This window comes from Vulpes lagopus, chromosome 5, assembly GCF_018345385.1.
Source record: "Vulpes lagopus strain Blue_001 chromosome 5, ASM1834538v1, whole genome shotgun sequence".
Classification (NCBI taxonomy): Eukaryota; Metazoa; Chordata; class Mammalia; order Carnivora; family Canidae; genus Vulpes; species Vulpes lagopus.
The window spans coordinates 102,192,543-102,264,631 of NC_054828.1; the positions used below are offsets into that span (position 1 = coordinate 102,192,543).

Sequence of the window (72,089 nt, forward strand, 5' to 3'; positions counted from 1 at the left end):
TGGCGTTATGTCCTATTCTGTAGGTATTTCATGGAAACACCAAATGATGGCCTAACCCTATGTTGCAGGTTGCATGCTTTTATTTTGTATCTATATTGTTTCTCTGTTTAGCCAAGTAATTTATGTCATTATAAAAAAATCATAACATTAAATATAAGTAGTTTATTCTTAATTATTAAATTTCAAACTTTCTGAAAGAAGAGCATTGAAAGGCAAGCCTGATTGTGTGTGGACATATATCAGAAAAAGATTTTCAAGGGTGCTAAAATGTATTTTTTCAAAGTAGCATAAAATGTCCATGAGCAGTGAAAAACTTTTGCTCTTCAACAAAAAGAAAAATAGAAAGAGATGAAAACATAATAAGCCTGCTTGCTCCATAGTTCACTCTCAATTCTCATGCCAACAATGGCAGAAAAGTTGACTGAATTAAGCCAATGTGCTAATAAAGTCTTCAGATTCTATTCTGCCAAATACCATTCATATTAAAACAAGGTACTCTCTAACTGTATTTCTGAAGAAATAGAATAGGTCCTTTGGTTGTTTTCATTCATTTGTAGATTGTATTTGAGTTTTAAGGTGATTCTGTTTAAATTGCCATTGATAAAACAGACAAAATAAATGGCCATTGACTAGAAAGGAATGACTCTTACCAGAAAATGAAAGAGGGAAATATCAAAATATGGGATTCCTAGCTAGTTTGGGACATTTCTGGGGCTCTCCTTGTACTAAAAAATAGGAAAATTGGTAATAACAAGCCTCTAATGGAAAATAATTCATAGTAAATATACATATAAATGCAGCACAAGGAAAAGGAATATTAAAACAACAGTCTGAGTGAGGTGAACATAACTGCAAGAAGAAAATGGCTTTATTTTATTTAGGCAATATAGTTCATCCAAGTAAATTGAAGAAAATTGTATATTCAGTCATTTGTTCAGTCAGCAAATGTATCAAAGAAATAATTTCCATACCTTCTTCCAGCTGGGACATTATAAGGGTTTATCAGATATAAATGCAGCTTTATGAGCTCAAAATATATTTAAGCAAATAAAATCACATCAAATACCCTAACGTTTTGAAATATGCATTAAATGCATGTCACACTTTTCTCCAAAAGCACTGGATATACTAGAGTCTATTTGTGCATCAAAATAATAATGAAATAATAATTTCATGCTCTGCATGAAAGACTAAAGCAAGACAATACATATAAAAGAGTTGTCTCTCTCTAGATCAAGGCATGGAGATTGCACCTTTTGAATTTTAATGCTACGTTAAAACTGCAGTGACATAAACACTAATGAATAAACAATGTTCCACAGGCAGTATTTACATACACAATGCAGTGATTTTCTGCTAAATCTTCTCTTTTCTAACTGTATATTTAAAGGAGCACCATTCAAAGTAGTTCCTGTGTGCATATAAGTGGTTTAAATGATTACTATGTGACCAATAGCTTTTTCTCAAATTGCTTTTGCAGTTGCAGACATAAAAATATGTTGATTCTTTCACAATCTGTACCAACTTGGTTGGAATATATGTGTCCAGCAGACTTCTCTGTTTGTATCTGAGGTTTTACTACAATACCATAACTCCATTAAATTCTAAAAAATATATAAAATCTTAAAGTTACTACCCCAGGCTGAGTTCACTGTATCTCCATGGGAAGGTGAGTTTCAGAAGATGGAGAATCAGGGCACCTGGGTGGTTCAGTTACTGTCTGCCTTCAGCTCAGATCATAATCTCAGGGTCCTGGGATTGAGCCCCACGTTCGGCTCCTTGTTTAGTGGGGAGTCTGCTTCTCTCTCTCCCTCTGCTCCTCCCCCCGCATTGTGTTATCTCATTCTGAAATAAATAAAATATTTAAAACTAAAAAAAGAGAGAGAGAGAGGGAGAGAGATGGAGAATATTCTGATTTGGCAAAAACACTCAGAGGGAAATGCAAAGCTACAACATAACAAATGTTCACTGGACTTCAGGATAAATTTATTTATTCAACTCTATTTATTAAGTGCCTACTATGTGCCAGGCCCAGTTGCTGTCCTTACCATATATCATGTTGTATTGTCATCCTTTAAGTGTCTCAGCAATCCAGCACCATCACCATTACCACCCATTAAACTGGCTGGAACTTTGTCTTATCAACTGATACACTGATATGGACTCAATAAATATTTATGAATGAGTAAATAATAAAGGTATAAGATTTGTAAATAGCAGCATACTTAGAAAGGCAGCAGAGAGCATTCTGGAAGATATGGCAATCTGCCTCAGCCTTAAAGAAAAGAAATGGAAGAGATGATTCCAGACAAAGGGAACAGGATAAGCAAAGGCCTGGGAGGAGGAAAAGAGTGGGCATTTTGGAGAAGTTGGCAATTGAATCCTTTGGGATGCAGCAATGGTTCCTGGTCTCTTGGGGAGAAGGGGCCTGGCTCACCACCAACCCCACTCAACTATACCAGAACATGGAGGGTGAGGGAGGGGAATAGGCAAGCATGACATTTTGAAAAGACCCCAAAGGTCACTCGGACAAGTAATTAAGGAACATTATTAATAAAGTATGTGGGGTGGATTAAAAGGATGTTGAGGAAGGAGGGGAAGTAGCAGACAAAATCATGAAGAAGGTTATCTCTGGTGTCCTTCTATCCCCTCAATGTCCTCCATTAGCCTCATATCCCCATATCTCACTCATAAGGGCCCTTGCTGGTGCAGTGGTTGTTGGAATCCCTCCTAGGACCTCTTCTGTGAGTGACCTTCCATTTAGTTATATTCCATCCAATTCAGCATACATTGACTGAGAAACTTCCACAGGCAAGCTAGTGTGCATGTTATGGATGCTCAGATCAATGAGGTCATCCCATCCTCAAGGATCTTTTTATTTTTAAAAAAAAAAAAAAGATTTTATTTATTTATTCATGGGAGACACAGAGAGAGAGTGGCAGAGACACAGGCAGAGAGAGAAGCAGGCTCCATGCAGGGAGCCCGATGTGGGACTCGATCCCAGGACTCCAGGATTATGTCCTGGGCTGAAGGCGGTGCTAAACCGCTGAGCCACCCAGGCTGCCCCTCATCCTCAAGGATCTTACAACCTAAAGCATTTGCATTTTAATATCTAAGTACATATATCAATGCTTTTTTTTCCCCAAAGATTTTATTTATTTATTTGAGAAAGAGAGAGAGAGCCGTGTGAGTGCACGAGGGGGGAAAGGAGCAGAGTGAGGACAAGCAGACTCCACACTAAGTGTGGAGCCTATGGGGCCTAATCCCACGACCCTGAGATTACGACCTGAGCCAAAATCAAGAGTCAGCCAATTAACTGACTGAGCCACTCAAGTGCCCCTATATCAAATGCTTTTAAGAACTAAAGGAATTGCCAACTGCACCAAAATATGGAGATCTTGAAGCAAATAATCATGCTCTAAATTCCTAAAATGCTCCCATTTAATTGCATATCTGTTGTAAAATTGTTCCTGCCAACTGCCAACTTCCTACCTGTTGAATATGCAATATTGAAACAGCAAAACTCAGCTGGATATGCTAAATATCTATAGGGATCAGTGGCTCTTTTTCAGTAGAGACATATTTTAATGAGAAGCAGAAATGATGGAGGAAAGAGTATTTGAGTAATGAGAAGAAAATCCCAGGCAATTCTCCTCTCAGAAAATCATTTTCTCCCTATACAGGCAAAACTTCTCCTATTTCACCTCATCTCAAGCACCATGTGAAAGGCATTCTTGGAAGTTCTGTGCTGCAGCAAGGCCCAAAGGTGAGCAAATGCACTTGCCCCCAACCCCCAGCTTCAGCAAGAGTTAGGCCCTAGCCCTTGCTGACCAGATGCTCCTGGTGGCAGAAAGACAACAGAAGAAGGAGAAAGAGGATATAAGGGGAAGACTGGCTCTATAGGACTACAGCCTCAGCTCAGTAGTGGTTCTGTCCAGGAAAGCATGTTGCTAGGCAGCCCCACACTAGAAAAGTCATTTCTTCTTCCACCATGGGCACCACCACCATACACCTCTTTACCTTTATCTCTATCAACTTCCTAACTCATATGCTCTAATAACATCTACCTGCTATGTGGCCCTTCTGCTCGCAACCCCTCAACCACACACACACTGTCACATTTATGTATGCTGCTCCTACTACCTGAAAGGCTACACCAGTACTAACACCCCGACTCCTACCCTCCATCTCCACAGTCACTTAACTTAATACAACCTTCAACACTTGGCTCAGGAGTCATTTTCATAAGGAAGCCCTCTCTGCTGCCTCTCTGTACTGCCACAGCATCCTGGGTGCATCCTCACTAAATCAATCTCACCATTCTCTAAACCCCTTAGAGTCCAAACCCTTGCTTACTCATTTTAGTATCCTCAAGACTTGGCAGGAGGTCTGGCAGAGAGTGGCTGTCCAGTATTTGTTGAACTACGTCTGAGCATTCACCATCTTGGGTACAGAATGTACAAAGTACTAAAGGGGTCTCAAGGGTCTCCCCAAACAGACTTGAGTGTCAGGAATCCCAAAGCATAAAGAAGTTGGGATGAGCTATGTCAACTGCCAAAAGAATGAGAACGTAAGTCTGGAGGCAGAAAGAGAAGGAAGGAAGGAAGGAAGGAAGGGAGGAAGGAAGGAAGGAAGGAAGGGAGGGAAGGAGGGGGGGGGAGGAATTTGCCAGAATGAAAGGATCTGAGAAGTTTTAGGACCAAAAGCTTGAAATGCTTGTGTTACATGATTCTATAAGAATTTTTTTACTACTGTCCCAGTAGACCAAGAGGTGGGTGGGGTGGGGAGGAAAAGAGGGAGTACCTATTACTTGCCTAGGTCCCATTGGGAAGCACATGAGAGGTACTTGCCAGAAAGACAGTCATTCGTTTAATAGTTTCTATATAACTTCATGGAACTACACATACGACTTCTATATAACTTCGTATACGTACAGAACTAATGTAATGCTGCCAGCCTTGTAATATGGATTCTGTTCCTCCCAAGTAACATTTTCATTGCCAATGGAAAATTCAAAATCAAAGAAGCCTCTTCAAATACCGTTAAGAGAGCCACTTGAGTTAGGTGGCCCAACCACATGGTGCACTCTTTACCTTGGTGGTTGACTTAATAGTGCAAGAAATGGGACCTGCTTTATGAACGTGAAAACATTCCGTTGGAGATGGCGATTTCTGCTCTCGATCCCGAGGATGCCCAGCTTTGGCCCAGTTCTTGGTGAAGACGGAAGAGGGCTCCTTATTTGAGGAGAGTGGTGGGACAGGATGGAGAAGAGGAGAGGGGAAAGTTGGGAGAAATGGAAGCGAGCTCATTACCCTGGGTGCCGAGACGAGCCTCAGCCGTGCCACTAACTGTGCCTCGGCCTGCCTAGGGGCCAACTTCCTCGATTTCAGAAAATAAGGCAGATGGGTTAGATGACACAAGTCGTTTGTATAGATCCGATAACGGATCCCAACTGTATCCCATCCATCTGCGAGTCTAAGTAGTTCCAGGTGCCTAATCAGGCAAGTTTCGAGCAGTTAACACAGCAGGCCCACAGCCCCAGCTCCCGGGGACCGGCCCCCGACGCCCCCCCTCAGGCCCCCCCTCAGGCCCCCCCACGCCGTGGTCTCCCAGCGCGCTCGCCGGGCGCCCCACTAGACCCCCCCACGCACCCCCCCCGCCCCCGCGCACGCGGCGGGGGGCACGGGGACGCGCCGCGCGCCAGGTCACGTGACCCCTCCACACGGGCACGCGCCGCGCGCCCGGGCCACGTGACCCCCGAGGGGCAGGGCCGCGCGCAGGCCGACATGGCGGCGACGCCGGTGCTTGCCGGCCCTCGGCCTGCAGCGGGCGCCCGGTTCTTCTGCACCGCAGGCCGCGGCCTGGAGCCCTTCCTGATGCGGGAAGTGCGAGCGCGGCTGGCGGCCACGCAGGTGAGTCGGCCTGGCTGCGCGCCCCGGCTGGAAGGAGGGCGGCCCTGCACCCGCCCGGGCTCCCTCCGCGCCGAGGCCCGTGTAGACCCTGGAAAGCGACGCGAGGCCCCAGCTCGCAAACCGCGGACCCACAGAGGCGACAGCCCCGGGCCTCGGAGTCCTGACACATCCTTTAATGCCTGCTGGAAAGAACCGCCAGTCGTTGTCCCCTCCACGTCTGTTACGGCGCGTCTCTCACGCCTGTCGTTTTACTAGAAGGGGGGGTTGGGGCAAGTTATTTCCTCGGATGCTTTAAAGGCGGGTACAGGAGGACAGTGCCTGTGGTTGGAATTAGATCTGTCGGAATCCGAAGCCTTCCTGCACCCTTTAAATACAAATGCCATCCTCAGGCTCAGTCACTTGACCCTGTCAAGGTTCCTGACCATGGCTGGGTTGCCTTCACAGGGTTGTTGGAAGGATTGTACGACACAGGGTACGTCAAGTACACCCAGAACACCGATTCAGGGCCGCCCGGGGGGCTCGGCGGTGTAGCACCTGCCTTCGGCCCAGGGCGTGATCCTGGAGACCCGGGATCGAGCCCCACGTCGGGCTCCCTGCGTGGAGCCTGCTTCTCCCTCTGCCTGTGCCTCTGCCTCTCTCTGTGTCTCTCATGAATAGATAAATAAAATCTTTTTTTTTTTTAATTTTTATTTATTTATGATAGTCATACAGAGAGAGAGAGAGGCAGAGACACAGGCAGAGGGAGAAGCAGGCTCCATGCACCAGGAGCCTGATGTGGGATTCGATCCCGGGTCTCCAGGATCGCGCCCTGGGCCAAAGGCAGGCGCCAAACCGCTGCGCCACCCAGGGATCCCGATAAATAAAATCTTTAAAGAAATAAAATAAAACACCGATTCACAGTAGCTACAAAAGCGATACCGTCTCGGAGGCCTCATAGTCCAACTGCTGGAGGAAGTTGACAGTTGCTGGTATTTTCTGTTCATTTCAATGAAATGAACAAGGTTTTTTCCACGTGAGTTTCCGTTCTGGAACATGCTGAGCTGGTTCATGAAAGCGGAGGGAACAGATGTCGTAGAAACAGACTCCAGTAACTTGATGGGCTCTCTATGACCGTGTGAATGATGTGTGTTTTAGGAAAAGGAAAGCTTACTGAATGAAGTTGACCGTGCCACTCTAGCAGGCCCTGCAGAGCTGGAAGCCACAAAAGGATTTTCTGTGGTGAGGGAGTTGGGGGCGTGGATGATACAGGGAGGGGGTCATGAAAAAAAATGGCATCAGTCTTAGATTACCATCCATTTGTGGTTTGGGTCCCAGAATTTAATAGAGTGTTGCATGTAGATAATCTAAAAAAAAGCAACAGTGTAAGAACTGCTGACATCCATGAAGCATTTACTGTGTGTCTTAGGTCCTTACTCTGTATTCACCTGCTTAGTTTTCACAACAACCATATGAGGTAGGCTCTACATTTAACAGAAAAGGAGAATGAAGCACAGGTAAATCCAATAAATTATTCAAGTCATGTAGAGTGGCAGACCTGGGATTCAAACCCAAGCTGTCCATGAGCTTAGGTATAAGTATATAATCATGTCCAACCCAGACAGGCCAGGTACCTGGGTCCAGTTCTTTGACTACTGTGCAACCATTACAATCATGTTGCACTGATTTTTTTTTTTAATGTTAACTTAGAGTTCTTAGTATGAAAAATGGAAGGCTTACCCCAATTGGAGTATGTCTAATTAGAAAAATTATCCTCTCTGCTTGTTCCCCATCTTCTCTAAAGACAAAAGGAGATACAGAGTGCACGGCGGGGGTGAGTAGGGGGCTCATCACAGAAAAAAAAAAAAAAGAACCAATTTCAATTAATTAGAGGGATAGACTTATTGGCAATGGGAGGAATTAAATGTCAAGAGATTTTGGAATTTCCATATTTTGATTGTGTATGTTTTAAGGATATACTTGGAACTGGGATCTGAACAAATAACCTCTGAAATTCCATCTCAGTTTCACTAATATAAACTCTCAAAGTTAAGGCAATTTTGAAAGAATAATGATAGCATCTAACATAAAGCACTTAAAGTGTGTCAGATGCTTTTATGTACATTGGGTATGACTTAATCCTCAAAAGAATCCTATGTGATAGGTCATTTTTCCCTCCATTTTACAAAGAAGTAAAGAGAAAACTGATGCTACCAGGTGGAGCTGGGACTTGTATCTGAATCTTTCTTGCTTTGAAGCCATGTGCTTTACTACTGCATTAAATTATAGTGGGGAACTGCCCCAAAGCATGTAGGTCATTTTTGTAACAGCATGGAAAAGAGTGTATGAAGACTTTAGAGGCCAAAGACATGTTCAAATCTTAATCTTCTTTTAAATTTGGGCTACATACTCAAATTTCTGAGTCTTACTTTCCTTGGATATAAAATGGAGATGATAATACCTACTTAAAAGGATTAAAGCAATCCTTGAGGTAAAGATCCATAGCATGTATAACACAATGTCTTGCAATTAATAGGTGATCAGTAAATATTGCCAATGAGTGAGTTACACAGGAATACTTAAAATCATTCACGCAGTAACGAGACTCTGTTAGAAACTGGTTTGCTGCAAGAAAGTTAATATTGTAAAATCTGAATTTACAAAACAAATTATTTTAGAAGTGATTGTTTACTTTTACAAATTAATCACACCTTTCTAATCAGTGTTTCTCCAGTTTTAGTGAACCTAAGAGTCATGTAGGGTGCTTTTTGAAAATGCATGGCCCAGTGGCCACCCCCAAAAACCTCTTTCAGTAGGAATGTACACAAGCCCAGTCATTTGCATTTTAACTTGCAAACTCTTCTCCCCTCAGTTAACTGATTAGGTGCTTCCTCCAACATGCAGCTTGCAATAGAAAACATCCTGTGTATTCTGTATAGCTTTTCATCATGGAGAATTTCAAACAAAAATAGAATAATGTGAATCTTATATACTCATCGACTGGCTACAAGCACAATCCCATAGTGAATTCTGATCCATTAATGCTCCTCCATGTTATTTTGAAGCAAACTCAAAATATCACGTCATCTGTAAATGTTTGCCTATATAGTAGGTCACCCTTATCCTTGGGAGATACGTTCCAGGACCCCTAGTGGATGCCTGAGAACATGGGTAGTACCAATTCTATATATACTGTCTTCTACTAAATATATGTACTCATAATAAAATTTAATTTGTTAATTAGGCACAGTAAGCAATTAATAATAAAATAGGACAATTATAAATATACTGTAATAAAAAATGTGAATGTGATTTCTTGCTCACTCTCCTGCCCTCTCTCTCAAATTATCTTATTGTACCATACTCACCCTTATGATGATGTGAGATGACAAAGTGATGAGATGAAGTGAAGTGCGTGACCAGGGGCACCTGGCTCAGGGCGTGATCCCAGGTCCTGGATTGAGTTTCGCTTTGAGCTCCCCACAGAGAGCCTGCTTCTCCCTCTGCCTGTGTCTCTGCATCTCTCTCTCTGTGTCTCTCACGAGTAAATAAATAAAATCTTAAAAAAAAAAAAAAAAGGTGGAGCTTCAGGACTATGATTGTAGGCATTATGACATGGCCTTATGCTACTGACCTTACACTATTGACAGGAAATGATACCACGGATAACGGGACTACTGTATATCTAAAAGAAGAGGACTTATATATGGTATAATATAGAAGAGATAATACATATAATGGCTCTTTTTACAATATAAACCGTAGTATCATCATGTCTAAAAATAATTTCTTATCAAATCACTGTTCAAATTTCAACTTGTCTCAAAACGCCATTTTTGTTTTTAAGTTTGTGTATTTGAATGAGGAGTCCAGTAAGGGCCACACATAATGATTGACTGATAATCTTTTAAGTCTCTTTTATTTTTCAAAAAAAAATATTTTAAGTCCTTTTAATCTATAGATTTTCCCTACACCTCTCTTTTTTCCCCCAGGAATTTATTATTGTTAAAGAAGCAGGGTTGTTTATAGTCTAGATAGAGCAAGGGTCGGCAAACTTTTTCTTTAAAGGTCCAGATAATAAGTATTTTATGCTTTGTAGATCACATATGTGGATCACTTTGTGGTTTCTGTTACATATTCTTTGTTGTTATTGTTTCTTTTTATATCCCTTTAAAAATGTAAAGACCATTCTTAACTCACCAGGCATCATTTTCTGGCCCCTTTCTAGTCTAGAGCTGTGCTATCCAATAGGAGGTGGTGGCTATTTTAATTAATTAAAATTAAAAATTCACTTTCTTAGTCACATTTCAAGTGTTCAGAAGCCACATGTGCTAGTGGTGACTGCGTTGAGAACACAGGTTATATAGAACATTTTAATCATCACCAAATGTTGGATAGCACCATTGAAGTTTCCACTGGTCTAGGTAATGCCAATTATATCTCCATGGGGTAGTTTAGCATGTTTCTCTGTCCTCTCTATTTCCTGTAAATTGGAATCTTGTAAGTTGTATCTAGAGTTTGTTCAGATTCAGGTTAGATTTTTCTTTTCCTCCTGGTGGTGGAGCCAACTTCTTTATAGGTTCCTGGATATGTTTAAATGTTTAATCTATATTGTATAATTATACATTTTTATATGTATAATATATTTTATATACATACATACTATATATTTATTTTACCTGGACTATCTTAAAGAAATATATTGGGAAAAATCAAGTTTTATTTTATAATGGTGTTTAATGTATTTAATACTGTTATTTACTATAACAATAATAGCAAGAATGTTTTTAAGATAACACTTAATATAATAAAGGTATACCTAATGCCAGCTAGCCAAAAAGGCCCTGTCAGTGGATTAATTGGTTTTTATAAACCCACATAGCGCAAAGACTTTTTAACTTGAGTCCTGAACCTTAAGAAGACAACTGATTTTTAATTTTTTAGTGGGGTCTTGGTCATAGACGGTGGTGGGGTAGAATCTAACCAGATAATCAGGTTATTTCATAGTTATTTTTTTAATGAGATAATTGTATAAGATTGATTTTTTTTAAAGATTTTATTTATTTATTCATGAGAGACACACAGAGAGAGAGCGAGGCAGAGACACAGGCAGAGGGAGAAGCAGGCTCCATGCAGAAGCCCGATGTGGGACTCGATCCCGGGACTCCAGGATCGTGCCTTGGACTGAAGGCAGGTGCTAAACCGCTGAGCCACCCAGGGATCCCCAAGATTGATTTTTTAAGAGTCTCAACTTTTCTTGTAGATTGAGTTTTTTTAATTAAGTAAAATATATTTTTTAATTCTTCTGAAATGAATCAAAAAAGTTTATGTGCCACCTCAACTCTTCACCTAGCAATTTAAAATTAATTCTAAAACTAAATTACATCTGTAGAATTAGGAGAACTTTGATATCTCTCTATTTTTCTACATGTTTTTGCCTAGACTTGAAGCTTTCCATTTTTGTGTTAGACTGGAATGCTTGAATTTTAAAAGAAGGGCAAAAATGGTAACTCCTTAGCTATACTAGCTGATAACAGAACTGTTTTTACTTTAATAAGACTGTTATTTCATCTTCAAAAGTGTTAGACATGAAAGCAGCTGATTTTAGACACTTGGTTATGATTTAATTCCAAAATGGAAAAAACAGATTGTATATATAAATAAATTTTCAAGTAACAAATATTAGGATGAAATATCCTAAAATGCCACATTTCTCCCCTAAGTATTATAATTGAATATGATCAGATAAAGCAATAAACAAAGAAAAAAGTTAACACCAGCTTCAGCAGTTTTTGAACTCATAAGCACCAAAATTCATTCTCCCTATTGCTTTAAGATATAATACTTTATCTTCACCAAAGGTAAACCATTATCGTCCTTTTGTGTATATGATTATTTGATTCTCGTAGTGACTGTTTTGCAGTTTAGTAAACTGCTTCTGATCACATGCTTATTACTTGTAAAAGGAATGCAAGCCTTATCTTAATTTTCAAATAAAGAGAATAATGTTGGGATCCCTGGGTGGCGCAGCGGTTTGGCGCCTGCCTTTGGCCCAGGGCGCGATCCTGGAGACCCGGGATCGAGTCCCACATCGGGCTTCCGGTGCATGGAGCCTGCTTCTCCCTCTGCCTGTGTCTCTGCCTCTCTCTCTCTCTCTGTATGACTATCATAAATAAATAATAATAAAAAAAATTTAAAAAAAAAAAAAAGAGAATAATGTTGGTTTGGGTTTTGAAAATGTATTTAGCATTTTAATGCCTCAAAACATTCTTATGGTTTGATTCTCCAAATATAGTAAGTATTTTAGTTCCTTTTAATTAACTTGATTTTCAATCATTTCTTTTTGTTGTGTTCTTCCCACCTCTCCCAAATGATGTTTTTAGAGGAAGATCAAGATAAAATGTTTCCCTTCATATTCAAATAAGTAAGAAAAGATAAGATCATTATACAGTTAAATAACTATAAATTAATATCTAGATCACTGACTAGGTTAAAATCATTGGTCTAGATGTTTGCATAAGTTTGTTTATAGGACTTGAATCTTAAAACCATATGCTTTTCTGTAAAATATTTACTTCAATTCCCCCATAATCTTGGCAAAGTATTTCATGTCTGTTAACTTGTTTTATGGGGGTTTTAATATCAGCTATATTTTTATGTCAGGTAACATAAGATATAAACTTTTTTAAAAAATTTTATTTATTTATAGAGACACGGAGAGAGGCAGAGACCCAGGCAGAGGGAGAAGCAGGCTCCATGCAGGGAGCCTGACGTGGGATTCGATCCTGGGTCTCCAGGATCACACCCTGGGCTGACGTGGCGCTAAACCGCTGAGCCACCTGGGCTGCCTTCAAGTTCTAAGCATTTTAACATATATATTTAGTTTTGGTTTTTTTGTGGGAAAATGTCACCTTTGCAATGAGAAAGAAGTAAATTCTAGAACCTAGAAGTTCTTATTTTATTTCCTTATCCCCTTAAATGTTGATTCCTAAACATTCTTCTCATTCCCTGCTTTCTCCATCTATCTTGGTCAGCTGCATTGCTGGTACCTAAGATATTTGGGTTTTATTTTTATTTGTTTTTCTGGCTTTATTGAAATATAATTGACATATACCATTGTGGGTTTTATTTTTATTTGTTTTTCTGGCTTTATTGAAATATAATTGACATATACCATTGTGTAAGTTAAAGGTGTGCAACATGTTGATTTGATACATTTATATATTGTAAATGATTACCACCACCATAGCATTAGCTGACACCTCCATCCAGTCACACAATTACTATCACTTTTTGGGGGTGAGAACATTTAAGATCTGTTAGCAACTTTCACCATACTGCACATTAGATCCCTAAAACTTGTTAATCTTATAATGAAGTATTTGGATTTTAGTTGATGTCAGTTTAGGGCTCCTCTGCAGAGATTCTTCTTAATCAAGCTAGAATGGTAACTCCAGAAATTACCATCCCAAAAGTTTGATTAGACCATATCAGATCAAAAGTACAAAAATACTTGGAATTCAAGTTGCTGTTGGATGGGAACTGCCTAAACACATGGGATACCCCAAGTTCCCCGTTACCTCAGTTCTAGTAGATAACCATATTAGTAGAACCATATTAGCCCATGGCCACCACTAAAAGGAAAATTTTAAGATAATCCACATCCATCCTGAGCTTGAGAGGGTTGGGTTGAACCCAAAAGTTTTAGGACTCCCTTGGTATTGAGCACCATTTGCCATACCTCACTAGACTCACTATAGTCTAGTCTCACTACAAACTCAGTGAGTCTTATTTTTTATTTTCCTTTCCTCTCTGGCTTTTACCGTATACCCATCCTGCCTCCAAAACCTCTTTCGTGTGTGATGCATGTTTCTTGCTGTTACCACTTTTCTAGTTCCACAGCCAGGTATCTCATTATTTCTACCTCAGTGATCTACTTTTTCCTCCAACATCACAACCTACACTCAGTACTTTATGCCTCTTCTAAAGTAATTTTTTCTGCTAGCTAATTCAGTGCTGTCACAGCTTTCATCAAAAGTCTATAATGGTTGACCATTACCATCTGGGGTACTCAAATTTCCATGACCATTTATCAGACTGGCCTGAGCTATGCTATGCATCCACCTGATACTATCAATCCGCATAACATAGCAAATTTTGCCATGCTGACTTACAGTTTACTTCAGCCAGGCTGTCACTCCCACCTCTGCATCTTGCCCTTGTTCTTCTGTTAGAATGTTAGAATCTGTCTTCCCAAATCCTCCAGAGTTCTTTCCTGAGACTTTTACTAATGACGGTTCCATATTCAGTGCTACTTATTATACCTTGTACCTGCAGTCTATCAGTGCATTTATTATATTAAATTTTTTAAATTCAAGTTATTATTAATTTTACATTTCAATTTGTATGCCAGTGTATGTATGTGTGTGTGTGTATATATGTATGTGTGTGTGTGTGTATATATATATATATATATATATATATATATATAAATTATCATTCAACTTTAGAATATATAATATATGCTGGATGCTTCCCAGTAGACCATGAGGTAAGTGTTTAATAAATGCCTACTGATGATGTTAACCTTGGGCTAGTCACCTGGTTTGTTTGTGCCTGTGCAGGCACACACACACACACGCACACTTTACATAAGGTACCTTGATATAGATTATGATCTTAGTCACTATCTAAGCCTCAGTTTCATAATCTGAGATATGGGGGTGATAAAAATCTATCTTAGAAGGTTGTTAAAAGGATAAGAGGGAAAATGTATCCAGAGTGCCTAGTACAGTGTCTGACAAATAGTACATATTTAAGAAATGGTGGTTTTTATTGTCAATGTAGACACTGTTTTAATCCATTAAGAGAGGAAAAAGGAAATGATTCTCTGACACAGGACTAATCTTTTCTGTCTTTAGGTTGAATATATTTCAGGAAAAGTTTTCTTCACCACCTGTTCTGACTTAAATATGCTGAAAAAATTAAAATCTGCAGAAAGATTATTTTTGCTCATTAAAAAGAAGTTTCCACTCAATGTTCCTTCTGTAAATAAAGGTACGGTATATACCTGTTGCCTTTACCCCCATGATATTCTGTATATTACAGTCTTCTGCTTGATAATTTGTATGTTGCACATTTTGAAGATTCATTCATACCTGTGGGATCATTAATTATGTATTTTCTGTATTTCCTGAATATTATCACCATGTTAATCATATTATCACCTACTTGTGTCTCTCTGCAATCTGCTACCTATTTTCTAAGCATTAGTATCCTAAATCACAACTCTTCGATGTTCAGACACCTTCTCTAGTTATACATAGGGTCATTGCATTTATTTAGACTTAGGAACATGTAATAACCAAGAATGCATCGTTTTAATAAGTTGATCAAAACTGTCACTTTATACATTTTAACCAGTGAGTTATATATAATTGGAAAAAATACTATGTAATACAATTTCTTGCTTAAGGGACCTTAAATTTAAGGTTTTGAATAAATTTATACCCATTTATAAAGCATTACAGTTAAAGGGAGCTTAAGAGATTCCCTCTCCACTCTCTAATTTTATAACTATGCTACTAAAATAATTTAAGGATCTTAATGGAAACACCAAAAAAGGGTCAGATACTGCTAGACTAGACATGGCCTTAAACTTAGTTTTAATTATTGATTTTGCACAAGAGATCATGTTGTATTTTGGTCTGTACTAAAAATGTGTCAATAAAGATACAAATGGCAAGAAATCAAAACAGGTCAGAAAACTTGTTATAAAGCAAACAGACCCTAAGGAGTTATACCATGGGGTCAGTATAATTTCATCCCAATATTTCACACATTCTCATCTTTAGAGGATATAGTAATTACTCTTGGGTCAACTTGATAAACTTTGTTCATCAAAAAAAAGATTATACCAGGGGTACCTGGGTGGGTCAGTGGTTGAGTGTCTGCCTTTGGCTCAGATCATGATCCCAGGGTACTGGGATCAAGTCCCACATTGGGCTCCCCAAAGGTCCCACTTCTCCTTTTGCCTATGTCTCTGCCTTTCTCTGTGTGTGTCTCATAAATAAGTAAATTAAATCCTAAAAATATATATATTATACTATATTGAGCATGCTGGCAGTCCCTCAGTTATGAATGGTTTGTGTATCTAAAATCTTACCTTTTGAAAACTCATTTTAGGATGCATGCTATATTGTATGGTGTAAGATAGTTTCAGTATTCATTTGGTCTGTTTCTGAGCTCTGTTTTGCAACTTATTCTGTTTTTTTACTTAGTTTTTATAAGCAAAATCAGCATTATTTCAAAAATCAATACATACTCTAGTTCTATGCATATATTGAAGGTATAGATATATGTTATCATAGGACAAATTGATCTTGCTAAAATATATGATAACTCTATAGGAATTTTAAAATAGTGTTGATGTTAAGTATGAAATATAAGAATGAGCTTTATTTTGCATAATAGCCTTATGTTAAGTTCTATAAATCCAGGTGAAAGTAAACTCACTATTCATGTACAATTTAGTAAAACTTATTTTAAAGAAATAGAGGTAATGGAATTTAGGGGTGATTAATGTAATAGACTGTCTTTAAAGCTTCAATATAGGATAAACTAAGATCTTATTTATTTAGGAAAAATATTTAATGAAATGCAAAACCTTGTAAACGATGATCCAGAAAGTTGGTTGAATGCCATTTCAATTTGGAAAAATCTTCTTGAACTTGATACAAAAAAAGGTAAACTTTCTCAAAGAGATGCTAACCCACTGAAAAGAAAAGTAGAAGAAAATGACATCATCAATCCTAAGAAATTAAAAACAGAACAAATGCAAGAGCTACAAGAGAGTAGGGAATGCCAGCTGGAAAAGGAAATAGAAGAAGAAACACCGGAGCAAGATTTTCTCACTAAAAGAGAAAAATCTCAAGAAGCATTTCAGAATGATGTGGTAAAAGCAGGTGATACCCAAAACCAGAAGGACTTGACTTTCAGAGTTTCTTGTCGCTGCAGTGGAGCTATTGCAAAGACCTTTACTGCACAGGTACACTTACCTCCCAGGATGAAGTTCCATTTTCTAAAAGAATTAACCACTCTTTAGATTTAAAATGAGAGGACAGTCTTTCACAGAATAGATAACTCAGCCTTGGCAGATAACTAGGCCTAATTTCATATAATTAAATCTCTTTAAAAATGCATTTTCCTTTTTAACTTTACCTCAGATGCTTAAGAGTAGTGGTATGCCATTCCATGTAATGGCCTCCTCCTTTTTTTACTTTCTCCCTCAAAGTTTCCTTAAACTCATAGGTACTCTTTACATTGGGAAATCCTACTATTATTATCCTCGGGTTTCTCTTCAGCTCTGGTTTATTATATTGGTTTTATTAGATGGTTGCTCTACATTATACCTTGTATGTATGATTGTCAAGGACCCAGACGCAAATACACAAATGCACTCAAAATCTCAGCTATCTAGGGGAAAGCAAACACCACAGTTCCCTTCAAAACACTTTAGCACTTGGCCCTAGCAAAGTTTGTTAACATAAGAGCACAGGTCTTGGTCCTTGTTTGGCCAGCCTCAAAGACCCTAAAGATGGACTCTAACACTATCATTCTGGTAGTTTCTAAATATAACAGATTATAGTAGCTCAAATAGCCCATCTTTCATCTCACATCTATTTCCTACTATTGCCTTGAACAGAAAACACGTGTCATATTTTAATAATGTAACCCTAAATTACTACCAGATAGTCTGACTTGATTTTCCTACATGCTCTCTTAGTTTTTGCTTACATTTAAATGTAAAATTTTCATTTTTAGTATTCTTTTCTATAACTTTCTGCTTTTTCAGGAGGTAGGAAGAGTAATTGGAATTGCTGTTATGAAACAGTTTGGATGGAAAGCAGATTTGAGGAATCCAAATTTAGAGGTACTGAATGTTTTATTTTATATGCCTATAACCTAATTGTTTAAAGACAATGTCAACTATCTGTATTGTACTTTTCAGTTTTGCTTCAGACTTTTTTTAAAAGGCTTGTCTACATGAATCTAGCAGTCTGTTTTCTCTTTAGCAGTAGAAAAGTACAGATAGTTTTGCCAGTATTTTTCACTGTTGAAATGTCTTATCCAAATAAGATGTTTTGGGATGGAATTGTTTTGTCACAGTTGAATTTTTAAAAATTTATTATAAGGATTCAGAGATCCCCCTCTGCAATCACTATAATATGTACCAAGTGTCTAAAATAAAAAATTCTAGCTAATGATAAAAAAAAAAATAAGCAAATGAATAGAAAACCAAAAGGTCCACACAAAATTCAGTAGTATGTAATAGTGGCTTTGTTAGGATTCTGGGATCATGTTTTTCTTTTTTTTTTTTCTCTATTTTCAAAGTTAACTTAATGAAGTTACATGAGATTTTTCATTGGAACAAAGTAAATACTTATATGGGGAAATCAAAGCTAGTATTAAAAATACTCTTCACAGGGTGCCTAGATGGCTCAGTCAGTTAAGCGTCTGACTCGATTTCTGCTCAAGTCATGATCTCAGGGTCCTCTGTGCTCAGCAGGAATGTGCTTGAGAGCCTTTCCCTCTGGCCCTCCCCCCACCCTCATGGTTCTTTCTCTCTCTCAAATAAATAAGTCTTAAAAATATTTTTTTCACCTTTTTGAAAACCATCTGATAAATTTGACAGGTAGTTTAGTCATTTTCATGATTCATTGACTCATAAATTTATTCTTCCATACCTTTAAATGGAATAATAGCTAGCCATATCAGAATTTTATGTTGTTTTATTTTTCAGTGTTTTCCATTTGATATTTTCACTTTTCCAAAATAATATTTGATGTATGTTCATTACTGTCATGAAAAATATTTTGACCCCAAGAATGTTTTGACATGAGAGTGTCCTCCTTCTGTCTCCCCTTTCCATTTCTCTTGTCTTGTGCTCTGCTGGTTCCCATCTCCCCATTTCTCCTTGGCCACATATCACTGCCTCAGAATTAGTTTTCTCATAGTTTAGTATAGTTTAGGTCCTAAATAAATATAGCTCATTTAATTCCTATCAGCCATTTCATGTAATTAATAATAGCTATTAGCATAATTGACAACAGTAAAATCATACAGTAAAGTTTGTGACCAAAATTAACAGAAGACTCAAACCTTAAAAAATTTTGTTCTGCAAAATTAAGAGAAAAAAATTTATAGTGGGAGAAGCTAGTCTCAGTAACATTTGAGTATAAAAATATCAGTGTATTTTCTGATTATTGATTTTAATTAGAAAAGAATCCTGATAAATACTTTTGCTAAAATGAATAATGCCAAAAATTGGAAAGCTTAGCTTTGATGATCAAGGATTTAAATTTACAAAGTGGAGTCCATCCCAGATCATTCTTTTTTTTTTTTTTTTTTTTTTTAAATTTTATTTATTTATGATAGGCACACAGTGAGAGAGAGAGAAGCAGAGACATAGGCAGAGGGAGAAGCAGGCTCCATGCACCGGGAGCCCGACGTGGGATTCGATCCCGGGTCTCCAGGATCGTGCCCTGGGCCAAAGGCAGGCGCCAAACCGCTGCGCCACCCAGGGATCCCAGATCATTCTTTTTAAATAAAAATTTGTCAATGTTAAAGTAATTCTGATTAAACTATATAGTAAAAATAACCTTGGAGTCAAAGTATCAGAGATCAAATGCTCTTGAGGTCAAACATTGAGTCAGAATATACCACGAACTCATCAGACTACTAAAGTAAAATTCTAACTTTTAAAATTTAATTGAGCTACTAATTATAACTTGAGACATTTAAATCCTCTTAATGGCCTAACAGGAGAAGGACAGTACAGAAGAAGCAGCTCACCTACAGAAAATAGAGAAAAGGTCACCCTTGCTATGATATCTTTGGCCTGAAGAAAATTTTGTTACCCTGGAAATATGTGTAGCCTGTGATGGTCCTGTGTGACCTCAAGTCTTGTTTGAAGTTGGAATTAAGATTGGTTTTAGGAAGTCTTTTCTAACCCACAGTGCTGAAGAGTCTGATCCAGTGATGATAATTCAGAGAATCTCTGGGGAGAAAAAACTCAAGATCTCTTCAGAACATGATTCTCCATATTCCCTGTATTCTGAGTTATCCTCAGACTCTTTCAGTGGAATGTACTAAAAATTTACTTTTTCTCTGCTCAAGAAAAAGTATTATGGAACATCTTTCCATATATGACAAATAGGGCCTTAGATTTTTTTTTATTAAAATATAGATTATTAAAAAAAATAAAATTTAAAAATAAAACATAGTTTCAAAATGGAAGTTTTCAAATTGTCAATGCATTAGTAATGCATTTCCTGTTCTGTTCTAACATCTATTTGTTCTTTCAGATCTTCATACATCTAAATGATGTTTACTCTGTGGTGGGAATCCCTGTGTTCAGGTAGATCTTATTCTCTAAGCTTCAGATTTGTCCCTTAGAGTTTGTAAAAGTAAGAATTTATCCTCTTATTTATCATATGAAATGTCAGTATACCAGAGGGGGCTAAAAGCAAAGCATTTGGGTTCTTTACTTGAGCCAGTGAAGTGTTTTCTTGGTGCTTAATGCATATGATTTAATCTGGCCAGTTAGAGCTATAAAAGATTTGATTACAATCATTCACTGATTACATGATTCATCCTGAAAATTATATCTAATTATTTCTATTATTAAATGATTTTCACAGGCCCTTAGTCTGTTGGCATCTGGAGTTTTTATTAAAATAGAAACATAGTTCTTAAAATTCACATTTGAAGATTCTATAAATTTTATTGTCATTATTCTTTTATTGTGGGAGAGTATTTCCAGTATTTAAAATCTACTTCAGGTATTTCTCTAATCTTGCAGGGTACTATATGATAACAAATGCAAATGACTTATTTCCTTATTCCAAAATATTTGTTGGACACATCGTGTAACAGGTACTTTTCTAGATGCTTTGGGAAGAAAGAGCTAGCTGGATGAAAATAGTGATTTCTAGTTCCTTGGAAGCATTTAAATATTGTTGGTATCTTCAAAACATTTTATATGTACATCCTTGTTTACATACTATAATGTGATTTAGATATCCTTTTTCTAGATTCTAAGAATGGAATATTTTTAAAGATTATAAAAATTCGGGATCCCTGGGTGGCGCAGCGGTTTGGCGCCTGCCTTTGGCCCGGGGCGCGATCCTGGAGACCCGGGATCGAATCCCACGTCGGGCTCCCGGTGCATGGAGCCTGCTTCTTCCTCTGCCTGTGTCTCTGCCTCCCTCTCTCTCTCTGTGTGTGACTATCATGAATGAATGAAAATTGAAAAAAAAAAAAAAAAGATTATAAAAATTCAATAGGAATACCCCATTTGCTCTGAGCTCACATCTAGGCATCTATAAGCCAGAACGTAAAAAAAGGAATAGTTAGGGTGATTGTAATAGCTTTTCTCAAGCTTGCTTGTTCATTGCATTAGAAAGATAGAAATAATATTTTGAAAACTTCCTTCAAATCTGGAAACACTGATAGTAGCAGTGATGAGGTAGAGGATAAAGTATGAAGTAATACATAATGGAGGCCAGTGAACTCATTTGAGAGATGTCTACTTCAGCTCTTCATTCCATAAATTATTTTAGACAATGCAATGTCATGCTTCATTTCATCTTTTGAGAAAGACGCAGATGAGCAAAGAGCAAATTTACAAAAGCAATCTTTTTCTAGAAAACAGATTTCAAGGGTTAGCATCCATTCAGCCCTACTTCCCATACTACATCTGTATCAGAGAACAATATGTTCCTCTTGACTCCAGATCAGCAAGAAAAGTTCCCGTGTATTCCATATCAGAAAGCAGAAAAATATATTAACGTTTGAGAGAGATTTCCCTATGTGTTTAGATTTGTATAAGTCAGACACTTCTTAAGAGTTTAAATTTCAGTTGTCTAACAAGTTTACCTTTTTTTTTTTTAAGATTTTATTTATTTATTTGAGAGAGAGCATATAAGCCAGTGGAGGGGTAGAGGGAGAGGGAGAAAGAGGTTCCCTGCTGAGCAACGAGTCCAGTGACACAGTGCTCTATCCCAGGGTTCTCAGACCATGACCTGAGTGGAAGGCAAGATGCTTAACTGACTGAGCCACCCAGGTACCCCACAAATTTACCTTTCTGAAGTGTCACACTGGCTGGTTAGACAAGGTGCCAATTAGAGAAGGTATTTTTTAATAAGGCTAAACTATTCTGTAATTGAGGGGATTCTTAGATGAATATGTTGATATGGACAAGTTAATCATTTTTATTTATATCATGATCTTCTTTAGACTATCCAGTAATACTGGGCGTTACTTTGTTACTTTTCTTTGTAGGGTTCCTTTAGCTAGCAGAGCTTACATCAAGACAGCAGGCCTGAGGTCTACCATTGCGTGGGCAATGGCCTCTCTCGCTGAAATTAAGGTAAGGAAAATGTTTGCATTCTTATTAATAACAAGGTACTTTGTATAATAATCGACTGATTGATGGACATCTTGGTTGCTAGCTTTCTTTTCCTTTCTTTTCATTTCTCTTTTTTTCTATCTTTTTCTTTCTGCTGCCATTATATTTATGAACTGCTACAGCGATATGCTTTTATATATGTTGAACTTCTGAGAGTATTTTGATATGAAAAAGCTGAGTTCAAAGATAGCTACATTTTATTATTTCTAATCTTTTATGTCACAATCATGTGGCCTATAAAACGTCTATTTCTTAAATTTTAAGTTTTTCTCTGTGACCAAGATCTGGATCAATTTTTATAAGTGTTCTGTGGACATAAGAAAATAATTTTTTTTTTTAGTCAAGAAATGTCTGCTATATTATTATTTTCCTAACTGCACAATTCTGAAAGAGGTATTTCAAAATCTCATTATGTTACTGTATTTATATTTTTAACTTTTTGCACTTCTGGTTGTTGCCTTAGTCTGCTGCTGTCTAGTTTGGTATATGCGCATTTAATGACTTTTATTGCTTCATCGGGAATTGTGCCTTTTGATTGTAACATAAAGTTCTCTTTATCTTGATTAGTGAGTTTAAACTTAAATTTCATGTCTTACTAATATTTTTACTCCTTTTTTTTCTTGCGTTTGCTGCATTTCTTTGCCACTGCTTTATTTTCAACTGTGCTTTCAGTAATTTTTTTTTTTATAAACACACAGCTGTTTTAACCACTCCAATGGTCTCTGTCTGCCAGTGAGAGAATTTAGTATTATGACAGACATACTTGATTATATTCCTTCTATTTACTGTTTATTACTTCTTATATTGTTTCTTAGTTTTATTTTTGCCAGTTTGATCAAGTTACTTGATAATCATTTCATTATTGTCCTTGAGGTTGGAGGTTATACTTTATTGTTCTGTTCTAATGGTTGCTGTTCCCACCTCTCTTGATTAAGCACATGGGACTCTGCTGTTTCTTTAAAACAAGATATCAGCTGTTTACTCTGTCAAGACACTGTTTTCACCACCAAGACACTCTAAACTTACCCTCTTCCTTATCATGAGACCTCTAGAGGGCTTTTCTTCTCTTCTCCTAATCCACCTTGACTCCTCACTGTAATGAGACCTTTGAAACATTTTTATACCCCTCCACTCCCAACCCCCAACTACTAGATTGAACAAAATTATTTACCATGTGTCAAAACTTCCCCAAGATATGCCCCTTCTGATGCAAAAGTTCTTATTTAGCACTTATATTTAACAGCCCATCCTTAACCACGAAGGTGTAATTATGTATACACACACACACTTTTCTGTATATTACACACAGGCATACCACAAGATATGTCACTCTTCCCCACTGTTCTTCACTTTGTCTTTCCCTATTTGAGGTTTGGTTCTGCTCTGGTTTCTTTGTTGGCTGGTTAAAGTCTTATCTAAGGTAATTTCCTCAAGTGTGGTATCCAAATAATGCATTGTCTGAAACTCCTATATATCCTCAAATTTGTTTTTCATCCTGGGATAAATACCCATCTTGGCTGGATGTAAGAATCTCGAGTGGTGGTCCCTTTCCCTCAAGGTCTGTAGACGCTGTCTCATTGCCATTTACTTTCCTGTGTTCTAGATGAACAGTACATGCCAGTGTGATTTTCCTTTTCCTTTATAGTTGCCTGGTCTTTCTGCTTCGATGCGTGTAAGACTTTTCTCTTTAATTCTCTACAGTTCAGGAGTTGGGGTAACTACGTGGATGGGCATTAGGGAGGGCACTTGTGATGAGTGCTGGGTGTTAATATACAAATGATGAATCACTAAATTCTACTCCTGAAAACAATACTACACTATATGTTAACTAACTTGAATTTAAATAAAACCTTGAAAGAAAAAAATCCTCTGAAGTTCAGAAATATTAGCAGAATATACTTACATATGTGTGTTTTTTATTCAACCCAGAACTTGGTGTATCTGACTGCCTGAGTTCTAATTCTGGCTCCACCACTTACTTACTGGGAAACTTTGGGCAAGATATTTAACATCTCTGTGCCTCATTTTCTCATTTGCAAGATGAGAATAATAATCTCCTGGGGGAGAGGCACCTGATGGCTCAGTCCATTGTCAGCTTCTTGATTTTAGCTCAAGTCACGATCTCAAGGTTGTGAGATCAAGCCTCGCGATGCACCGCCCTGCTCAGTAGTGAGTCTGCTTTTCAGATTCTCTCCCTCTACCTCCCTCTGCTCCTCCCCCAGCCCCCACATATGCACTCTCTCTCTAAAATAAACAAATCTTTAGAAAAAAAAAAAAGCTCCTGGGTCATGTGAGGATTAAGTGAAGTAGCATTAAGTGATTAGAACAGTGCGTGTTATATAGAAAATGTTTAAGTATTAGCTGCTGCAATGGCAATAATAATTATAGTTATAATAATTATTTGGATTACATAATAATTATAAAAGTTACTGTTATTTCTCTGGCTCAGGCACTCTATCTTTCACTATTTATGTAATTGTTATTGACTCAACTGTCTTGCTTTAGTTTTACTATAAACTACTTTGTTTTTCTGCTTCTGAGATCATAAACAAGTTAGGCTTCCTGGAACTATCCTCCAAGTTGCTTGTCCTTTCTCACATGGTTTCCATCTCTTTATATTTTGGATCTGCATTTTGAGTTATTCTTGAACATTATTTTCCAAGCTATAACAAGAGTCATAGAGAGATGTTCTACTTTATTCATTGGAATTTTTAGCTTAAAAATCATGGTTTTTTAGCTTTGAAAAGTTTTGTGCATGTGCACATTACATTTGAATACCTCTAGAGGCTCTTAATTTTTTTGTTCAGATACTTATCTATCTTCTCCAGGAGTTCTGTTTCACTAGATGTATGTTCTGATTGTTCTGCCTATTTATTCTCTTGCTACTCATGGACCCCTGCCCTTTAGATGTGCTGTTATTTTCTCTTTGGCTCACTGGGACTCAACTGTGGTTATTAAAATATTTTAAATGGCTAAAATCCTATTAATAGTAGAAGGCCAATGGATCTCTGGTGCCACTGGGCTTGACAGTATAAAGAGAATCTGTCAGCCAGGCTGAAAACTTTTCTATATCTAGGTGAAAACTTTTCTATTTATTGGTCTCCCTACAGATCTATAGATCTCTGAAGACCAGGTTCTCCCCATTCCAGTGATTTTCCCCTCTGGGCTTCAGTGCTAGTCTCTAATCCCCCACCCAGCCATGGCTGAGAGGCCTCATACCAGTTCCTTCTGGGTCCCAAATGAAGCCCAGGGCTTTCTCTTAGCACTAGTTGCCTGTATGTCTGAGCATCACCTGGGCTTAGGGGAAATAAATAGCTTGGAGTTGAGAGAAAAGGAAAAAACTACTTTAAGACTATCATGTTCCCAGAATCCATGTTTTCCTTCTTTATTTGATTTTAATCTTTAGTTCCAAATTTCTTTTAGTCTAGGGAGAGTTATGGTTACCAAACTGCCAGTGATCTCACCACAGTTTATATAACTATATAACTATATATATATACACACACACATATATATGTATTATATAAATATAAATTTATATAACCACCCTATACAAGTTTGAAATGTTACCTTCATCTTGACATAAACATCCATTTGTCAGAAAAGTAGAAAGTAAATTAAAATATCCAAAGTAATGTTTGATAAAATTTTCCCTTATTGTGAGTTTGCCTTGTTAGAACCTAGAGTAAGGATTGTTTCTCTAAATGTGACCACCAGCATAGGAAGTCTGCTAAAGCATGAAAGAAGTAGCACAGCACAGTAGTTTTGGAGGAGTTTAGTATTTGTTTTAGGATTTCTTTTCCTTTAGTATCCGTGGTTCTTGGTCATTCCACTTCGAAGAATGAAGGGGTAGACCAGATGAAGAGTGGTGGGCAGCAAAGCAAAGTTTATTGAGTGAGTGATAATAAAGCAAAGTTTATTGAGAGTACAAAGCTCCCAAAGAGGGAAAGGACCCAAGAGAGTTTTTGTGAGGTTTTTTAAACCGATTAACCCTCCGTGCTCTTGTCACCCAATCAGGTTTTTGTCATGTACCTATCACATGGGAAAGAGTGGAGGGCCCTTCCAGGGTGTTATAAAATCCTTTTAAGGGTGGTTTCCTCTTAGGGTGGGCCACCCCCCTTGTCCCTGCCTGCCTTTCGTCCTCATATTCTTCATTATAATGACCCACAGTGTAAATTATCCCAGTATCCAACCTTGGGTATGTCAGTGCCACTAACCATGAAATCTAAACATAAGGATGTTAGATATTTTTCACATTTACCACAAACTGTCTTCCTTCCTCAATATCCTAACAAGGAAAATCAAGTTCTACAAATCTTAGTTACTAATATAGGCATGAAAATACTTGTCTACTTCTGCCTGTGTACCCAAATGTCATAGCTAGAGAAAGTACTGTGTAACATAAAGATACTGAATATATTTAAGGTCAGATCACATAATGGAGCATGGACCAAGTTGAGAGGAGGAAGAGCACAGTATTTGCTACATATTAAGATCTTAATAAAAATTAGTTCTCAGACCATTGTTACTTTTAACTAAATTGTCATTTAGATCATTATTCTTTTTACTTAACCGTCCCTTCATGGGGCATCCATCGGCTACTCTCCTTAGAATTACTGCTCAGGGGAAAATCAATCTCTCTCTCTCTCTCTCTCTCTCTCTCTCTCTCTCTCTCCTGAAGGACATTATGTTTCTTTCCATTAAGTGCCCTCTGGCTCTGACTGAAACCAGGCTCTCCACTGAGCACTCTGCTTCCTCTGTAGACATTTCAAGGGACCATGGGGCTAGAGGTGGTAGGTGTCCTGCTTGCTCCTCATTGTTCCTTTTACCTAGAACCTCTCTGTGTGTTTAAAGAACATGCCTTGAAACTATCCAGTCACATGCAGACCTCTCTTCCTGTCATTTCTACAAGAGTATAGGACACTATTGCTGTCCTAGTTCTTTAGGATCTCAATGTCCACTCTGTAACCTGATCCCGTAGTGTCTTGGCTTCCCTACCTCTAATGATCTACCTTAGTTGTATCTTAGACCCTGAGGGATATACCTTCCAAAAATATCAATTTCAAGAATCCTGTTCTCAGCCTCTTTCTCCTTCCTGTTCAATTCCTCTAGCACCTTACCACACAGTTCCTTAACCCCTGGGGCCTCTAGTCTTTTGACCTTACTTACCATTGTCCATTATTCACCACCTGTCTTCACCCCTCATTCACAGCTTGGATTCTGTGTTCTGCCATTACAGTCATTTCCTTACCCACACTTTTCACTCTCTTGCTTCTTATTTGACTTAAATATTGGAATCAGAAAAAAACTTCAACATGTTCTCCTCACCAAATCTACCAACATATTGGAATCTGTGCCCACATACTTTGCCTTACCATCATCACAATAAGTGAACTGTCCTTATTTCACTCCAGTACTTGCTGACTGGATTCTATTACCTCATGCCTACTTCAGGACTTTTCTCTCTACTGCACATTCCCAGCAGCATGTACCCTTGATTTAATATCTTGAAACTTTAAAAAAATAACCCTTTCCTGAACCCACATGCTCCTTCTCTGCTTCCCTTTACAGAAAGACTCTTAAAAATAGTTGTCCATATTTGGCATCGGTACTTCCTATCTTCTCCTTCTCTCTTGTGCCCACTTCCAGCAGGCTGTCATCACTAGCACTCCACTGACACTGCTCATCTTACTTACCTCTTAGCACTTTGATACTGTCATCACTCTTCTTCTTGAAACGTTTTTTTCCACTGTTTTTTGGAACACCACTCTAGTTCTCCTCCTACATCAGTATGTGCTGCTGTCAGTATGCATTGCTGAATCTTCATCTACCAACGTCTATACTTAGGAGATCACCAGGGTCCAACCCATAGACTTTTCTTTTTTAACTTCTCTCACTTTCTAGATGACTCATCTAGTTCTGATGCTTTAAATATCATTTATGACTAACACTTAGTGTTCCCAACTTTATATCTGTAGCCTGAACCTCTCCCCTGAACTCTAGACCCATATGTTCAACAAATCACTTGACGTCTATACTTCATCTAAGAGGTAGCTCAAAATTAACATGTCCAGAACTATACTCTTTGTCTCCTTCAAAGCTGCTTCTTCCCATCTCTTCCCATCTCAGTAACAGGGAGCTCTGCCGGTTGCTCAGGTCACAAAGTCATTTCCTATCACTGCCATTCTTAACATTCCACTTCTCATCACTTCTACCAATACCACTCTTAATGCAAGTCACCATCATTTCCCGTTTGTATCCCCTAACTCGCCTCTCTGTTAACACTCCTACCCTTCTCTGATCCATTCTCTGCAAAGCAGCCAGAGTGATCCCACTGAAGTGTAATATCATGTTATTCCTCTGCTTAGAACCCCCCAGTAGTTTCCTATTTTTCCTAATAGAACCAGAATCCTTGCAGTACCTACAAAATGTGACATGATGTGACTCCTCCATAATAGGAATAGTTTTTTCTCCAAATTTCCTCTTTTCCCAGACACAGGTAGGATTACACTTTCCTGGCCCCTTCAATTTATGGGTGTCATGTGACTAACATACTTTAGCGAGTTAAATGTCAGTGGAAGTAATGTGTCTCACTTCTGGATGGCATCTTTAAGAGCTAGTATATAATTCGTCATGCTTTTTTCCCCTGTGCCACAGTAATGGCAATGCTCTGGATGGTGACCACTTCATGAGTTTGGCTTCCAGAGTAAGAAGCAGAAGCACCAGATGCCCATCTGTGAGGAATGTAGCATGAGCTGTGTATTTTTCAACCTTTAAAATTTAGGGATTGTTATTACATGCAGCATAACCTAGTGCATCTTGACCGACTCACCTAGCTACCTCTAATGTGGACACCACATTTTCTCTCTCACTCACTGCAATTTAGCCACACCAGAAACTTTCCTAATGTTCATACACCTGCCTTATGAACTTTATGGCTTTAGCCACCTGAAATTCCTAATAAAGTGCAAAAAGCAATCATTACTCTTGAAATGTTGATTCCTTGAGTTTTAGATTTCTTTTATAATACATATTTATGATAGGCTGAATAACACCAAATCAATATTTCTGTCTGTAGGCTGGTGCATTTGTTTTAGATCCGATGTGTGGACTTGGAACAATACTTTTGGAAGCTGCTAAAGAATGGCCAGTAAGTTCTACAGTTTGACGAACCAAGCAATATATTTACTTTAATCATTAGATGTATATTCAATTCCCCGTTATTTACAAGTAGATTGTCTTTTTAGGACTATTAGCTTTGATTATATGAGTTGCTATTTATTGTTGTCAAAATAGATTATGAAGGGTTAATTAAATTGCTGTGTTTCTTAAAATAATATGACAAGTTTAGAAAAATGTGAACAATTTCAGTGATTAGTCATGACAGATTATGCTAATTCACAAATTCTTTGGACATTTGTTATTGTAAAACATAGTTTGTAAAAATTAACAATTCTAATTTTTTGCCATTGAATATCATTTTTTAAAAATACTATAAATTTGTTTTAAAGTGAATTAACAAATCTATTAAATTCATTTTCATTATTTGAGAAGAAGCAAGTAGGTTTTCTTAACTACGTAAAATGCCAATAGTTTTATTTACACTTAAAATATGAATTTCTTTCCTCATAGGATGTATATTATGTAGGTGCTGATGCCAGTGACTCCCAGTTATTAGGTGCATGTGACAATCTGAAAGCTGCAGGCCTAAAGGATAAAATTGAGTTACTAAAAGTCTCTGTTATAGGTAAGATACTAAAAATGCGAACATTTGGGAAAATGAACATATGTAAATATATTTAGAATCATAATAGTAAACAAAATTCACTTTCCATACATATATAAAGGTTGAATTTTTTATACCTTATACCTGTGGGCCTGATCCTTAATTATAACTTATTTTTCAAAAGATTCATTATTAATAACAACCTTTATTTGGTCTCCCTAAGCATTTAAGTGAAAGTACCTTTTTGAGATGAGTTTGTTGTCTCTGAACCATTTCTCACATCATAACCAGGGACCACTTAATACAGGCATAAAATAAAGAAGACCATACAATAAAAATAACAAAACTCTGGATTTCTTCCAGATAAACTGAAATGTGAATTATCTTACCTTTCCCCTGCCTCACATTGGACAGTGTTCCTGTGATACATAGGAATAAGGTAACCAACCAGACCTGTTTGTTAAACAAGCACTTCCAATGCTTAAACTTGAAAGCCAGTTTAAGGAGGAGAACAGTTTAAGGGGGACCAGAACAGTTGGTCCCCCAGTGAGGTAGAGGAAAACCGATACTCCCTTTTTACTGATGGGGGATCAGCAGTGACAGACGACAAGAAATCAACTGTGCCCTCTCCAATCAAAATCATATTTCCCTAAGACTCATAGTATTTAGACTGTTTTAGACAAGTCTCACATTCTTTATTTCTTTCCTTTTTCCATAATACATCTTTCTCCCTTAAAAACGAGCACATTCAATTGCCAGCTAAGAAAATGGTATTCTCTTGACACAGGGTGAATACTCAGTAGTTGGTCCCAGTGTTTAACCTTTAATCTGTAGGAACAAAATATTGTTTCAAAAACTTTTATTGTAGAGGAAAAGTAGTAGAATTCAAGAAAATATTAGGATAACTTATGCATAAAAACATAATAAAACAGCCTGAAAGAAGACGTTGTATTGTTGAATCTCATAGTTGTTTGCTGCCAACAACTATTTTTTCAACCTTTCTGTCAAAGCTTTTAATTGGACTTTATGCATAAGACAAATTTCTAGAGGAAACCGATGAATGATGAGGCTGAAATCAGCTTTCATGAATTCTAATTTCTTTCAGAAAGCTGTTTTGGGGGTACTTTCAAGAAGACTGGAATGGTTTCATCAATTGTTGCAGAGTAATGGATTTTCAAACCCTTTATAATCTCCAGAGTGCCTCAGAGGTGTCAGGAAGGAAGTACCGAGCTGTCTGGCCTCTGCCACTCTTCCAACTACATTTTTATCTTTCTTCAGGTGGGGGACATCTTCCAAAGATTTTACTTTAAAAATAAGCAAGGGGCTCAATTGTTGTTTTTTCTTTCTTAAGTGTTGAAAACAAAAGGTTCTCTATGGCTCCAAGTGGCCAAAGAAAGGAAGGATCATTCTAACTGCCATGTTAAGAATAGACTATAGCAGGGAGGATGGAGACAGGACACAAAGAAACCAGTTACAGGCTATTGCAATAATCCAGTATGAAATGAGGTGACTTGGGCCAAAGTGCTATTCATGGAGGTGTTGAGAGGTCTGATGCATACTTTTTGAAGGTAGAACGAGCAGGATCTGTTGGTGGATTGAATGTGGCATGTGAGGAAGAGAGCAAGAATGACTCAGCTTCCTGGCTTGAGCAGCTGGAAGTGGGGTTGCCGTCACTAAGTTGGGGAGAACTGCTGGGGAGCAAGTTAGAGTTTTGGAGCCTGTCAAGTTCCATGTGATCATTAGGCACCAGTGAAGAAGGTGGTAAGTTAGTAGCCCCATGCCCAAATCTGGAGTTTAGGGGAGAGGTGAGGCATCATCAGTATAGGTGACATTTAAACCCAGATCACCTAGGGAATGAGTATAGATAGAGAAGGGAGAGAGGCGTGGGGGTGAACAGAGTACTCAAGAATAGAAGCTAGGTTACCCCAGGCCAGCAGCAGCCATCAGGACATGTTTCACTAAACTGTTGTTGAGGCTCATAGCATCATCTTATTGCAGTCTTTAAAACTATAAATTTGATACATTTTTCAAACTTACTTTTCTTTAGTTACAATTGAGATAAAATATATTTCACTATGTTATTTGTAGATTTTTCTTTTGTGAATTGTTTTCAGGGTAACTTTCTGGAGGAAACAATAAACCATCTATTTTAAATTTCTTCATCATCCTAACGTTTTAAAATTTTCAGTCTAGATGGAACCATTTAGACTTTGTGTACATGGGGCCCCATCTTAACTATTTAATAATTAGCCCTTCATTATACTTCTCTACTTTAGAGGTGGACATTGTAGCTAGGTCCAGATGTTTATTTTCTTCACTAATTTGGTTTCACCTTTAAAAGCTTTAATCATAAACACAATTTAGAATGTTGAGACCCATGAATCAGTCTCTTATTCAACATTGACAGATGTAGAGATCCCACCCCTTTTTTACTATAGTAAGAGCACATAGACTTCAGAGTCAAACAGACCTAGTATAAATCCTGGCTCCATCATTGTTTGTCCAGTGTATGGCCTTCACCAAAATCCTGGACCTCTGTGTTTCATCATCTAGAGTATGAAAATAATCGCTACTTCATAGAGCCTGTGATAGGGATTTATCACATACACACATTGAGTCTATTGCCTAACACACAGCATAATTAAAGACCTCTGTAAACATGGGTATGTCTAGGAAGTTGGTAATACTTTCATCATTGTTTGTTTCTACAGAATCACTATCTTTGTTCTCTTTGTGTACTTTAATGACTATTTTTTCTACTTTTTTAGTGAAGTTTACTTTGTAACTTTCTACTGGTATAAAAGGAGATGATCCTTTAATATGCAGAAATTACATGTGTTTATTCCTAAGTTTTAATTATCATGAAATTTTGGAACCAAATGAATGTTATGTTACAGGCTATCTTAGGAACTAATTAGTCATTGGTTAGGCTTTGTTTTTTGTTAATCTACAGGTATATGTACATTCCTAGGATAAGATAGAGAGCTGTAATACATACAGATTTCAGCAAAAGAAACACATGTATAAGTTAATTAAAATGACAGAATTGTTGACAGGTGAAAAAAGGAATATTTTCATTCCTTCCAACTAGACATTATATAGTCTGCCACATATCACTTCGGTGAGAGTTTATAACAAGCTTATTGCTTGTGCTTTGTTCTCAGATGTCCTTCATTTCAACTCTTGTAGGAGTAAGGCATGCTTTTTGCAATACACGCATCAGCTGCCCATAATGTGGTGGTTGCATTTTCTTTCATAACACTGTAAGTTTTCCTCCAATACCTATCCTGCTCTTGTTGGCCTGGTGTTCCAGCTACATGTCTTGTGGCCCATGCCATATTATGTAAGATTCATGAAGCTGCTGGGCTGCCCATTTGGGGAATCAGAAGGAAAAGTGGGAAGTGATGGGTTAGTTATACCTGGAATATGTGGAAATAGGGAATAAGAAGCTTACCACAGACAGTTGAGTGTTTTTTGGTTCAGTGGCTTTACAGTTTATTGTATGGTATCAATCCTTATTATTTGATAACACTTGTATAACAAACTCAGTAGTAATAAGTTTTTAAAAGCACATGTTTAATGAGAAAGTTAACACAGTTTCCATTTCTAAAGAAAGCTGATGAACACATTACTCAAGCGAAATGTTTGTTGACATTTATCATCACTGTGAGGACCATGATGATCCCACTTATCAAATGAAACAGATCTGTTTATAGGAGCATCTAACATTTATTCTAAAACATAGTTATTTTAAGGAGACTGAGCCCAAAGACAGCTATTTATCAAATGCAGCTAAAGAAAATGCATTTAACTATCACTCTGTGAAGCATGACTTTTCATTTAGATCAAATGATTATTCTAAATTAATTCTCATTTTCAATACCAAGTTTTCTTATGTACATAAACAAAATGGAGCCATAGCTATTAATATGTTGATTCCATTAGTAGAAGACCTTTGCAGAGTTAAATGTTGCCAATTTTGTTTCAGTATTATCAAATGTTTCAAAAAGAAAACCCATTAAATCTGTTCCAATAATGGTTTAGCTTTTCTTTTTCTCAGTTCTTGGAAATTTAGGAAGTTTTTTCTGTCAAAGATGATGTCTTTCATAATTGTAGTGCTATAGTAAATTCTGCTCAGAACTGCACGTGTCTGTTTATGCAGTATTTAGTGGTAACTAATACTCTACTAAAGAAATCTGTGAAGCAGAAATGTACTTGGAATTTGGTATGCTACCCACAGAATTCATAATTACCTTCAAACAAGCACTGATGATAAATGAAATAGAAACTTAGGTTATGAAAATAATAAACTTTTCAAAAACCATTTTTTAAATATACAGGTGATAACTGACCTGCAAATTATTTGTAATGAAGATGGTTGCAAAAGAAAAAAAAATTTCAACATAACAAAACACATTTTATTTCCTTGCCCATCATCAGCTAGTTTTAAAAATATTTAAGCCTTCAAGGAATTACTTTGTGGGTCAGCCAAAGTATTCTACAATGGTCCTATAAAGTTTTTAAAAATAAACCAGTAGGCTCATTGTGGTTGCATTTTTTACAAAATCCATTGGAAATCTACAATCAAAGAATTTTGCAAATGTAGTGCCCAAAAACATAAGTTTCTGCAACTTTTGATGAATTGCAGTTATGGAAAATAAAGCTGGCAACAGGAGGACATTAAAATCGCTAAGAACACCAAGGAAGAAATGAACAAATTGAAACAGTGAGAGGTCAATCATGCAGAAAATTTAATTTTTAAATGCTATGAATACACCTTGGATATCTTATAGGAAGAATCTTCTAATGGCTTTCTTTGATTGGATAAGCGTATATTCTAGAATAGAATGGAATCAAATTGAGAAGGGCTTAGATTCTGCAGCCTCTACATTGGTAAACCAATTAAAAGAATAATAGAGACAATTTACTTGAGTTTTGTGTTGTGAAAATGTTTGTCAAAGGCTCTCTAAATGGAGAGATTGAACTGGGGGCTGAAATATTAAACTTTCCCTATGAAAGAGACAGAATTAAGAGTATCCTTCACTTAGAATTTTCTCTGAGCTCTCCTGTTACTTTAGAAACTATGGCTCTGTTACCTTAGAACCTATAAAGAAGGGATCCCTGGGTGGCGCAGTGGTTTGGCGCTTGCCTTTGGCCCAGGGCGCGATCCTGGAGACCCGGGATCGAATCCCACATCAGGCTCCCGGTGCATGGAGCCTGTTTCTCCCTCTGCCTATGTCTCTGCCTCTCTCTCTGTCTCTCTGTGACTATCATAAATAAATAAAAATTAAAAAAAAAAAAATTTAAAAAAAAAAAAAAAAAAGAACCTATAAAGAAAACACTTTCTCAAATAAAAATATTAGGGTCTACAGAGAGTTTATTAGTCATAAAAGTGAAACTTTGAAGAATAGCAGGCAATTTTATGAAAAAAAATTTGAAGTCCGTATTAAAAACAAATACTACATTCTTCAGAAAAATATCGATAATGATATGGGATTAGAGACTGATACATCCAAGAATCTAATCAGTGTAAGATTACAGACCACAAAAAATCATTTTACTTGTTAATTTTGATGTTAATATCTTAAAAGTTTGTGGGTTTTCTTATTTCAGTGTGCCCAGATACTATTTTTTGGTCCACTATAATAATAAACCAATTTGTCAGAAAATAAATATTTCAAAAAATATGTAATTTTATTCCTAATCATCTTGTTCTTGAAAATGTTCCTGTTTGGACTATAAATTAAAAGGTGACCACTTCCAGATGCCAAACTATACTTTGCATATTTAAAACTAATTATGAGCTTCTGGATGAAGATAACAGAGTGAAACTTTACTGAAGGATTTGTATCCTTCTGCAAGGAATAGTAAAAATAGAAGGAAAGAAATCAGCAGTAGCAACCAAAGAAAGGGCATAATCTCATACAATAAACTTCAAAATTTGGCCACAATGGAAAGAAACAGGAAGTTATAGAGCAGTTTAAGTAAGTATAGTCAATAGAATAGTGGCTGTTTACAAGGTTACTGACGCCAAGTGTGACTCCAAAAAATATACCCATCTAAGATGTCATTTTAGTACAAAGACATTTTCAAATATAAAAAAGTTCAGGCAAGGTGCCTGGGTGGGCCCAGCTGGTTAAGAGTCCGGCTCTCAGTTTCAGCTCAGGTCATGATCTCAGGATGGTGAGATCAAATTCTACATGGGGCACCACACTTCAGCACAGAGTCTGTTTGATATTCTCTTCCTCTCCCCCGCCCCCCACCCCTCATTAACATACTTTCTTACTCTCTCTCTAAAAATAAAATAAAAGTCTCAAAAAAAAAAAGTTCAGGCAACATTTCACTAAATAGCCCTTCAGGGGAAAATTTCTAATAAAATCCAAATATCTAAGAGAAAAACCAACAAGAATAGAGAAAGCCAAGACAGTGATTGGTCATGAGGACTGAATCAACTTAAAAATACAACCGATTTTTAACAACTATGAGAGTTACAGATCAAGGACAGAATACAAATGTATAAACCTACACAGTAGAAAGAACATTGAACAGTAGGAAGTATGAGGAAAGAAACAGGAAGAGTATGTGCAATTTTGTAGAAGACCTCAGTTTATTTAGTCATTTGTCTAAATATGCACAAAAAGATACCTTAAAGGCTCTTGAAACCTATTGGAGGAAAATATATCAGAGCCATAATCCTGAGTTTTAAGTAGTTCTTACCCATTTTTCTCCTGGAAGGAGGGAGAAATAGAGCGGTTCACCTCACACCAGGGAGAATGGGGAAAATTAACAAGGCAGGAAACAACAAATGTTGGAGAGGATGCGGAGAAAAGGGAACCCTCTTACACTGTTGGTGGGAATGTGAACTGGTGCAGCCACTCTGGAAAACTGTGTGGAGGTTCCTCAAAGAGTTAAAAATAGACCTGCCCTACGACCCAGCAATTGCACTGTTGGGGATTTACCCCAAAGATTCAGATGCAATGAAACGTCGGGACACCTGCACCCCGATGTTTCTATCAGCAATGGCCACAATAGCCAAACTGTGGAAGGAGCCTCGGTGTCCATCGAAAGATGAATGGATAAAGAAGATGTGGTTTATGTATACAATGGAATATTACTCAGCAATTAGAAACGACAAATACCCACCATTTGCTTCAACGTGGATGGAACTGGAGGGTATTATGCTGAGTGAAATAAGTCAATCGGAGAAGGACAAACAGTGTATGTTCTCATTCATTTGGGGAATATGAATAATAGTGAAAGGGAATATAAAGGAAGGGAAAAGAAATGTTGGGAAATATCAGGAAGGGAGACAGAACATAAAGACTCCTAACTCGGGGAAACGAACTAGGGGTGGTGGAAGGGGAGGAGGGCGGGTGTTGGAGGGGAATGGGTGACGGGCACTGAGGTGGACACTTGACGGGATGAGCACTGGGTGTTTTTCTGTATGTTGGTAAATTAAACACCAATAAAAGTTAATTAAAAAAAAAAAAAAAAAAGAAATAGAGCGGTTCTTTTGTTCAAGACTTATCAGCATGTTAAATTTTTTTAACATGATGTTCTTGAATCATCCTGTAGAGTTGTAAATAAGAGATGATTTTTACATATTTGTTTCGAGCTATGCTTCTATTTCAGAATTTTATCTCCTTAGTTACAGGCAAACTCTTTGTTCACAGGCAGCTCAAAGCATTTAATAGTTTAAAAGATTTTACAGTGTTGAAAATTATGGGTCAGGTGCTCATGATTTCAGGAATTTCCTCATCAGAAACTCTGGAGGTGGGGCCAACAGGCTGTATTTTACCAGCCCTTCAGTTGATTCTGATACATACTACATAGTAGATTTGGGATGAAGGAGGCAAGGATTTGCATTTGTAGTTCCCAGGAGATACTGCTGCTGGTGGTAACTCCTGATGCTGCTGCTCAGGAGATACTGCTGCTCTGAGAACCAGTGCTGGAGGAAGAGTAGGAAAGAGGCCCACCTGGAAGCAGTTGCCCTGCATGGCCTTTGAGGAGCCGGGATAAGGGAGCACTGTTCTGCAGAGCTACGTTGAAGGATTCTGGCCACTGGTCTCTACCTGGCTGTCATCTGCCCATACACCCAGAGAGGACATTGTACAGAATAACCACAAGAAGAGCTGTTATTGAGTGCTCACTCTGTGCCAGGCACTGTTCTAAATGCTTTCTGTAAATGATCTCACTTGTAAACTTCTGAGATAGGTACTCTTACCCTACGTTACGGACGAGGAAACTAACGTAATAGTTTCCCAGAGCCCCGCCCTAGTTAGTAGCAGAGTCAAATACCAGCTGTCTGATACCAGGGCTTGCCTGCCCTCTCACATACATCAACAACGGCTTATTTTATGTTCTATTAGAAGATAGCATTGCTTAGTTCCAGAACTTTTTGAAAAGATTATTTTGTTAACTTTGTTCCCTCCCTCAACTTCTAAAATTATTTTAAGCAGTTCAGCCAATTATATAATACAGAGTAGGAAAGTTGCAAACAAAAATAGAGACTGACAAAGAAAAAAAAATGTTACCAAACCTGAACAAATTGGGCAGCTAATATGTGTGTGTCTGTGAGAGAGAGAGAGAGAGGGAGAGAGAGTGCACAAAAGAAAGGCATGGGCTCAAACTCGAGAGTAAACTACTGTGTGGTTTCTCATGTATAAAACATCCGATAACCATGATTGCCTTCACTGTACATTGCCTTGAGTAGTTCAGCAAAAAGTATAGAAACAGTATTTAAATGTACATGTCCTATATCAACACCGTTAAACTAAATGCATGAAATTAGAATATGATTTGGATATGATAGAATATGATTTTGGATATGATAGAATATGAACTGTACCTGGGTAGCACAGTTGGTTGAATGAATAATTGACTCTTGGTTTTGGCTCAGATCATGATCTCAGGGTCATGAGATCAAGCCCCACATCAGGCTTCATGCTCAGCAGAGTCTGCTTGAGATCCTGACTCCCTCTCCCAGTGTGCCACGCCCTCTCTAAAATAAATAAATAAATCTTTATGAAAATATACTACTCAGAAAAATAATTCCTGCCTGACTTTAAAAGAATATTACCCTGAGACTTTTTCTAACAACTTATTCTTTCTTCTACTAATCTCAAGCAAGGGTTAGAACTAGGAGAGCTTATCAAGTAAGTGTTCATTAGACTTTCCCAGGTAATGGGACTTTTTGCTTTGGTTTTAAATTTCCAGCCAACAAAAATTTACATGCTATTCAAATTAGTAAAGATTATTTTAATTTTAATATTTTTACAGAATTAGATGCTATTCAAAATGAAAGTTGGGATATCGACCTTATGAATATCTAATTTACATGGTGGGTAGGAAATAAAATAAGGAGAAAATGAAAAGTATACTAAGAAAATGTTGAAGTTAAGATTATGTGTATTACCTTCTGATAATCTAATTTCTGAGAAATGTAAAGAGAAAAAAATTAGATTTAATCAAACACTGTATTTAATTTTGTTTAGTGATAATATTCATTTTGTTGATTTGTTTAGCCTCTTCTCTGGTCTTAGGTCTTAAGTAGATGTTCTTAACTTTTGGGTGTCCTTTAAAATTTCAGTGAAAGCTAAGATCATCTCCCTTAAAAGCAAAGAGATCTACACACACAAAATTTTATATGAAGAGGGAAATGAAAGTTATAGGATATAATTTGTAGAAAATTCTTCTAAACAAATTTAATGTATTTCTTCTTGGATCTGGCAACTTTCTAGTCATGTAATATGTTTAGAGAGTTCAATTTTCTGATTAATTTAAGATTCTGCTTAATTTATGTCATTTTATCATAACAGAAAAACCAATTTTCAAAAAACAGAATATAACAACTTTATCATTTATTTTTTTAGTGAAAACCCTTTTGGAAACTTGTAGTTTCTTGGACACAGTGTTAGCAACCCCAAATTTTATTTAATATGCAAAAATAATTCTGAATATTCAGTTTTCTCATATTTAAGTTATAAATATCTCAACTTAATGTAACAGGATTCTCTGATTTCTGTATTCCAGAATTGCCACTGCCCTCAGAGAGTGTCGATATTATTATTTCTGACATTCCATTTGGGAAAAAGTTTAAGTTAAGGAAGGACATCAAAAGCATTCTACAAGAAATGGAGAGGTAAGTTGTTGAGTTTACTTTTATAATTTTTGCATTATTGAGCATATAAGCAAAATACATCCAAGTTCCTCAGTTAAGATTTGATTGCATTTTAGTAATTTCCCAGAGCTTTTGTAGCTTAATTTTGAGTTTTCAAACCAGAAGCTTATAATTGAAATAAGTAGTTATCCTGTATCATCTTGCACTAGAATAAGTTTTATTCTGAAAAAGATTCCAATTTTTAATTCTTACCTGAAATTTGAGTATCTGAAATAGTGACGTATATTTTAATCACCAAGGTAGGTAATTTATGTATTTACTTCTAAACCTCACAAGAACCCTGCCTCCTATGTGTTGATCCCAGACACTTTACAGATGGGAAACTGGGACCCGGAAAGATGAACTTTTCCTCAAGATCACAGCTGCTGAGCCACATGGCAGAAGCCTCATAGGGAACGTTCAGTAACACAAGAGAGGTTACAACACTGCTGATTTTAAAATGAAGATGCAGAAGTATTATCCATGTCGTAGTTTCTAAGGTCTGCCTCAGGGAATAGAACTCAAAGTATTTCTTTGAGAGCCTCAGTGAGGGCTGAATATGTATTTTTCTGATCACTTAAGCTGGTAAAGGAGAGAACCTAGAACATATGGAAGAACAAAAGATAGGATGAAGAGGTCAATTTGTTAAATGTCTCCGTTGGGCATTTGGTAGAACAATACAATATAAATGTTCAGGAGCCTTATGTATCTAAATAATGTCACCACTAGAAAAAATGAGCCATAGGTTTTGGGTGGAAAAAATTCAGTGTCAAGGCTGGCATTCCTTAAGGAGAATTAAAGCTTGACATGAAGTGTAAGCCCAACTAGGATGCTCCACACTTCTTTTGGATTATTTCACTTCTGAGCAACTTCTCCTGCCACACAGTCACATCACCCTTAACATATTATGTAAGATCTCTTTGTGGGCAACACCTATAATTCAGACATTTCCAGAGCTCCTGTACTCCCTTCTGCCTGATAACACATTTCCCTCAAGCAGATTTTGCAACCTTGACTTAAGTGATATTAAAATCATTTCAGGAGCTTTTGAAAAACACTGACACTCATTCTCTACCCCTCCCCTACAAGGCTCCAATCTAATTGGCCTGGAGTAGAACGTTGATGTATTTCTTCACCACTTCCAGGCTAATTCTGTTATGCAGCCAGAGTTAATAACCACAGCCTTTGTGCCTAACTAGGCAAGTCATCAGCCATACTATGAAGCCAACTCAGCTCATGGTGAAATACTAATACATGTGAGTAATGACTTACATTTAGCCTGGAACTTTCCAGAAGATAGTCAAGATTTCCCCCCTAATTTGAAGGCCTCAGTAGGATCAGTTGAAAGTGTATGTATTTGGGGACCTGGGTGGCTCTGTTGGTTAAGCATCTGCCTTTGGCTTAGTAGTCATGGTCTCAGGGTCCTGGGATGGAGCCCCGCGTCGGGCTCCCTGCTCAGCAGGGAATCTGCTGCTCCATCTCCCTCTGCTCCCTATCTCCACTCATGCTCGCTTTCATGCTCTCTCTCTTTCTCAAATAAATAAAATCTTTAAAAAAAAAAAAGTGTACATATTTGAACTTTCATGACCATGTCTTCTTGACACCTGCCCACAGCCTTTGTGGTTTGATTTTTTACTTTTTATATCGTTTGAGGTTTTATATAGTCGGTGTAGCATACTACAGTGTAATTTAGAGATTAACTTGTCTTGACATTGATTGTTTAGATGAGGGAAAGCTACTTGCATTCCTGACATCTTTGTCAGGTGTGGGAGAGATTCCCTGTAACTCTCAGCCCTTGAGCTGTCACCCTATTTCCTTACCTTTACAACCAAACTTATTGAAAGAATAGTCTATGCTTGACATCTCTACTCCTCACCTTCCAGTCTCCTTAGATTCTGGTAGCAACATTTGCTCCTGTCCTCTACTAAGATTGCTGTGCCTGGGTTCACTAATGACTCCTCGTAATCCGAGCCACTTGTTAGTCCTGCAGCATTAGACACTGTTGAGACCACTCCCTCTGGAAAGTGTACACCTTTGACTTCCCTGCCGTCACTACTGTCCAGACTCTCTCTTAGCAGTATGATTCAGGGACCCTTCCTCCTCCCTCCTGCCTTAAACATGAAGTCTCTGTACCTTGGCCCCCTCTCTCTTCTCACTTGGTACTGCCACCACCACCACACACACACCGTGAGATCCTCCACCATTGTGGCTTTACCTGCTGTGTCCTGTTGAAAGTCTGAAATCTCTTCCTGGAGCCCTGGGCTTCTCCTGGCCTCCAGGCTGTCTGTCCAACCATGGATGGGCATTTACCCTGCCCTGTTCCCTAGGTCCCTCAGCACCTTCAAACAGCGCTCTTTGCTTCCCTCCCCTTGTCCCCTCTGACTCACCCTCCTGCTGAATTCCTTTCAGTGCCTCCTCCTCACTTCTTCCTGTCTGCTGCCTTTCTGCCTCCAGTTCCTTGCCAGTGCTCTGGGCCCTCACTGTCACTTGGCTTGCCTCATTCCTGCTTGTCCTTATCTCGAAGCACAGGTTCAGGACTCACCTAATGCCTTCCCAGGGCACCTGGGATTTTCCCTGGATGGTGGCATTTGCCACCCTCTTGAATTTACTTGCCTCTCTCCTCCTTTCAGGAATATCTTCAGCAACTCAGAGCGCAGACGTGCTCTGCAGAATTTGCTCAAGTGATTGCATCTCAGGGTCTTCCCTTCTTTTCCTGGTCTTCCCTGTTGTCCTTCCCTTGTTCCTTTTCTCAGTCCTTCTGGTGATTTTCTTCTGCTACCATCCTACTACCTTTAATATATGCTGATTCTTTAGGATTCTTTCATTTGTCTTTTCCTTTGTACAATCACTTATTAGAATGTGACTATGAATTACTTTGAGGCTTGCCTTTTAAGTAGAGTAAAAATAGATAATTAAAGCAGATTTGTGCTAGTGATTCTGTAATTACTATAATGAATATGCATTATGGAAGATACTACCTAATTATCAAAATCCTTGTGTTTAAATAGATAAAATTAAATTTCAAATTAAAAACACCAAATATTTTAAATAAAGTGGGATTGTTTGTTGTCTAAAAAGAAAGAAATACTCATACCAATTACCATTTTTCCTCAGAGTGCTCCACGTTGGTGGAACCATTGTGTTGTTGCTCAGCGAAGATCACCACAGGCGCCTTCAAAATTGTGAACAGAGCAGCATCCCTTTGAATTCCGACCTTAGAATGACCACAGATGAACTTGGAATCGAAAAGTGCTTGAATCCAGGAGAAAAAACTAGCATACCAGAGACAGTGTCATCTTCATCTGAAGCCAGTAACCAGGAGGGCTTAGACAAAATGCTACCATTTGGCTCCTTAGTGCCAGTAGAATGCTACAAAGTTAGCCTTGGAAGGACAGATGCATTCATATACAAATATAGGAAGTCCCACTCTTTTGGACTCTAGCAGGCTTGCCAGGTTCAAATCCTTTTACGGCAGCTGCATAACAGTGAAGGTGGTTGTTTTAGGATCTTAATAGGGCCACAGAATTCCAAGGAAACAAACTCCCCTGAGGACACAAGGTGTGGCTGCTGGACTCAGGTTCTGAGTAGTGAGCTCCAGCTTTATACTCTAGGAGCTAAAAGTGCTGACCAAGGCCAATGAATGAATATTTATACTAAAGGACTCTTAAACTTTGTATTCTGCTGGAACATGAAAAGTTCTGCCCTGCCTGCACTATTTCTGAGCAGAAGCTACAGCTTTGAACAGAGGTTTTCAGAGGTTGATATAAAGTATATTGTAGTCATCACAAGGTTGATGTTTAAACAATCAGATTTTTCTAAATATAGAAACTTTTATGTGTTACTTTTTTTGATATTAAACTTGATTTTTAAATCTGTAATTTTCTTCTCCATTGGAATAAAAAAAATTTTTAATTGCAATATCTTTTATATGTCCCATATTATATTATAAAACATTAATAGGAATGATAACAGTATGAATCAAGCCAGTATCATCCAACATGATGGAAAATAAAGTTTGCTCTTTTTCTTTTAAAGATGTTATTTATTTATTCATGAGAGACACACAGAGAGAGGCAGAGACAGTAGGCAGAGGGAGAAGCAGGCTCCATGCAGGAAGCCTGGTGCGGGACTCGATCTCAGGACCAGATCCCACCCTGAGCCAAAGGCAGACGCTCAACCACTGAGCCACCCAGGCATCCCAGTTTGCTCTTTTTATAAAAGCATTAATAAATTATCACCTCTCTCTTATTTAAATTAAATACATTCCTTGTGTTTACCACTGAGAAGAAAATAGGAAGTTGATGGAAATATGATTTTCATTTTTTCAATACTCTAAAGTAGTGACTTGGCTTCTTGGTTGTTTTAGTACTATTTGGACAATGTTTCCATGTTTGGGAAATTTCTCACCTTGTGAATCCCACCTCTCCAGAGCAGAAGCTGAAAACTTCTTTTCCAGCTAGGGCCTGGCATGTAACCTTGGCCCAGTATCAGGATCCACTAATCAGTGTGGGGCTAGTGGGGCACAGGTGATAAGTGGGATTTTTATCTCTCAGATACTACTTCACAGTAATCCCAGTGGGAACTGAGCTCGTCATGTATTCATACAACAAATATTTTTTGCATACCTATTATCTGCCAAAGCATTGTCCTGGGTCCTTGGACCACATCAATGAACCAAAAAAGATCCTTGCCCTCATAGGACTTAAACACTCTCATAGGAGAGACAGATAAGAAACAGGAGACAGGAGACATAAGAATAATTTATTTGACAGGTTAGAAGGTGGTAAGTGTGAAGTAGAGGGAAGGAAAGCAGAGTATAGTGATCAGGAAACACAGAAGGATGGGTATACAACTGTTTTGCATTTTTCAATTAGGTCAAGCCTCATTAAGAATGTGAGATTAGAGCAAATATTTAAAGGACACAGAAGAGGGATCCCTGGGTGGCGCAGCGGTTTAGTGCCTGCCTTTGGCCCAGGGCGCGATCCTGGAGACCCGGGATCGAATCCCACGTCGGGCTCCCGGTGCATGGAGCCTGCTTCTCCCTCTGCCTGTGTCTCTGCCTCTCTCTCTCTCTCTCTGTGACTATCATAAATAAATAAAAATTTAAAATAAATAAATAAAGGACACAGAAGAGTGTATATGGAATATAGGCATATGGAAAAGCAGTTGCAAATGTTGTAAGGCAAGAGCATGCCTTATGTATTTGAGGAAGAGCAGAAAGGAAATCTGGCTGGAACAGAGTGAGGGGGAGAAGGAGAAGTTGAAAAGGAAATGAGTGGCAGGTGGCAGTGGCAGGTTAGACCAAACAGGACCTTAAAGATAGTAAAAGGACTGACTGACTTAAAACTACTATACGTGTTTAAACAAGTAGAAATCCTTTTTTTAAAGATTTTATTTATTTATTCATGAGAAACACAGAGAAGCAGAGACATAGGCAGAGGGAGAAGTGGGCTCCCTGTTGGGGAGCCCTATACAGGACTCGATCGCCAGACTCTAGGATCACGACCTGAGCCAAAAGCAGACAATCACTTAACTTCTCAGGTGCCTGAACAAGTAGAAATCTAACATACGTTTTATAGAGTCACTGTGACAACTATAGTTTGAGGAGGCAAAGGTAGAAATACCAGTTAGGAGTTTTTTGCAATAATCCAGGCAAGAGAAAATGGTAGCTTGCCCCCAGGGCAGTAGCAGTAGATGTAGTAAGAGGCAACTGGATTCTGAATATATTTCAGTTCTCAAATATAGCATCTGCAGATGTGTTTGATGCATGGTGTGATACGTGGAGAAGAGAGAGGAGTGACTGAGATACTTAGTCAAGCCCCCTGAACAGGGTGCTTCCATCAGCTGATGGGGGAAAGGCTTCGGAGGGGGCAGGTTGGGTGTGAGATGGCAAAAGCTCATTTTTAGACTTGCTGACTTTGAGATGTGCATTAAACGTTCCCTGTAGGGGAGTTGAGTAGGCAATTGAATACATGAGTCTGAAGTTTAAGACAAAGTTCTGCCCTGGAGATAAAGTTTGGGGATTTTCAGGATATTGATGCCATGAAACTGAATGGGATCTCCAAAGGACTAAATGGAGGAGGAGAAGGAAGAGGATACAGAGCTGAACCCCGGGTTCCTCCAACACTAAGAGTTCAGGAAAAGGGAAGGAACCTGCAAGGGAACGGGAGGAAAATGAGTGGTTGCCTGGAAGGCAAATGAGCAAAAGATACGGAGGAGGGGGTGATCTATTAAATGCTGCTAGATACAACACAGACTAGAAATTAGGGGGATCCCTGGGTGGCTCAGGGGTTTAGCACCTGACTTTGGCCCAGGGCGTGATCCTGGAGTCCCGGGATCGAGTCCCGCATCGGGCTCCCGGAATGGAGCCTGTTTCTCCCGCTGCCTGTGTCTCTGCCTCTCTCTCTCTCTCTCCATGTCTATCATGCATAAATAAAATCTTAAAAAAAAAAAAAAGACTAGAAATTGACCCTTGGAGGGGCACCTGGGTGTCTCAGTGGTTGAGTGTCTGCCTTTGGCTCAGGGAGTGGTCCCTGAGTCCTCGAGTCTCGCTTCGGGCTTCCTGCAAGGAGCCTGTGTCTCCCTCTACCTATGTCTCTGCCTTTCTCTTTGTGTCTCTCATGAGTAAACAAATAAAATCTAAAAAAGAGAAAGAAAGGAAAGAAAGAAGAAAGAAAGGGAGGGAAGAAGGAAGGAAGGAAATTGACCCTTGGATTTAGCAATGAGGTCATTAATGACCTTGACCATCTGAGTTTAGCTGGAGTGGGGAAGGAGCAAAAACCACACTGGATTGGAATTAAGAGAAAATAGGGGGAAGAGCTGGAGGTAATGAGTACAAAAAACTCTTGCAACTAGTTTTGCCAAAAAGGGAGCATAGACTGGAATTATTAGGTTGGTAAGGGATGTGGAATCAAGAGAATGACTTTTTTTTTTTTAAGATGGAAGAAGTAGCAGGATGTTTTTCATATTGAAGAGAATGTTCCAGGAAAGGCAAAAAAACTCATGAAGTAGGAAAAGGATAAGTGCTGGAGCAGTGTCCTTGAAAAGGGGTTGGAATACATTCCACACGTGGGGGAATTAGCGGTCGATAAGAGCGTGAATAATTTCTCCATGGTTACGAGTGGGAAGGTGGCAACAGGCAGTTCTGCAATAACATGATAAATGTGCCCCTGAAAATTTTTCATTCTCAAATTCATGCAGTAAAAATAACAGAATTTACGGAAGAAATACCAGACAGACCATTCCAAACCTATCCAACTTTGGAAATTGCATACTAACAAAAACACCAATTAACATAATTTAAAAGAACATGCTAACATTCCTAATAAATAAATACAGTTGATCCTTGAACAACACGGGGGTTAAGGGGCCCTGACCCCCACACAGTCAAAAAGCCACACATAATTTCTGAGTCCCCAGCAATTTAACTACTGACAGCCTACTGTTGACCAGAAGACCTACCAATAACATAGTCGATTAGCATATATTTTGTTATATGCATTATACTCTGAATTCTTACAATAAAGTAAGCTAGGGAGAAAAAAATGTTACTCAGAAAATCACAAGGAAGAGAAAATACATTTGTTGCACTGGTAGGTCTATCACTGAGAGGGCAGGGCAAGGGCGGCGGCAGCAGTGCCCCCCTGCACTGGGATGGCACAGTCGCAGAGCCTTGTGAGCAATGCATCAGCCTAGCACAGTACAGCTGCGTGTCTGCCTGAAGGTGCACCTCCAGCCCTTGGCCACAGGGAGGGGTCTGCGCCTGGCCTGGCTGAGGCTCAAGGCCCATGGCCACTCGGAGCACCAGGAGGACTGAGAGGTGGGGCGCTCAGAGCTACCTGGCTGCAGCACTGCCCCTGCGTTCTGGGCATGGTCCTTCAACTTGAGCCCAGCCTCCTGCCTGCCCACACAAGCTCTCCACCCAACCACCCTGTCAGCACATAGGTTGACCTGTGGCCTTGCCTGGTCCTGGGCCCCTGTGGTTTGCTCATGGCTCTGAATGGCCTCACCAGGTACTGAGAGGGCAGCAGACATGACCTGTGCACCCTTCACCTTTGATTTGGTCCTGTGGAGACTGAGGTAGGCAGCTATAAATAAATGCCTTGTGGCTTTTGTTGCCAACTGTTAAAAGGGGGGGTGTGCGCAGGGCACCTGGGTGGCTCAGTCATTTAAGCATCTGACTCTTGATTTCTGCTCAGGTCATGATCTCAGGGTCATGGGATGGAGCCCCACATTGGACTCCACCCAAGTTTGGAGTCAGCTTGGGATTCTCTCTCTCTCCCTCTACCCCTCTCCCCTTCCCCCCACCCCCATGTGCACAGTAAATAAATAAATCTTTTTAAAAAATTGTAAAAGTGGACCTCCACAGCTCAGACCCATGTTGTTCAAGGCTCCACTGTATTTCAGTAAATAAAGGATTTCACCTTTCGAAGAAAAGGGCAAAGGCAGCTTGATAGAATTTGGTAGAAGGAAGGGTAGAAGCTGCTACATACACACTAAACACTTCCAGGACATAACCTGTGGCCCAATGGAATAGATAAGAAGATGCAGTGAAAAGGCATCATGCAAACTACCCTACTCTTCGCAGTCTGCTCATTCAGCTCATTCCATTAGTGTCTTCACATTCAGCTGCTCTTATCTGGTGGCACATAATATTAATGTGCTGGGGGCGGAATTGTGAACCGACCCAATTTCCACCTTATAGTGACATCATCCCCCGCCCCCCACCTAGCAATAATATTTGAGTTAATGCCTATTACAGAAACACGCATTGTAGAACAGACTGTAAGTGGGAGCAGATGCTGGAAGGTGGGCGGATGTGGTGGTGGTAGACTGTGCAAGTTCTCTTCTGACTGCTTCAGTGTTCTCAGTGAAAAATTATGTGGTAATTCCCCCCAGACTTTATGCCTGGAATGGTGCCCTCAGCAAACGCAGAATCCCCACAATGGCTTCTAAACCATGGAGTAAGGGTGTCTGTTAGAGGAGGACCAAGATCCCATCTTCCCCAGGCTCCCCCAATCCTACCAAAGTAGCCAAACAAAAGCAATAATTCCTCTGTAGGAATTGCAACTATTAGTGCCATTAAGATGAAAGAAGCACAGATGCTTGATGGAATTCCTTGGCATCAGAAGGCATCTATGTCACCTGTGGGTTTGTTGCTCTGACTCATTTACTTTTAATGGAGGCTTACGCAAGAGAGGATTCTCCAGCTGATCCAGGCCCACAGCAAGTCCTAATAGGGGAAGTATAGCTGTAAGCGCTTAGCTTTTGGAGCAAAGCCAAGCTCCCTTGTGCAAGTAATTATTCTCCTTTTAGAAAGAACTCTTGGCTGGCAAATGAAGGCTTGACCACAGGATACTAGGATGACTATGTAACCTAAACTGCCCATCTCGAACCGAGAGTGATTCGATCCACCAAGGTCAAGTTCAGTGAGCCCAGCCCACCAGCACATTCTCATCAGGTGGACGCGGTTTTTATCAGCACAGAGCTCCATGGCTGGAGGTCCTTGTGAGCTGCAGGAGCAGCCAGCACCTTACCCTGCAATGGGCCTGCTGCCTGCTGCGCTGCAACCCTCCCTCGTGACCATGGTCTATGTTGTACACTTTGCCTGGAAGGAGAGAGAGAGCCTGAGAGGTAGATTTCACTACGTCATGGCAGGGGCTACCAGTTTGAAAGGGCGGTCAATGACATGATATTTGTGTCCTACCGAAATGGTCAAGAGTTACCACCATGGAGGAGATTCCAAGTACGCAGGTGGAAGAGTGTCTGCCCTGCGTCTTCCCTTGGCCCTAGCCACTCTTGCTCGATGGCCTCATGGACAAGGTGGCTGTGGTTTCAGGAATAGAGATAATGTACTGGGCCAATGAAGGACTTGTCACCAACTGCCTGCTGCCACTGCTGATTAACTTTCAGCAGCATGACCAACCCTGAGACCTATTATAATACCACCTTCAGGAGGAAAATTACTTCCTGTCCCTTCCCTTGTGGAGAGGGCAATAATTTGTCCTCGGTGGAATAACCAGTCATTCTAGGTTTGGATTCTCCAGGCCAGGAGCACCTTTCATGGACTTACCAAACTACCTTACTTGTGGTCGTTTATTTCGTGCAACAATGCTCACCAGAGTTCAGTTACAGTGATATAAGTGAGACCATAGGCCTATGCTCATAGGATTTCTTACCATGTACCGCACCACCTGAACAGAAGGCCTTGTGACATGAGTTATGGGGCCAGCAGAGAGAGTTCCCTGAGAGGGTGAGATGCCTCCCTGCAGGATGCTGTGTGTGCTGTGACCCAGTGACCAATAGATGGTGCTCTTTCTCCCAAAATCAGAATAAAGAGACCAATGGGTGAAAGTGGGAGGGGTACTTATTACCCTACCACCTCTCATTAAGCAGGCACCAAAATGGAACCCACTTTCTGGAAGGGCAGCAGAATAAGCATCAGGGTCGAACGTCAATGGTGTAAGCTGCGCTGTGGGTGTTCGGCAGAGACTGCAATGGGTCATCGTGGCAACAATCCCATCATAGGGTTTGGATGGTGTTCCCAGCTTTATAGCCAACCAGACAAATTTTCTGGCCCTTTTGAACACCTCAAAATATTTTAAAATAAACTCCTTTTCTTCTACACTACCTAAAGTGGACTATTGATCGCACCTGGGAACCCTGTCCCACATACCTAGGTTTCTAAGCACATTCCTGTGGTGCTTAGACACGGGCACTGCCTGTGTCAATCTCACTGGAATGTTTCCATATGGTTTGCATTTTCCCTTTTGCCATGTTTTCCAGGTCTCAATTTTCTATTTTTTGCTGCCCCTCCCCAAATTACTTTTAATGTTTTTGGCCTCAAAGATTTCGAACAATAAGGTCTTTTTTATTCTGTGCTGAAGCCTTACTTTCATCTTTCGAAGAAAAAAAATGCATGTGGGGGTGGACATCTTTGTGTGTGTAACCACGATGCAGCAAATGACAGAGAGAAAAATGTGTTTCTTCATTGACTTGAATGACAGCGGTAGAGATCATAAGAGGCAGTGGTTCTAATTATCTTAGTGTATTTCACAGAATTAAATCAGGGTTTTGAGTTCTGCTAGAAACATCTTTAATATCAAATGCATAAGGCAATAAAGCTTTTTGAGGATTTTCTAAAATTTAAGGTTATATTCTACTTGGAGTATTTTATAGTATCTCTCTCCCTTTGGTACAGGGTGTGGCCCATAAGAACGATTAATATTTCTTGAGCTAAATTGCACTGGCTCCTGTTGGAGGGTGACAAATAAATGCCTGTGAAACTGAGGACAGTGAATCAAAGGGACACTCAGAAAACCATGCAAGAGACAGATAGCTGCCCAGGGACACCTACTTCCTCTATAACCTAGAAAGCTAAGTCTCATTGGGGATTCAAAATATATTAACTTTCAAGAGGACCACTCACTCGGAAATGAGGTAAATACAACTGTTCAAAGAGCTATGCAGGAAAGCCTTTGGGCTAAAGTTAGGTGAGATGCAAGGTCTTCACAGAGCAATCCTAGTGGTTAAGAAATCTCAAGCGAGTGTTTTTATGCCTGTTATACCAACACTATTTCCTATAGTGTATGTAGCTTTTTCTGTTTTCCTGTTCTTTCACTCATCTACTGAGCTATCAAGCATTTACTGAATACCTGCTATGTGTCAGGCTCAGGGGATGCTCCTTGGTACACTGGCCTTGCCTGAAAGGCAGGTGGGCGTGGGGATAGGGGGTTTTGGCAGGGGTGGGGAGGGGGGTCACCACCCAGAAGTCTGAGTGTGGGAGAGAGGATTATCTATGACCTCTGGAAATGGAGGGATGAACCACTCTCTGAAAAAGCTTGACTGAGAGGGATGAAGGAAGTCCAGGAAAAAGCTTGAGTGACAAGCAATGGATTTGTTAGGAGTTTAAAGAAGAGCTCAGTTTTCTTTGTCTTTCAGTTAAATTCCATGAATTTATTATGTTCAAGAGAATCAGATTTGAAGTATAATTTTGCCACCTGAATGCCATAATCATTTAATATTGTCAGTTTTCATCAAGTTCCTTCAGCAAGTAACTGCCTTCACAGGGGTGTAACAAAGGGGAGCAATTACTCCCAGCCCCCTCCCTGCCATCCCCCTCTCTCTTACTCATTATTTCTATGACTTCGTGGTCATGCTTCTGGCACCCTTTTGTGACTCTGCTCTGGAAACCTCCACACCATGAGATTGAGTTCACCTTGTTAGAGTGGGTAGAGTAACCACGTGTTCTGCTGTGTGCCTCCAGTGCCCTGTACTGGCCTCTTGATATTGACGTGGAAACCAAGGAAAAATAATTCACTGAGTCAGAAGTTTTTTTTTTTTTTTTATTCTTGTGTAAATCAGTTTATACCACTCTCCTGCTCAAAACCCTCCAATGAAGTTTCATTTTACTCCGTGTCCCCATCTGGCCTCCAACTTCATTTCTAACTCTCTTTCATTCTCCCCCCTTTCTGACCCTGGAATATGCAAAGCTTCGTCCCATTTCAGGCCATTGCACTTCCTGGGACATTTCCTCCCACACCTGCCTTGCCCAGGCTCTCTGCTCAAATGTTCCCTTATCAGGGAGGTCATCCCTGGTCTCCCTATCTACATGAGCCACCACCTCATGCTTCACACTATTCTCCTCGCCGACCCTATTCCTCTTCACAGCATCTACCCCCAGCACGAGTGGGGGTAAGCATGTTTGCTTATTGTCTATCTCTGCAGCTCCTGAGGGGAGTGGCTTTATTGATTTGCTCACTGATGATCCCCTGCAACAAAGTTAGTCTCTGGCACATACTAGTCACTCAGGATAGATCTCATAAACAAATGACCACATGCAGGTTACCTTTCATGGTCCTCTGCAAACCAAGTGGACAAAACCAGAAAGTTCCAGGAGGCTAGACTGAGTTCTCCTTTGCTTCAACCAAATCCATGCATTCCAATGTCACAAAGGGAAAAGAATTTTGACTGTTATTCCCTGAAGGAAGACTTTTTTTTCCTTTGTGTCACTGGGCTGTATGGAATCATGCAACACAAAACCAGCTGCTCAAACATTCCTAGGTAAAAGCCTGACATTTTCTGTGACACCCTTCTTGATTATGTAGGCGTATCACAAACCGGCAGGCTGATTGCTTTAAAAATAATGAAATTACACTAAATTCTATCTTAACCCATTGCATTCTTCACTCATCTGGCTCCCTGCAGTAACGGGTGTTTTGGACAAGGCTGAGAGAAGATGGTGTCCACCTGTGCTGCTTGGCTTGGCTCCACGTGTCTCTCTTGGCTCTGCCCTTCAACCCACCTCACTCCGCCTCCCACATTCTTCCCTCACTTCGCTCCAATTCTCTTGAAAACCATTCCCCACTCCTGTGAACACTCTTTAAACTGTTGCTTTATTTGGAAAACCCTTTGTTTAAGAACTGGCTCATCCTTTGAATCAATACTGCATTAATCACTCATGTTATCTCCCCCAGATTACCTTTCACAGTTGGTTTAGTTTCAATTCCCAGGTCCATTTTATTTGAGAAACATGTTGGCATGATAGCAATTTACTGTAGCCACCACAGAGGCATATAAAGCAGAGGCTAGGGCTTCATCAACGTGTTTGCAGGAATACAGATACTTAGATATGTGGACCTCAAAACCGAGGCAGCTCACTTGCTGGGAACTGAGACCCCTTGGAGAGACTGGCCAAGAGACTTTAGGTTACTGCTCAGAGTCTGTTTCCTCCACTGTCAACAGGGATGACAGCCAGAGCCTCCACATATGTCCTAAGACTGTCTTGCCATTTTGTTTTGAAGCCACTGCACAGGGACAAATCTCTCAACAAGAAACAGAAAATGAAGTACCCTCCTTGATGCATAATGAGAAGCTTGGAAGATATCCTTGTATTGACTCAGCATCAGATAGCTTCATGTCATTGTGTAATTTACACTCTATGTTTTTAAATTCAGTTCACATTACAAAAGATCAGTTCACATTCAACTTGGAATTGAATATACAAGTTTGTAGAGCTGTTCAAAGTATTTCTTGGGCTTGTTGGATGTGTGGTATGGCCCATATCCCTGGAAAGCCCATCAGCTCCTGAATGTCTCCAGAGGTCCAGGAGAGATTATTGGCTTTCAGGAATGCACTTCTACATAGTCACAAAGACTGAAAGTCATGAGTCTCTGAGTTCCTAGCCTGTCTCTAACCACAAGACTATATAGCCTTCTTTTTTGAGTAATTGCTTTCACTGAATAATTTTTAAAAAGCCACCAGGGATGCTTTCACAGGACAAAGTAAGGAGGATCTACCCACTTAAATATTAATCTTTGAGCAGCCCTGGTAACATGGGAATTTCTCAAAATGTTCTGTGGGGGCAGTGCCAAGAAGGTAATTAAAATTGCTGTCATACCTTTAGGCTACTGCAGAGGACAGGGCTCCTGGAGGTCAATCAGTAAGGAGAGGTTCTGTGCTTATAAAAATAGGCCTGGCATTCTTTACAGAATTACAAAGGGCACTATGTGCTCTGGTTTAGAAATGCAGCTGCTTGATTAAAAACTGCAGAGCAGGGGTGCCTGGCTGGCTCAGTCGGAAAAGCATGTGACTCTTGATCTCATGGTCGTGAGTTCAAGCCCCATGGTGGGTGTAGAGATTTCAAAAAAATAAATAAATAAGCTTAAAAAACTGCAGAGCAGTAACTTCCAAGGGAAACCATGAAAAACAAGGGGAATGTTAATCTATCTAGATGGATGTCATCTGGGAAATAAGCTCAGATATGGTTAGAGAGGCATTATTGGTGTTTGTGCTGGGTCTCAGGTAGGATGTGGATGCTGTGTGGGGAAAGTGGAAAGAACATGACTTACTTTGGAGTGAGGAGGCCAGAATCCAAACCTTGGCTCTGCCACTTAGTATCTTAGGGAAGGTTATTTAACCTCTATGAGCCTTAGTTTCTCTGGCTCTAAAGTAGAGGCAATAACAACAAGATCAAGTTTGTAAAGAACATGGCTTGGCACTGAGGAAGTGCCGAGTCCGTCCCACATGTGGCATCTCATCATTGCCAAGAGACAGGAGAGAGGATTCTGAGAGTTGGAGCTTCCTTTTCCACTTCTTATTTATATCTAACATTTACAAGAATGTAGGAGACCTCCGAACCGACAGGAATGGGACTCCAGCACCATCCTCTTAGAATCAAGTGCTTCAAAGAGACAGGTGGTTTTGTGAGCACCCACTCGAGTCCAGAGGTAATAAAAGGAAACTCAGAGCTTCAGGAGAAATGAGAAAACCTCCATGATCTCTAAGTTTTCTGGGTTCTTTTTGTGCTCTTATGCTTAACAGTGTCGTCAAGTGTGATGAGGCAGAGTGTGTTTTATATGTGGGGAATGAGTTTGAAGCCCCCCGAAGCCACCACTGAGTGAAGTTCAGTGCAGGCGAGCTTCTAAAGCAAGGATTTATGTGCTCATCACAGTCAACTTGTCTGGCAGGCAAAGCCACGAGGACAAAAATAAAAAGGTGTTATTTGATTCAAGAACTAAACACCCTGATCTTGACATCTGGTGTGATTGTGAGGTGCCTGTTGTGTCCTGGGGAGGTAGTCAAAGGAGTCCCAGGTCCTTCTTGTCCAGATCTAGTGGATCCTCCATGAGCCTGTTCTAGTAAGGCTTCTATGTACTCTCCAGAATTCCCAGAGGGTATCACTCTACCTCTATGTAGATACTGGGGGAATTTACCTCTAGGATCCTGAGTAGATTGAAGACATTTCCTAAGAGGCTGAGGCTGCAGTTCATCCATCCTCACAACCCACACTGAAGGCAGTGGTGTCACCAAAGTCTTGGTCATCCAAAATGAGCAGATCATGGGGCAGTGGTCTGTGCATCTTATGAATGTTGGCAATGCCAGCCTTAAGACATGATAGGAACTTAGCAAAAGCAGGCCAATAGTCTATCAGGTATGACGTAAGCTGAGGAGGCCAGTGGGTGACATCAATCTTTTCCATTAACTCACAATCACGACATGCTTTCCTTTGGGGCTGGACTGAAATATTTGCAGTCCTCACTAATTGACAAATTCACACTCAAACTGAATAGTGCAGCTGGCATAGGCAGCTTCTGGAGAACAGCTAGAAATTAAAGAGGATGGAGCTGGCAGTTGGATCAGTTAGGGAGAAGGTGCACTGGGGTCATTGGACCACATTCTCACCCACAGTTTTTCAGCCCTGGGTTCTACTCAGTTAACGATAAAGGCCATCCTATATGACACAGGGTTTACCAAAACACTTAGTATCTTTCCCCTTTTGATACAAATCCTTATTCTCTTTGATAGAGAATCATAATTTCCTAAGTAAATAACCTAACTCTAAAAACTGCTTCAGTTGTCATCCTTGATAATGTCCCTTTATTTCCTGTCTCCATCCACTGTACCAGCAAGTCTTGTCAGCTCCACCCTCCTTCTCCATCTCCACAGACACCTTCTTGGTCCAGGCCACATTTTGTCTCCTGGATTCCTGCAACACTCCACCTCCACTGGCTTCTTCCAATCCATCTTCCATCCAGCGGCAACACTGACATTTTAAAACTACAATCAGCTCACATCACTGTGTTTCCTTAAACACTCTCATTGCTTTCCATGGCCAGAGTGGAACCCAGCATCCTTAGGGTGGCCAACATAGCTCTGTCCTATCCCTACAATCTCATTGGCTCTACTACCCCCTTGTTCTCGCCTTTCCAGCCTCGTGGTCTTCTCTCACTTTCTGTCTGCAGAGAGGCCCAAGCACAGCCCGAGAAAGCAGAGAGCCGGCAGTATTTTACAGTACATGCTGATGAGAAGAAAAAAATAGAAAATAAGAACAGAAAAGTAGCTTATAGCCAACCAATTTCTTTTCCTTTTATGGAAGCTACAAGAAGACATATGCTAATAGGTTTTAGAATAAGTAGAAATCTTGCTTTGAAGGCTGGCAAAATATAGGTTGTATATGAGAGAGGGGGGATATTGATAGCTACGTTCCCAGTATGCAATGAATGGGGTGCCCTGAGCATCCTCAAGCATTTGTGGTTGTCCTGAAGCAAAGAGAACTTCCTCTCCTTCCAATCTAAGGACAAGGTCCTGGAGAAACTCAAATTATACAATTTAAAAAGGGCTCTCGGTCAGTATAGCTATTTGCATTCAAACGAAGTCATTTCTGAAGCATTCCTTTCAGAATTCCAATTAGAGATTTAAAACATACCCGCATATAAATGGGAAAGATTTAAATTGAGGTGTAGAACCATATTGAGGTTACTAACTTAATATTGTTTCAGCCATCAAATAAATGTTCCATAGTACTTAGTTCATAACACATTTCAAGTTATGTCTGGGCTGGCTTGGGTTAATAGTCCCTTTAATTATTCTAATGAGGCTTACTTGCTTGCCAAGCTATATTCTCATTCCATTTAGCCTATTATACTATCGTATATATTTTGATGGGCTCCCTACAATTGGTGCTAAGGGAGTCACTTCTGTCCAGGGAAGATGAAAGTTTATCTTTGTGAATTCTCATGCATTTATTCCGCAAAGATTTCTGAGCACCTACTGTGTTCCTAGGCTGAGCACTGGAGACCAAACAAGACACAGGTTTGTACCCAATTAAGGGGTGAACAAGTGATGAGCACGCAGAGTATAACTGGCAACAGGCAGGCTTCAGGAGCATTGTAATGAAGCCGAGGCACAAAGAAAAGTCAGCTTGCACCAGGCAGAGTGGGAGTGGGAGTCCCAGCAGGGAAAACAGCCTGAGCAAAGACTATTGGCCAGGTGGCATTAGCATCCCAGGTGCACGGGCCTTCGTGGAGTAGTTCATTTTGACCTTGTGGCCTTCTGAGTCTTTAGGAGCCTAGATTCCTCTTCATCTTTAGCTCAGGTAACCTTAAAGGCCCTAGAACGTGGGTTCCTTAGCTCAGGTAATTGAGGTCTACCGGTGCAGTACACCCTCCTTGTTTTCAGGTTTCAATTTCAAATGGGAAATCTTTGAGAGGCCACAACACACCCCCCAAAGTTAATGGTGTACTTTGTATGTAACTGAAGATAGATTCAAATAAGAATGATATGAAGTGAAATGCACAGCCATTGAAAGTATAGTTTGAAAGAAACTTATTTTAATAACTGTATTGAATTACGTAACCCTGGATTTATGAAATCATTTGGGGCTCGAAAGGGTGACTTTAATTTTTGCTTGTATTTTACTGCATTTTCCTTGAGTAAGGTTCACAAAGGCAAGAACCTTTGCTCTCCTTCATTGATGTTTCCTAAGTGTCTAAAATAGTGCTTGGCACCTAGTAGGCACTCAATAAATATCTGTTGAAAGATATAGTGGCTTTTGGTGGAGAAATTACATTCTGTGTAAGTTTCCTACATCTTGGAGTCTTGATTATCAAAAGTCTATGGTACTCTAATGATAGAGGATTTAGGGTTCCCTCAGAATGGGCTGCAATAGTTCTAATGTTGCAAATAAACTAAGGATGACACTGTTAAAAGGAAGGGCTTGAGAGACTTATAATTGTCTCCACAAGGTTTTGGATAAAGCTCGCTTTTTTAGTAATTATATATATGTATATATATAACATATATATGTGGTAAATAGACATGACGCAGTCTACAGAGACTGGGAAGAGAAAATCCCAAATTTTCTGTAAATCCACTTACTTCTTATTCAAAGCCCTATCTTGCAGGAGTGGGTGGAAATTAGCCCTCATTCATTATTGGGTACACTCACACCCAGTTGTGCCAATATCCTTGGGGCTTCCCAGGGTCAGACTAGCTACCAGTGAGAAGCCCATGGTTCCAAGGGCCTCAGTTTCCCAGGATGCCGCACACAGCTCTCCTCTCTGGGGTCCTGATACCTGTAGGGAGTGTATGGCCCAGGTGATTGCCATCATTTTCTCTTTCAGTTTCTGGGATGCCCTGGAGCACTTTGAGCCCGCAAAGTCAGTCCTCTAGCCTATCCTTCCTTCTGGATCCACTGCATTCCTCACTTCAATGAGCTCAAACACCTCTGCTTTCTGCCCTGAAGAAAAATCCCTGAGGCAAGGAAATAGAGTCTGGGTATGGCATGCAGGTACAAGGTGGACAGAGAGGACATAGGAACAGATTGTCTCAATAAGTTATTCTGTTCCAGGCAGTATTGAATGGCCATTTCAATCATCCTTCATTTATAAGCCAATTAAGAAAACAGCCCTCACAGAAGCCCAAGGACTATGGACCCGAAACTGGACTTTGGCTACATTTGCTCACACTTCCACAGCAGTAAATAAAAAGCAGGGAATGTTGGGCACATTGCTCCTTGCTCTGAGCTCACTTTGGCTGGAAGGCAAGGAGGCTCTGTTTTTGCCAGCAAGTGTTTGAATGTAACTGAACTCCCCTGGCTTCTGGGCATCTTTCTGGTGTGTGAACTCTTCAACCTTCTGTCACTCCAACGCTTTCTTCCATTCTCACCTCAAATCCCTGGGAAGCTTCTCAGAAACTTCAAAAGTCACTCACTCAGACACTGCTTTGGTGGTTGGAATATAAATGTTGAAGAGTCTTGACATCTTCTATGGGGATCTTTAAAGAAGACTTCAAAGAAACAGCTCTCCTGCTTTGAGAATTTCCCACATAAGTAATAAATGAAAATAATTCCCCTTTCTGTATGTCTCTGATCTCATCCCGAGGAATGGGTTTATTAAACAGGCCTGAGAGATTACTGGGGAATCTGTCCAGGGCTCTTAGGAGCTCATGTGGTCACGGAGTCATTTAACCTCTTCCAAAAGCTTCATGTGATAATATGTGGACACTGTCATTTGGAAGTCAGGCTTTATTTGTGGGGGAGGGGGGTAGATTATCATTATCATTATTATCATTATCCTTTCACAAGTACTAAATCACTTTTTATAATAAAGAAAAAGTCTATTTTTCATGAGATTAAAACCTGAAACAATGTCTTGCTTCTGAATGTGGCATCTTCCCTTATTTAACAGAGCATCTTTATCATACCGTGTGTGTAGGGAACAGGATAGTGTTGGAGTTAAAAGGAAAAGCTTCGAAGTTAGCTAGTGCCAACCCTTCTATTTAAAGATAAGGAAACACAATGGAAGGATTTTAACTTTTGTCCTATACCCTGAAATAGGAAAAGGATTGAGAAAAAATGAAGGAAACATTCTGTAACTGATCCTCGGCTTCCGTATAAAAATGGAATCATTGTACCTGTCTCATAGAGCTTTTGAGAAGGTTAAATGAAATCATACCTGGAAAAAACATAGCCCAGTTACTGGCACACATTAAGTGCTAAGTAAATGTTAACTGCTAAGGAGATTACTGCAGCTCTGGCCCAGAACAGGGCTCTCAATCCCAGCTGCACATCAGAACTTTCTGAGATGTTGTCTCAAAAACGCTCAGGGCCTGTGCCCAGCTGCAGATACTCTGATTCAGTTGGTCTCAGGAGGGGCCCTGTTTCGGTGTGGTTGAGGAATTCACTGGGTGATTCTCAATGTGCAGCCAAGGTTGAAACCCATTGGCCCAGGAGATCCAGGAACAAAAGACAGAACGTGTAGCCTTAGCACCAGGTAACTATACCAAGCAGATGGTAAAGGAAGAGAGAGAAGGAAACTTAAAATACTCTGGTAAGGTTTTCAAAGGCATTTGAAAATGACATCTTTTGTCAACAGCAAGTTGATAACCAACCTAATTGAAATGAAACCATTAGTAAGGCTCAGTAAGAGTCTTACTAAAAAAAACAATAGTTTTCCTCTGTCCATATGGCTAAGGAGACCCATTGCCACCACTGAAAAAAAACCACAGCCAAATTAACAAGAGGGCAGTTATTTAATGCAGAAATCCAGTTAACATAAAGAGACAGAGGCTAAACAACAAGTAAGACATCAAATAATGCTGCATAGTGTCACTGATTAGCTCTTACACAGTTGGTCTGTTCTCCTTGGGATTTGGATTCCAGTACGAAGACAGAGAAGAGACGTCAATTAAAAATAAATAAATAAAATAAATAAATAAGGCAACAGAAGAGGAATCTTTCTGTGACAAGGAACATCCACAAAAAAATGCACAAATATTTGGTGCCGACAACAACAAGACACCATTAGGACAAGTTCCGAAGATACTGCATTAAAATTTAACAAGCATGGTACAATGACAAGAAAATTATACTCGCTTTGTTATGAATCCTTTTGCAAATAGAAATGACTCTCAGGTAATTGTTATATACAAACTTTCTGAAATAAATGGCAATCATACAAATTTTCCCATTGCAATTTCCTCTTTTTCTAAACCTAGAAATGTCCCATGGCACTGCTCCCTATTTCTCACAGTCAAAGCATAAGTAGTCATTAAAGCACTTGAATCCACAGTAGTCTTGTCCGTAGAAAGGTATGGAGGTTTTGCATGATTTTCTATCAGTCATCCAGAAAGGGCTGGCAGGCAACAGGTTGGAATGTAAAAGACCGTTTTGTGCTTGGGATCTCAACTCGAATTCCACTACGTTCCTCTCAGGAGCTGTCCACACTGTGGATGGGCCACCGAGTAGTGAACTTGAGCGTGGACAGTCATACCGTGGAGTCCCTGCCAGACTTTAGATGTGCAATCTTGGTCCGGCTAATAAACGGATAAGCGATGCAGAGACCTCCAGCTGCCACAATAAAGCCTAAACTGCACCAGGCGCAAAAGATAGACCAGCTGTAGCCGTGTTCCACATCATCAGGCAGGCTATAAATTAGCTTCGGGAGCCGGTTCAAATCATAGGAGATGCTGGCAGCATACGTGCAGAGGGAAATGGTGCAAAATATCCCTAAAAATAATGCAAAGAGAAGAGAATGGCTGGTTACAGTGTTGCCTGCTACAAGGCAAATGCTGGACAGGCCTTTGTGAAAATCAGGTCACCTGATGAGGCGGTCACTCCCAAGTTAGTAAAGGATCTCTAATTCTTGCACTTTAACTTGAATGCATTCAACAAACATTGGCAAAACCCTTATGTGCCAGACTGTACACTACGTATTGAAGGTATGAGTAAAGAACACAGGAGAAAATTCTGATAACTTGAATTATTCAGGATTATCCTGCTGGAATGGTACGCATATTTGAATTTATTTTTGGTTTTTGGTCTTAAAACAATGAAATAAAAATTCTAACTATTTTTAAGGAAAAGATCTTCTATAATCACTCAAACCTAATATAAAACAGTCTTCGTGTCCCCTTATTCTATACCTGATTTGACACGTTTTTATGTAGTTCCACATCATACAGAGCCTATTGTCCTTTTCAATTGCCGTCATCATTAGTATTTATCATGTTCCCTGTAAATATTTTAAATGAATTTTTCATGTGCTAAATTATGTTTTAAGGTACAAAGCGTGGCACATACTAGGGCCTCAACAAATCATTGTGGGTTTTTTCAATGAATGAAAAAAAGCTTTTATTTTTTAAAAAATATTTATTTATTTATTTATTTGAGAGAGAGGAGGGAGAGGAGCAAAGGGAGAGAGAGAATCTCAAGCAGACTCCACACTGGGCACAGACCCTGATGCAGGTCTTGAAGCAGGGCTGGATCTCATGACCCTGAGATCATGACCTGAGCTGAAACTAAAAGTCAGTCAATTAACCAACTGAACCTCCTAGGTGCCCCTGAATAAAAGCTTTTAAATGATACAAATTAAATCCAGGATGTTGGAATTGACTAAAGTAGCTAAGTAAGGAGATCATGTACTTCAACCATTCAGAATATAGGAGACAATCTGGGTGACATAAAATGGACAGATCAATTTTATTTTTTTGTATCAACACATGTATGTATATGTATAATTAATTGTCCTTCCAGAACACGAAAATCAGAACTCTGATAAAAATTCCCCCCAAACAGTATTTTTAGTACTTAAGTGATGCTCCAAGGATATAGATGCTTCTTTTCCATCGCCATGGATAGGCAGGGATCAGAGTGAGGCAGTTGCAGGAGATGGGTAATAAAAACAGAAAGGCACACTCAGTGAAGTCTCGGAACGTCCAATTTGTTCCAAGTCCTGTGGATCTCTTCTTCATACTTTGGTTTATCCCAGCATACAACGGAGGTCGCACCAGTTTGCTAGACTATTGCTTTGGGGATGCATTGAGCATCTCCATAGGTAAGAGGGACACATATTTGGGGACTACCAGAAGTAACAGATTCCCCTTGATCATTTTAATAGAGCTCTGGGGATCAGAAACACTAACAGAAAACCAAACTCCGAGCAGGCAGCAATTGGGAGGAAATAAAGATGACCTTCACGCCATTTTAAGTGCCAGAACTCGGCCTGCACCCAAATGGCATCAGGGCACATTGCCTGAATCCCTTCCCAAATGTGCATTTAGAAAAAGAAATGTTTCCAATTAAAAGGACATTTGATCTGCGATAATTTGATATTTCCTTCTCTTGGTCTAATTCTGTTTTTAAAATCCAAAGTAATTCTCTTTTTCCAAAAAGGATAAAATCTTATCTTCTGACTTCCTGCCCCAGATTATTACAGCAAACATATCACTTTGAGCTGTCCAAAGATCATGACAGAAATCATTCTTTCATAAAGGACCAGACTGGTCAAAAAAATAATACTCCTTTGCTTCTTTCAAAACTCATGGAGAGTGAATGTTCTTACATTTACATGGATGTTTTTACTGGCATCACAACAAAGACAAGTCTTTCTACGGAATGTTCATAAAAGAACAACAAGGCAGTTAGAAAAAATTGATCTCTGGAGTATCAACAGGTAAAATATAATAATAGAAAAATGACCCGACCACAGGAAAAACAACCCTATTCTGCATTCCACTGTCTGCACAGAGCTGAAGGCCTGAAAGCAAGGCTTTTTACAAGTAATGTTGTTTTAATGACCTCTAAAAACTCGAGTTCAAACCAGGACTTTAATTATCCTTTGATGCCCAAATGCATTGGGCTGAGATCCTGTTCCCCAGATCTACTACGAATCACTGTGCGACCTTGAAATTACCTAACCTCTCTAGTCTTAGTTTCTTCATCTAAGGGGGGAAAATGGGAGACTTGGTTACTGAAAACGCAGAAGGTGTCAAATTTCTGTGATTCTGTTATTCCAAAATGAGGCATGGAGCAAGAACATTCCCCCGCCCCCACCCCCCAAAAAGAAGAATAATGCCATGTATATACTATATCTGCTCCCTTTGATTTTATACTAAACGTTGATTTTATTAGCACCTCTCCCTTGCCAATTCCATAAAGTTGCTTTCAGTGAAATGAATTTGAGCATAACTCCACCAGTTCACACGGAATGGAAAAGGATTATAAGAAATAAGCTAACCTGAGGACTTAAACAGAGGATGATTTTCTCTGCCCTCAATGTCAGGAACGATTGTGCCTTCCGTCTGTAGACCTCATGGACACCGTGAATGATGTCACTGCTAGGAATTTCTGTCTCTTCCTGAGTTGCTGAAACTCCCTAAAGCTAATCAGTGGCTCACCATGAGCAAAAGTTGGACACTTCATGTCGTGCTTTTGGCTCCTGACCTCACCCTTGGATCTAGCTTGCCTTGTAAACCTAATTGCTCCTTTGCTTCTCTGTATCGCTTATTCATATTTATTTTATGGTGATAAATATGTATCTCTGTGCGGCTTAAGTTCTTTTTGGAAGAGAGCACTTGTCAAACTCTCATGAAAACCTTCTTTATTTTCTGCTGCCTTTACTCACTCTGCTTAGTTGACAGGGAGGGTTATTAGGAGCCCACAAACATGCCCGCCCGTCTGCCCTTCCCCTTTCCCACAGATGCTCTCACAGGAATGCCCTTTCCGTGACATGTTTAATTCTTCCAAGATGCTTTTGCAGTTGCTCTCAAAAAGAAGAAAGCAAAGATTAACAAAAAAGCACATGCAAGACTTCCTCTTGGTAGATCCTCACATCTCTCAGAGTTTGCACACAGAGCTGCCACAGCTAGTATTGTGGGATGGATGGGCCTGTTTCTGATTATTACCAGGAGACATACTGAGGGGAGAGAAAGCATCCTTTCCAATGTGCCCAACAAGATTTTGTGAAAGAGGCCTACCCCACTCAAGATATTTTAAAAAGGAAAAAAAATCTTCATTCCAAAGACACCAAGTATGGTTTAAATGAAGAAAACATCTTTGTTGTAGCTGGATAATTAGTCTTAGGTTGATACTGTGAAATTGTATTTTAGTTCCGTATGCACATATCACAGTGCTCACGTGTTTTCTCGGGCTGCCATCTAAAAGTACCAGAACCTTCAGATGCAATGAAACGTCGGGACACCTGCACCCCGATGTTTCTATCAGCAATGGCCACAATAGCCAAACTGTGGAAGGAGCCTCGGTGTCCATCGAAAGATGAATGGATAAAGAAGATGTGGTTTATGTATACAATGGAATATTACTCAGCAATTAGAAACGACAAATACCCACCATTTGCTTCAACGTGGATGGAACTGGAGGGTATTATGCTGAGTGAAATAAGTCAATCGGAGAAGGACAAACAGTGTATGTTCTCATTCATTTGGGGAATATGAATAATAGTGAAAGGGACTATAAAGGAAGGGAAAAGAAATGTTGGGAAATATCAGGAAGGGAGACAGAACATAAAGACTCCTAACTCGGGGAAACGAACTAGGGGTGGTGGAAGGGGAGGAGGGCGGGTGTTGGAGGGGAATGGGTGACGGGCACTGAGGTGGAGTACCAGAACCTTGGGTTGCTGAAACAACAAAAATGTCCTCATGGTTCTGGAGGCTAGAAGCCTGAGATCAAGCTACTGGTAGGGCTGCTTTCTTCCAAGGCCTCTCTCCTTGGCTTGTAGATGTGGTCTTTTACTTGTATCTTCACAATATCTTCCCTCTGTAATTGTGTCCAAATGTTCTCTTCCTATAAGGACGCCGGCCATATTATCAGATCAGGGCCCACCCTAATTGTACCTTAATCGCCCCTTTAAAGACCCTATCTCCAAATATAGTCACATTGTGAGTTGCTAGAGGTTAGAACTTCAAGCAGAGGAATTTTGGGAGGGATGCAACTCAGCCCAAAACATCGTATGTGTGTGTGTAGTCAATGTATAAAGTATATTTCTATTTCTTTTATAGGTCTTAGCAAGGTTTTACTATTTCAAATGTTATTTAATCAGTTACTCGGCAATTAGTTATCAAGCATCTACTATGTCCCACCCCAGTTCTTGATCATCTTGGAGATGATTTCATGAGTCCTAGTTGGTCTGATATGGTTTGGTTGGTTGGTTTGATATTGCTGTGATCAGGAACCCCATATGTGTCTTTCCATTACACTTTCCAGCACACATCTCAGGGCAAGGTAGTAGACACCTCCTAGACTAAAGTTCCACACAGAGCGTAATAGTGCTGAGCGCAAGGAGTCAACAAAACCTACCAAACAAAACTGAGTTCTACAACACATTGAGTCCTACCAACTTAAGGACCAGGTTATTCCAAAGTATGCCATGCAGAACTTACCCAGAGAACAAGTTATTGCAGATCATGCTACACATTTGTCAGTAGCAATCTAGTTATTGCAAGGCATGGGGCAGGGGGTTGAAAAGATTAATAAGGTACCACCCCTACCCTCAAAAAGTTCCAAGTCTAGTGGTCCTTCCTGAAGATTCAGGAAAAGAGAGGTCACCTCTCCCTCATTCTTCTCCTAGGTTTTCCTTCCTTTCGGCTCACTCCCTGACTAGTCAGGAGTCCCCTGTGGCTACCACTGATATTCGTCAGCCCAGCTTGGTGGTGCCTGGGGATAGAGGCTCTTGGGTCTCAGGCTAGGTCATGGTTATTGTTGGCAGCATCTTCAAAAGAGTGAAGAATTACTGGTTCTGAAAAGCCCTGTATGCAACTCCTTTTATATTAAAAAGCTTTCGACCAATATTCTTAATTAGCAGATACAGGGATATTGCAGAATTATAGGGTTGGAAGGGACCTTTTTGGAGCAGGATGGAAGTAAATTTATGCAGCCATCCCAGATCATCAACCCAATTTCCTTCCCTGAACTCTTTGAGATGCCTGTGGCCAGCTGGCGAGCTGTAATTAGGGGAACTGGGGCCACCCTTCTGACCATCCTCCTTTGATGTGCTTTCACAGTGTGAAAGGAGAGAGAGCGGCTTCACCCCGGTTAGCCCGCTTGATAAATAACGCAACTGCAACACCCAAAGGCATAAACATTGATTTTTTTTTTCTTCACTCCTTCAAAAGATGGCCTGCCCATCATTCTCGTCTCTTTGCTCTTCCAGCAAAAATGCCTCATGCTACTTTCACACAGATTGCTCAAAGAGCCATTCCTAAATGAACGGACAAGACTAATAGAAATAGAAAAAACTTTAAAAAAAAATAAAATAGAAGAGGCACAATGTGCAATTATTAAATCTGAAAAAACATCCAATCTTCTTCTAAAAAATGGCAGCAATCTTATTTCATGCAAACCCTGACCTGATGTGACATGGGCTATTTATAGTCCTTATTGATCCCACTTCGTGTGAATATTCATATGTTTTGCAGCAGAAATGTTAATGGACTTGATTTCAGATCCTGCTGAGGGTGTTAAATAACCTAAAATCTATGCACCATATTTGCCCTTCTAAAAGAAAACTTAAAAACCCTGAATTCCAAAACACAGCTGGCTGCCAGTGTTTCAACTAAGGCACTAAGGACCTGTGGTTTTAGGTCATAATCAGTGGGTAACCTAGACAATTCCATATATCTACTACAATGGTTTTTTGGTTCTGTTTTTTCACTTTCTAATGCACTGAAGTAAAGGAAGAGATAACCAAACATGGGCATTGATGGTCCTTGTGCTTTGCTGGGCAGCCTGGGCCCTGTCACCTTTCTGTCTGTTGTCACAACTCTCTGAGCCCTGCCAGTGAGGGGTTATGCATCCAGTGGATAGTGAGGCCCCATGAAGGGAGGCCCAAGCTTTAACCAATTTTTGAGATTCCTAGTATTTTAAAAGATAATAAAACAATAGCAATAGCAACCTAAGTGTTATGTTTTAAAATGCTTGTTTTAAATAAATGAACCCTCTCAAATATTTCTACACATACTGAAATTATTTTTTTAAAGATTTTATTTATTCATGGGAGACACACAGAGAGAGAGAGAGAGAGAGAGAGAGAGGCAGAGACACAGGCAGAGGGAGAAGCAGGCTCCATGCAGGGAGCCCAGCGTGGGACTTGATCCTGGGTCTCCAAGATCACTCCCTGGGCCGAAGGCAGGCGCTAAACCACTGAGCCACCCGGGCTGCCCACATACTGAAATTATAATCGTTATGATGATACCACCATGGCAGTCTAATACAATCCATCTTTGACTGTTGATGGCAATAGACTTTCACAGCAGCCCAGGAGCAGAAGGGGAGCTAGAAGATGTCTTACTCCCTCAGTCCTCCACCTGTGCCTCTTGGGTCATTTGTCTGTCACCTCGGAGGCCACAAAGTCAAAGGGCCACACATGGGGCCCCGAGGGGAGGGAAGGTCCACCCCAGGTCCTGCTGGAAGGCCCTTTGAAAGGCCACAGGGGAGAGGAAGGAGAGAGCCCCAGCACTGCGGGGCCCACATGTGGGTGATCAAGAGCTGTCTGTAAGCAATAAGGCAGAGGGAGGAACACTGTTTCAAAGTTTCCATTTTAACATCTCAAACTGTCACATCACTGATGCTCTTCATTGAAGGTTTGGCTAATAAGTTCAGGCGGAGAATGAAGATGCCAGCGCATTAGAAGCGGCTAAGTTTAGCATCAGAAATCTGTGGGAGAGATGCTGACAAGGGCTGCTGAAGACACTTCTGCTTCATTAAAGTCAATTCTTTTAACCCTTAGTTGCTCTCCTCTGCTGCTACCACACGCGAACATCCTCCAGCTAATTCATCTCAGGCAATGGATTCACGCAGTGATCGGTATTTACAAAGGAGAGGTAAAGGCAGTATTTGAAACAGCAGAAAAAGAAAACAAACCTCTCCAAACGCTACGGTCAGGGAACGATGAACACTCACAGCATTTCCATCCCCTGCAAGAGCATGCAGCCGTGCGGTACCGCCGAAAGCAACTGAGTAGAAGAACAGCGTAACAACACAGGAAAGCTTATGGCCGGGATTAGATAGAAACCTGGAAGACTAATGGTTGCAAGCATCTTTTTTTTTTTTTTTCAAATGAGGCAAACTCATCAGTGAGATTTGGTCCAGAATAAGAAAAATATTTAAACAACCTAAATTGTCAGGTGGTGGGATGTACCAGAGGATTTTCCCTTCATTCCAAAAATGTGGCTGAGCTAACCAAAAAGCAAAGAAAGCAAAACAATGTTAGGTTGTGTCTGTTAGGCCTTCAGGACTGGTCATCAAAATTCAAGTTTATATGTCTGGGGTTTGTTTTTTGGGTTTTTTTTTTTTTTTTTTGGTAGTTATGGGGTTTTGTTACAATGGCTATTGGTTTGGTCGTTTTGTTTTTGTTTAACAATTGCACAGGGGCTTTTGATGATAAATCCTTAGGATGCCTGAGCCAGTCTGGCTCGGAGTTACAGTCCATGTGTGGCTCAGAAACAAGGGCTCAGCAGGGAAAGGTGGGGTACTTGGCTGCGAGCTCTCCTCTGTGCCCCCCTGGTGCTCAACAACCACTCTCCTCTCATTTAAAAACAGACCAGCTTACAGCCTTCTCAGGAACTCTCACTGGCCCTGGCTTTTATGGTCCAGTGATTTATTTTACAGCTGATAATTGTTTTATATCTAAGAGCATCCTAAATTATTTATATGTTACCCATATTAAAGTATGTTTTAAAACCATCACTGAGGCTAGCTTGTCTATAGTTCCCCTCATTTCCCTGACAAGGGGATGTGATGTGGGCCTTTGCAGGGTTTGGGGGGAGTGACTCTGCAGTTCTTTGATGGATACAGGAGCAAGAGTCAGGAAAATGGGGCCTCAACTAACAAAAGGAGGGAAGAAAATAAGTAAGATTTTTCATGACCGTTATGCCCCAGCAGAGACTCAAAGGAATCCTCTCAGCAGACAGGCCTCTCAGCTTCTTTGCTGTCTTGACCCACTGGTTCTGTAAATTTCTTTTTACATGAGGGACCCAATGTCTTGTCTTGAGGGTTCAAATCCTCCTCCCAAACCTCAGGAACTAGAATTTTAGCCTCCCTGTGCCACAGTCCTGGAGCAGTCACCAAAGTCTGGAAAGCTTACATTGGTTTTCTGTTCAGTCTCTTCAGGGGCCCTCCAATTTCTGAACACTCTGTCAGGGCGCTTACAACAATGACCCACGTTACTCAGAGGGAGGGAAAGGCACCCCTGGGGGTTAGCGGGAAGGGCCCCTTCTAGGTCTTGGGTTATTTAGGCCTCAGATCCGGCTGACCAGAGAACAAGGCGCCACCTACCTGTCAACTCCTAAAGACAGACAGACAGAAAATGATGTCAGCCAATGTTGGCAAGTACAGTTAACACAGGAAGGCATGAGCAAGTGAGCGGCCAGGAAGTGAGAAGTGCTAGCAAAACCCGTCATGGCCACTTGGGAAACTGACCTCCAGAGAAGAGGAAACAGGCTTGTTCAAAATGGCTGCACATCCAAAGTCGTATTAGCTCAGATACTGAGTATGCTTGTGAAACCGCTCACGTGGCATTCACTAATCACTAACATGTTAATTATTTTGTGAAGGAGCCGAAGGAAAAAAGATTTCTTCCCCGTAGCCACTGTCAGTGTTAGCTGTCAACTCAGCTCCTGACTCCATTTTCAGACTAAAGTAACTTCCACTGGCTGATCAAAAAGACCACAGTCATGTTTCCACACACCAACCCTCTTCCTATCCCCTGCTTTAAGATCAAGTCTCTCTTCTGCTCAAAACCTTCTGGTGGCTTCCATTACCCTTAGATTGAAATCCAAACCACTGGCTGCATCTCCTACCTCAAGAGGTACTATCCTTCTTCTCCCTGCACTCCAACCACAGTGGTTTTCTTTCAGTGGCTCAAAATACCAACCCATCTTTGCCTATAGGGTTTGGCTTACCCTGTAGCACACTCCCAACTGCTGGCTGCTTTTCACAATTTAGCTGGGAAATCGCCACCTCAGCAAGGTGTTCCCCGAGGCCTCTATTCCACCTCATTTGTTTTCCTCACAGCTTTAATTACTATCACAAGTTATTGTCTCTGTCTCCCCACGTCAGAAAATGAAGGATTTCATCTGCCTTATTCATTGTGTCTCTAGTACCTAAGTAGTGCCTGGTAACATAGTAAGTCCTCAAAAACTACCTGTGGAGTAAAATGAATGAAACATTTTGTGTGTAAAAATGACCTCAAAGGCGCCATCACTAAGTGAAGTACTTTGAGTTGACTTTCAACCCAGGAGGTGGTTGTGCTGATCACTCTCTCTGTGGGCTCCTGATAAGCAGTGGCCAGTGTTAGCCAAGAGTCCAGGCCAGGGCCAGGGCCAGGGCCAGGGCATGAAACAGAGCCAGGAAAAACAGAGCTCGCTCATACGGAGACTAAACCCAAGACATTACCATCCAGCTTTCCAACGGGCCACAGTGGAGAAACCAGGCCTGTATTATTAACCCTGCTGTTTTCTTTAAATTCGGTATTACCCACCAAAGCCAAATGACCTCTGGTTGCTTTTTTCACAAGTGAAAGCAAAATTAACAGAGCGAAGCTACCCCATGCAGAGCCGCCTTCACTTTCGCCCGGAGAGATGTCTGAGGTGCTCAGCATACCTGTCATGAGGAAAAGGAGTCCAGCCACATGTTGGGTCAAGCTTTCCTCCCAGAAGAAACTGACTGTGGCCACAATGCAGCCGCAGAGCAGGACGGCTACAGCCATGCCCAGGAAGCCAGCAGTGATTCTTCTCAAATCTATTCTCGAAACACAAACATTCAAAATGAAA

General features: G+C 39.9%; 2 protein-coding genes across 5 annotated transcripts in view; one reads left to right on the plus strand and one right to left on the minus strand.

The window, feature by feature from the left end:
- The first annotated feature begins 5,776 nt into the window (after nt 1-5,776).
- Nucleotides 5,777-44,238, plus strand: THUMPD2 (THUMP domain containing 2). 3 transcript variants are annotated; one of them, XM_041757187.1, is made up of 10 exons: nt 5,777-5,912; nt 14,810-14,945; nt 16,529-16,935; nt 17,743-17,820; nt 20,255-20,307; nt 22,233-22,320; nt 29,438-29,509; nt 29,992-30,106; nt 40,118-40,226; nt 43,359-44,238. In XM_041757187.1, the coding sequence occupies exons 1-10, from the start codon at nt 5,787-5,789 to the stop codon at nt 43,684-43,686; spliced, it is 1,512 nt and encodes a 503-aa protein (XP_041613121.1). In that variant the 5' UTR covers nt 5,777-5,786; the 3' UTR covers nt 43,687-44,238. The 3 variants fall into 3 exon arrangements, with proteins under 3 accessions (XP_041613121.1, XP_041613122.1, XP_041613123.1); XM_041757188.1 differs by lacking the exon at nt 29,992-30,106 and having other exon boundaries at nt 43,359-43,493; XM_041757189.1 differs by lacking the exons at nt 5,777-5,912; nt 16,529-16,935 and having other exon boundaries at nt 14,837-14,945.
- Nucleotides 44,239-61,036: 16,798 nt separating this feature from the next.
- The window catches only part of TMEM178A (transmembrane protein 178A), a 51,342-nt gene continuing 40,289 nt past the window's right edge, over nt 61,037-72,089 (minus strand). For both annotated transcript variants that reach the window (XM_041757415.1, XM_041757416.1), the window contains 2 exons: nt 71,920-72,057; nt 61,037-62,031 (listed from right to left, as the gene is read on the minus strand). In XM_041757415.1, coding sequence (XP_041613349.1) covers nt 61,790-62,031; nt 71,920-72,057 — 380 coding nt within the window. In that variant the 3' untranslated portion in view covers nt 61,037-61,789. The remainder of the gene's footprint in view (nt 62,032-71,919; nt 72,058-72,089) is intronic.

Coding starts and splice junctions, on each gene's coding strand:
- THUMPD2 (XM_041757187.1), top strand. CDS start 5,787: ATGGCGGCGACGCCGGTGCTTGCCGGCCCTCGGCCTGCAGCGGGCGCC. Junction 14,946..16,528: donor TGTTCCTTCTGTAAATAAAG/GTACGGTATATA, acceptor TTATTTATTTAG/GAAAAATATTTAATGAAATG. Junction 22,321..29,437: donor CCTCTCTCGCTGAAATTAAG/GTAAGGAAAATG, acceptor TTCTGTCTGTAG/GCTGGTGCATTTGTTTTAGA.